The 72089-nt window shown below is 36.6% G+C and overlaps 1 protein-coding gene across 2 annotated transcripts; it reads left to right on the top strand.

Moving 5' to 3' along the window:
• Positions 1-34784: 34784 nt before the first annotated feature.
• On the top strand, positions 34785-56757 carry LOC131053485 (RNA-binding NOB1-like protein). Of its 2 annotated transcripts, XR_009107708.2 has the most exons (6): positions 34785-35328; positions 36270-37530; positions 37766-37934; positions 55671-55790; positions 55889-56160; positions 56304-56757. XR_009107708.2 is itself a non-coding variant. In XM_057988110.2 (5 exons), the coding sequence occupies exons 1-5, from the start codon at positions 35013-35015 to the stop codon at positions 56033-56035; spliced, it is 2013 nt and encodes a 670-aa protein (XP_057844093.2). In that variant the 5' UTR covers positions 34785-35012; the 3' UTR covers positions 56036-56757. The 2 variants fall into 2 exon arrangements, 1 of the variants encoding a protein (XP_057844093.2); XM_057988110.2 differs by having other exon boundaries at positions 55889-56757.
• The last annotated feature ends 15332 nt before the right edge of the window (positions 56758-72089 follow it).

The raw sequence follows: 72089 nt of genomic DNA, 5'->3' as shown, positions 1-72089 counted from the left end.
GCATTCTTGTTGTATCATATGGTTCTTAAATTGGTCTTGTTGCATGAGAACCTCATCAGAAAGAAGAATAGTACTTGTTCTAATACTCTTTGTATATGTTTGTAGAATAGTAGTCTTGATGAAGTGTGTAATGGTTAATCTTAGGAAGTAATATAGTTACAAATGTAGGAGATTATATATATATATGGATTCATGATGCGATAGAGGAATAATGGTAGGATATGGGAATTAGGAGCATTTGATCTGGTACTTCTAAATGAACTTAGGAAGTTAATGGGGTTAAGAAGATATGTATTTAATAGCTCATAATTCTCATGACAAGAAGAAAGTAATTGAATAGAACTTAAATGAACATGATGCTAATGGTTTCATAATATGGATGTGTTTATATGATGTTTCTAGTAAGTAGTGACGTTAAAGTACCCTAGGGGAAAGAGTGAATAGACATATGTATGTCTTGAGATGATAATGGTTATGATGTTATTTTTTCTTGCATTATATGTTGTTATGGTGTGGTTATGTTTGTGACATTCTATGCATTTATGTGATGTTAATCTATGGTTTTGAAGTATTGATAGTTACTATGTTGTATTAGTTGATGTTTTAAGAAAAAATCACTATTTTTTGGTTAGTTTAGTTACTTTCTCTAGGGTATTTTGGCAAGCATTACACTTCAAATTAAAATTTGCAATCTTGGATCAAATTTCAAATTTTAAAATTTAGTGGTTAATTAAAAAAGCCCTAATTTTTAAATTTAAATTAACCTTGTGCATTTCCCAATTTTAGATTCATCATTTCAATTTATGAATTTAAAATTAAGAGGTTCTTTTAACATGACCCTAATTTTAAATCTCTTGTGGACAATTTCAAATTTAAATTTTAAAATTAAATGGTTACTTAAAATAGCCCTATTTTTTAGTTTTAAATTGATTATTTCAATTTCGAAATTATGAGGTTCTTTTTACAGGGCCCTAATTTTAAATTTCCTTTACATCATTTTCAATTTAAATTTTTAAAATTAAGAGGTTATTTTAACAAATCCCTAATTTTAAATTTCAATTTCATAGGGGATTGCATAATTTATCTTTTCAATTAATTTGCTTATTTAATTGAGTAATCATTTTTTTCTAAAATTTTACATTATTCAATTACTTTGCAAATTTCAAATTTCCAATTTCCCTCCCTTAGTGCATGAGTTTTACTACTATTAGTATGGAACCTATAATATTCCTTGTGAGAAGAAGTTGTAGAATTAAGGCTTCCCAAGGTTTAACTACCAAGGAGATGGAGCCTTATTTGGACAACTTGTTTCATGAGGATGTTGGTGGTTCTAGAAATCCTTCAAATGTTCTCGTTTATCCTCATTCTTTAGATAATTATCATGATGTGGATGAATCACTAACTAGGGTTTCCATTGACCAATTGGAGAAGGTTGACAATCAATTTGAAAATCTTCAACAATGGATGAGTCAACAATACCTGGAAAGTGAAGCTCTCCCATTGATTGAAGGAAAAAAGAATCGTTCAAAGTGATAAACTTGGTGTTGATATCTTGTGTGGTATTTCTTGTATTGTTGACTCTAAAATCATGTCTATGAAGAGTTGTTCTAAGTCCTAGGTTATACACAACCTCCCAGTAAAGTTAATCATTCCATTCCTTTGACTAGCCATATGGCTATCGTTCCTACATTTATATCAACCTATGCTGAGGTACGAAGATGTTTGTCTTGATTAGTTGTGAGCCACATATTTTTTAATCTACATCTTTAAGGTATATTAATATGTACTATCTCATTTTTTTCCTTGCATGGTGGTATATGATCAATGATGGCTAATTTGTATAGATATAATTCTCCTTTGGGTGTTTCTTTATGTGCATCATATGTTGCCACCCCTTGGACCTACAATAAATTACTTATCAATAACTATTTCATTTATTATTCCTTATTTTGTTCAATTTACCCTTCATCCTATGCTAACCCATTCCAAAAATGTAAGCTTTCAATCAACTTGGTAGGATGAAAAAAAGAATGAATAAAAGAGGAAACACTTTTAGGGTTATATATATTGCAAGGAGCATGGTGATGAATACTAAGAGCGAGATGAATCAATATAAGATAAACATTTACTTATCAAATATTTAACAACCACAATAATAGAAAACACACAAGATCTAGACAACTAAGAACACAAGATTTACATGGAAACCCTTTTAGGGAAAAACCACGAAGAATGATTGCTTGGATCTATTCTCTAAATATAGCCACAACAAAAATGATCTTACAATATTTTCAAGCACTAACCCATTAGAGACACCAATTCTCATTTATAGAATGTGTAAGCAACAACCTACTGGAGACACCAATCCTCACAACTAAGCACCAACTAAGCAATAGAAGCCAATCTCTTCTTTTAGGAGGAAATGACCTCTTTTGCAAAATTTGGCCTTTTGGATGTTGCTTCTTCAAAAAATGATGACCATATTTTATTTGCACTTTCATACTTCAAAAAATATTATTTATATTAAATATTCACTACTTTGTATTCGAATGATAAAACATTTTCTCACACACACTTCACCTTTTTACACCCCTTTCGGAACCAAAATTAATTGCATAAAACACATAAGTCATCCCTATTAAATTATATAATAGTAATTAATTAAATTTCATGAGTTAGCCTCCAATTACACCTCTTTCAAAATAATAAAATTCAATGAGTCATCTAAACAATTGAAGCCAATATAATAAAAAATCTCCCAAACTTTGACATCAACAACTTTTGTCATCAATGATAGTATTTCCAGCAATCTCACTTTAACATCAATTACCATACTTCCAACAATGTCCATTCTTAAACAAATCACACTTTGAAATCAATGAGGATATTTCTAATTATCTCCACCTTTCACTGATGGCAACCTTGCAAGGAATTGTTTGTGAATACAACAAGAACATAACACTCCCTCTTTCTATAATGACCCCCCTTTCTATAACTCTCCACCTTTGACATCAATGGCAAAGAAATGTTAGTAGTGTCAGTGTAGTGTTATAAATTATAAACCCTTTATAATTTTACACACCTTTTTGGGACCTTGATTTAGTGTGCCTTAGCCTATGTCATTCTCAAGCTAATTTGGGCCCTATCACATCCTACTATTGTCAAATACCTAAATTAGGACCTAATTTTGCTTCACCTACCTCAACACTCATGAATCCCCTTTTAGAGGCCTAATTTTGGTAGGACTATGTAAATGATGGGGGACTAACCAAAATTTCTCAAAATTTCAGTTATTGATAGTGTTGGCTTTCCCTTTACAAATCTAGTCTTGATTTGTGTATACGACCATTAGAAGATGGCCTAAATGTGAAAATATATTAAGAAACCAATATAAAGGCATCATCTCTAATTTATTTTATCATCTTACACAACCCACAAGTCCTTTTCACGAACTCAATTCCTTCATTTAGTAGTAGATTTGAGTTTAAGGAGCATCAAGCTACAATTAGCTATCTTCGAGTATGTTTTCATGGTGGATTTTGGTATGATTCATCATGTTATTGCATCAACACTTGGAAGACCTATCTAAAGAGCATTGCATCACCACCATCATCAATCTTGAGGTATAATCTTGTCAATTTAGCATTTTACTTTAGATTTAGCCTCTACCCTACTAGGGGTAAGCTCTCTCCTAGTCAATCATAGTTGTAGTGGAGTTTAATTCCCACATAGGGTTTGAGTTAGGAAAAATATTATATACAACACAATATATTTCCCTCTTTTTTATTTGTTTTCATGGATCTTACAATAAAAATTTATAGGATTGCACTAAGTGAAGTGAGACATATAGTTCTAGTTTTTTAATAGGAAAAAGCCCCTAGTCTATGTTGATTTGCACATGTGACTAACACTTTTTTGTTGCATTTTGTATGGAATGGTCTACAAAGAATCCTAAGCCAGGATTTGAACTTTTAGTTGATGGAAGCATCTTTAGGTCTAGGATTCCTAGCACACTTAACTAACACTTTCAACTCCAGATTCCAATGATAGGTTTATTTATGTATCTCATTTTTAGATTTGTATCTTTGATTTGAATTTCAGTTTTGCTTCTATCTTTTTATGCTAAATATGATTAATTTTGCATCCTTTTACCTACTTCTTGCATCTTTACAACAAATCATATCAAATACAATAGGAGGAAATGATCATACATAGCATCCAACTCTCCTCTGGGACAAAAGTTTCATCTTGGTGGCTATTTCCCCTATTGAAATCGATATTCGTAAGTAGTTTATGTCTCTAGGTTATGATCCCATTTCTCATAATTTCATTTTGGTGAACCTAACATGTCTTACACTTGTATATTTTTTTATTCATTCTCAAATTTGATTTTTATGCATTTAATGGATTCATCTTTGTAATCATTTATGAAATATATCACTTGTGCACTTAAATCACATCTCAAAATTGTTTCAAGCATTTTTTTCTTTCATATATTTCACATTTTCTTTCTTAAAGACTTTGAAATATGTATTGTGTTTTACACTTCCTTTCTTAACAGATATCTTATGTTTCACATTCATTTTCTTAAAACCTTTGAAAAAGGTCCTATTTTTCACATTCTCCTTCTTAAACTTTTTGAAATAGATCTTATATTTCACATTTAAATTCTTAGTAGCCTTTATGCATATCTTATGTTTCACATCTTTGTTCTTAAAAGCTTTGCTAAATATTTTTAAAATTTTGATATATGGCCTAGTGAGTGCCTTGAAAATTGTGGCATACTCTACATGTTGTACCTTTAAGGTCAATGATAGCCCCTCCCCAAAAACATTTGTCACTAATACAAACATTTTGATGCAAGAAGAGATTATTAACACTTCTTCCAATAATTTTCCTTTTTAGGGATGAATATTTGAAGAATGGTCTTGATTCTTTTCATAAAATGTACCTCCCCCATGAGGATAATTTGGTGCAAGAGGATGATATCTTTGAGCTAGTTTTCCTATTGATACCTTACCTTCTATCCACTTCAATGACCTCCATTCTAGAAATCAAGTATTGATGAATTATACTTGGCCTTCTCCCAAAAGTTTTCCTACTCATGTGGATACTTTGGTGCAATAAGATGATATCACTAGAAATATTTCCACTTCTCTTTCTCATCAAGTTGAAGATTTAGTGAATAAAGAGCCTAATTCAAGTCTTGTCAATACAACTTATATCTCCAATAATACAAATGAACATGAAAATCCTAAGATTATTGTGCAACCTCAAACCAGATCCGTGGTTGTTGCTAAGAAGCCAACTAGACCTCCTAATGACATCTTAAATTATGCAAAAAAATTACTCAAAGAGATAGGATGAATCAAAAAATGTCACAACAAACTAGTTATCATGTAGTGGCCCACACATACAATACTCATAAAAATGTTCTTTTTACTTCTCAACCTATTTTTCCTCCACCCCTTCATCTTCAACAACATGTCGGTAGGAAGCATAATCTTGTTGAGTAGATTCATGCTACTTTAGCTAAGATCTCCCTAAACAAGATATGATTCAAACTTCACCTACATACCATGAGTTGATCCAAGAAGCCTTATATAAGGTAGTTGCTTCTCCTACTAGACCAAATGATGTAGTAACCCCATTTAATTGTATGCATGAACCAAAGACAAATATTATGCTCTCACAAGATGAATTGCCTTCTTGGAAGTTCAAAATCAACATTATACCCTCATGATCATACCTTGCAATAATGAACATGGGATAAAGTGTACCTTAATTGATAATAGATTAGGTCTTAATGTTGTAGCATAAACTTGTTCCATAATATCAATATGGTTTCCTCCCTCCTTCAACCTATTTCTCTCTCTATTTGTGGCTTTGATAATGTTGGTATATAATCGTTACATACAATCATATTACCTATTATGTTAGGACTCGTGACTTTTCTCATGCTTATCCATGACATGCCTAGTACCATCACATACAATCTTCTTATAGGTACATTGTGGATTCATGCTATACAAGTAGGCCCTTTTATCCTTCATCGCACGATAAAATTTGTAAATGACAATCAACTGTACACTATCAAGGTTGATCCTAACCCTTATAATGGTGTCAAAGAAGAATTAGGATGCATATCTTTCTTTATGTTCACTTTACTTCCTTGTACAAAACAGTCTCCTATTAATGATGCTTTCTTGGAGAAAATTGGGGTCCATTAGAATTTACACCCTCTAAATGAGAATACAAAGTCTCTCACTCTAAGTATGAAGCCTAGAATAGGCCTTGTGTTTCATCTATCCAAGATTCTTCCAAACCCATTCCAACTTTCTCTTCTAACACATGTCTTGATGATAATTGGGGCTCTTTAGACTTCAGCCCAATTGAAACTAAGAGTGAACCCTTTCCTCCTGACATTTCAAAAACCACTAAAGATCCTACATTTGATTCTAAACATGGATGTAATGGGCATGGCTAGGATGTATGCAACATAGTTTTGAGGCTTGTAACAAATATAAATCACACTTTTATAAAGAGGGTTTAGGTTTCCAACCTCCTCCTTTGTCAACATCCCCTCCTCCATTGTCTAATACATCTATGTATTCTTCTCCTAACTTTTCATCTAAAGAAGAGATTATTTTGTTCAATGTTCTTTGTTGGTGTAATTAATTATTCGTGTTGGATATTATTACACCTTACTTAAGTTTACTTAGGCACATGCATATCATAGTAGTTTGGGTATGAGACACTTGGGTGTTTGTGCCACATTGGGATAGTGTGTGTAGGAGAATTTCCACCTTTTGTGGTCTTATCTTGTTGTTACATTCCACCTTCGATGGGTGATCCACCTCATGTGGAATATTTTATTGTTTCTCCTACCTAACACACCTATTTTCTACCTACCCTTGTTTCTTATTGAGCCATGTGTCATGTATGTATGCTCACATATCCATATAGCCTTGCTTATATAAGCAGACTCATTTTCATTGTATGTAACTTTTGATGATCCAGTTGATCAATATTTTCATCTTGATAGAATCTAGTTTATTCCTATCATCTATTTTGTCTCTCTATTTTACTTTTCATTGAGCTCTTATTCTTGGCAAAATCTTACATGGTATCAGAGCCTAAAGGGCTTCTTTGATTAGTCATTTTGGAGGCTTCAATTTTTGGATCTAGGGAGGTGATATTTTTGGGGGCGTCATACAACGATTTGGACATCACGGTTGAGTCCGGGAGGCCGTTTCCATGAATTTTGAGTATAAATTCAGCCTATTTTGGTGAGGGAAAAATTTTCGCCAATTCTGGTATATTGTACGGATTTTGTAAAAATATTTATTTTTTTTTATTTCTGCGAATTTTTTTTTTTTTTTAATTTTCTATTTTAATCCCAGAATATTTTTTTATCAGGCTTATTGTAAAGTTTCATTTGAATTTTTTTTTTATAAATATTTTATATTTTTGGTGGGTCCGCTGACCCCCCCCATCATGACCTGCACCGTACGCACAATTTTTTTTTTATTTTTGGCAGGGTTTTAATTATTACGGCGATCCCCCGCCATACCACCATCTGCAACTGTTGTCAGCTTCCCTGGAGCTGATGACCTATCCTTCTTCCCACTGCCAGTAGTGACCCACCGCTTGTAGTTTCTACCCGACCGCTGTGTTCTGGGCTCCACTACGACCGACCGCCATGCATCCTCCCCAACAGCGACCATAGCAGCGCTGCCCATGCTGCATCTCCGGCTTCCGTCGCTCGCGTCCCGGCACCACCCGTGCTATCTATGTCATCCGACTTTCTCCGGGCTCTGCAATCTCCCCCGACGACGACCACAATAGCTCCAGCAGTTGCCCCCAACTCTGGTTCTAGCATGTCCACGTGGACTACCATGCTATGCCTATCAGACCATGTTACTTGCCCAGTTGGCCACCACTACAACAATACAGTCATCTGCCACGTCAGCGCCACACAATCGCCACATCATTTTTCTGTATAGTACAGATTGTTTGTGCAGGGGGAGCGACGGTTTGATGACGGTCAAAAGACCATCAATTTTAATGCAGTTAGTTGCTGATGTCAGAACATGTCAGCAATTTTGAAATTTTTTTAGCCCCCTCTCATTTGCATTTTTGAAATTGCAGTTCAACTTCAAATGGCCCTAACTTACTCATTTTTGCTCCTTTTTTGGTGCAATTTTTTTTGAAATGGGCTAGAATTTTGTGCTCTTCGCAGTGGTGGAGGAAATTTCTGATTTTGATGGATGGATTTTTCATAATTTTCAGATTCTCATGACTGTACTTGTTCAATCCCAGATTTTGCAACTTCAAAGGCTTCATTTGGGGTCATACGACCTCCTTTTCAGGTGCCATTTTTTTTTAAATTGCATAATTTTTTATCTACTTTTATAATATGCAATTAGTTTGCAGTGATTTTGAGTAGAAAATGTACTTTTAGTATTTGGTCATTCTTGGCCTATTTGGTACTTGCATTTTGCTTGGATCTCAGTTTAGATCAGTAGCAATATTTGTTGAAGTCTCTTATATCTCATTTTGAGAAGTTGTAAAGTTGAAATCAGAAGTCCACCTTGCCTTGTTTTGCAAGTGGCCCATTGTATACGCACTAAGTATAAAGTGCCAAATCACCATTTTGGGGGGGGGTTTCTTTGATTGAGTAATTTGGGGGGGTGTCTTGTGTGATTGTGCCTCTCTAGATATCTTGTGTTTTTTTTCATTTTGGTGCTATGGGTTCTCCTACATTTCTAGTTTTAACTCCTCATAATTATGCTTCATGGAAGATAAAGGCATGGAGTAAACTAATGGAAAAAGGACTCATTCATTATGTAAATGAAACTATAACAACACCACTTGATCCTTCGGTTGATCCTAATGCTCAAATTGAACATCTCACTAAGAATGCTATGGCACTTGGAACTCTTAGAAAGTATGTATCAGATGGCCTCATTTTTCACATTGATAAGTGTACTATAATTAAAGAGGCTTGGGATATTTATGAGAAATTGTATGGTCAAGTTGATGAGATTAAGGGCTACAAGCTTGATAGTGAACTCACAACTTTGGATCCCAAGGATTTTGATACAATCCAAGATTATGTCACAAAAGCAAATGAGCTAAGAGCAAAGCTAAAGGATTGTGGAATTAACAAAAATGATGCTCAATTGGTTTTTAACTTGTTGGACAAGCTTCCTTTAGAGTATGCAGCCTTTGTATCTAGCTTTCATACCCATAGGTTAGCTCAAGGTTCCTCATACACTTCTCCCTCACTTGATGCATTCACGGAGATGTTGATTCTTGAGCAATCTAAGTTGACCAAGATGGGGATTCTCAAATCTTCAAAGTCACAAGCATTGGTGGCTAATAAGGGGAATCAAAGAAATCAAGGAAAAGACAAGAATCAAAAGCAACCTAAGTCAAAACCACAACAAGATGGAGCACAATCATCCTCTCCACAACAAGGTGACTCACCTCAGAGGAAATCATATAAGGACAATCTTTTTTGTGCATATTGCAAGAAGTCGGGACATGATGAACAACATTGCTACAAGAAGGATATTGATGAGTTGAAGCATCTTCTTGAGAAGAACAAAATCAACCTACCTTCTAGAATGTCTACTTCGGCTTCCAAAGAAAAGGATAAAGGAAAGGATCACTCTTTTGGGACAAATAAAGGAAAGGGACAAGCTCTTTGTGCTACTACAAGTCATGATTTAGGGAGATGGCTTCTAGATTCAGGGGCTTCTCATCATATGACATCTTCACATTCTATGTTCTCTTCATTTGAGCCTTGCCACATGCCACAAATTTTGATGGGCAATAATACATACATGGATGTGATTGGGAAAGGATCTATTGCCATTGGGCATAACTCCTTCAATGATGTGTTGTGTGCACCCCACTTGACAAACAATCTTCTTTCCATCTATCAAATCACACATGGGGAAACAAAGAAAACTATGGAGTTCACACCTGATTTAGTTATCATTAAAGACTTGGAGACTAGAGCTATCATTACGACTGGGGTGGTTGATCATGCATCTCAGTTGTACTCTTTTTCACATTTTGGTCCTATTAATGAGGTTGATTCTTCCTATGTTGATCATTCAGATTTTGAGGAGAACTTTGGGTACTTGAACTTGGGGATTCTCACATGTGACCCCGTTCTTGAGCCTTCTATTTCATCTCCTCCTATTGATATCACATTACCTATTGCACCTGATGATGTAGCTAGTGCGACACTTTTGCCTTCTTGTGATTCAGTGCAGCGGGATATTTCATGTCTTCCAGCTTCAGTTCATTGGGATGACTACTTGACAAACATTGCAGGTTTGTTTGTGGAGTCCTACATTGCAGATTTGGGAGACATCATTGATGATATTCATATTCTCTTTGATAAAGATGATCCTTCTTCGATTGTTGTGAGGGAACACTCTGACCCTCTTGTGCATTCTCTACATGATCATTCGTTAGAGGTTGACATGATTATGGATATTTTTGTACAACAGTTGGAGGAGGTCTCTTTGTCTTTAGAGGAGACATGTGAGTCTTTGGCTATTGTTCTACATTCTTTTCCACTAGATCTTGGAGTACCCTTTTCAACAGTGTGGAGCAACTCACCACCTTTGGAGGGGGTAACCTTCAGCATCGACATGGGGACACTTGAGCAGTTTTCAAAGATTCCATTCATCATGAGTTTTTTTCCCACATCTTCCCTTCATGATTGGGGAGACTTCATGGATACACCTTTGGTTTTATTTTTTCCTAAGGGGAGGAATGTTGTTTGACATTCGTGGAACAGTTTCTTCATACATCATCGAGCTTCTACCATTGGTGCAGATTCTACATTGAGGAGGGGCTACCTAGCTTCTCTTCTTCTCTCGTATGGGGGGGGGGGACTTTTTCCTCACATGGGGTTTTGTCCTTCTCATACTTCTTTGAGAGTTCTCTTTGTATAGCTTTCATCTCTCTTTTGGGGGAGGGTTTTTTCCCATTGGGTTTTTCTCTCTTTCCCCATTTTGTGAGAGATTTCATTGCATTGGTTTGCATGCATTTGCATTTGTACATGGGTACCTAACATGGCCTTGTAGTCAGGACCCATCTTGCATTGCTTAGTTGCATTGTAGGCTTAAGTGCATTCCCCTAAGTTGCACTTAAGGGGGGGTGTTGGTGTAATTAATTATTCATGTTGGATATTATTACACCTTACTTAAGTTTACTTTTGTACATGCATATCATAGTAGTTTGGGTATGAGACACTTGGGTGTTTGTGCCACATTGGGATAGTGTGTGTAGGAGAATTTCCACCTTTTGTGGTCTTATCTTGTTGTTACATTCCACATTCGGTGGGCGATCCACCTCATGTGGAATATTTGATTGTTTCTCCTACCTACCACACCTATTTCCTACCTACCCTTGTTTTTTATTGAGCCACATGTCATGTTTGTGTGCTCACATATCCATATAGCCTTGCCTATATAAGCAGGTTCATATTCATTGTATGTAACTTTTGATGATCCAGTTGATCAATATTTTCATCTTGATAGAATACAGCTTATTCCTATCATCTATTTTGTCTCTCTATTGTACTTCTCATTGAGCTCTTGATCTTGGCAAAATCTCACATTCTTCAAGCCAAATTGATTATGCTCTCTTGGCCAAACGAAATAGAAATCATAAACAATATCATGAAAATTATTATTTTTGTGTGTATCATCAAATGTATGGCTATTCCACTAATGAACGTCAAGCTTTGGAGTGTAAAATTCAACAATTCATCAATTCTGGTATCATTCAAATGACAAGTGGCAATGAGTTGCACCTTTGTCTTGTCCCTTCTAAATAACATTTCATTCCTATTATGTTGCTCCTCACTTTGTGACACTAGTAGCTTACTTTTTGAGGGCTCGTTGTGATTCATGGTGGTACAATTTCATGTGCAACCAAACTTGGGTAGCAACATAATAGCCTAATTATTTTTGTCTCTCTACTAGGGGCAACAATAGTTTTCAAACATTGTCCTTCATTAGGATCCAATTTTCAATTTGTTGAATTGTATGTTTTCTAATAATTTTTTTTTATTGCATATAATTGTTTGTCAATAATCCTTCATCAAGAATCCCCTCTGCTAGCAATTAAGGAGGTGTGTATTCTTGATAACCTTTCCCTTTCTTAATGTTGGAGATGTCATCTTTATTAAAGATCTCCTCTCATTTTGGAGGTAGATATCTTTAAGTAAAGATATCTCCCTCTCCCTCTGATAGTTATGTACGTCCTTCATAAGTATCCATTTACACTTGTTGCGAGATATCTCACATACAACTACCTTTTCCTTATTTAAAGATTTGCATCCTTTATAAGGATCTTCTTCCTAGCTTGGAACATATGCATGTTTAAGGATATCTCCTTGGTTTTAATGGTGTTTTATCCTTGATGTGGATCTATATGTTCCTTAAGATATCAACATGACTATAAGTTGACATCTTAATGGGGGCATATAATGTACTCAGTGCACACTACAACACCCATTTTGCAATCTCATATTTTGGTGCACACTGTAGCAACTATTTTGTAGTTGCATTTTTAGATTACCTAGCATACAAAGGTTTTATTTTGTAATATTTGTGCTTGGTGCATAGTGTAGCATCCATTTTGTAATTGTGTTTTTAGATTATCTAGCAGTTAGAGATTCTTCTTTGTAATCTTCATTAGCATGATTTAGCTATCATAACACACCTTGTTAAACCTGTTTGACTCTCCCTTCTCTAACATAAATCAAGGTAAAAGAAAGAATTTGAGTCCACTTCTCATGGAATTTTTGGACAACCAAAAATGAAAATATGCACTAAAATTGTTATGCATCGAGATCTTGGGCCTAAATTTGGAAGGGAATCTTGTTATGCATCTAGATCTCAAGCCTAAATTTGTGAAACAAGATCTCGATTATTACCAAATGGATTTTTATTTTGCAAATGTATTTATTTATTTTTTAAATTACGATGAGTTCATTTTACTCGACCGTAAGTTGCATAAAAATGGGATCCTACTTAGTTCAAGCAAGTTTAGGCCACAAAACCATATCTGCTTTCTTCCAAGTTAGTAAAAACCTTTTAATTTTTGTAGTCTACATTTTTTTGGTTTAAAATGAAAATTGAAGAATTTTAAATTAGTTTTTTTTAATCTTTCAATGTTAGGGTTTAAAAAAGAATTATTTCTATATTAGGGTATGCTAGAAAACATTAAGAAAACAATAAAATATCAAAGATGTTCACACTCAACTATAGAATTTTTGGGACCTTTACAAAAAAACAAAAAATAAACCTTTTTAGAACATATCTTTTTAGCTCCCAAAATCTACAATATTGGTTATTTATAGTTTTCTTAGAGTTTCAGAGTTTCAGTATGTCAAAATAACCCTAATAAATAGTCTCATATAATTTAAGTAAGATTTCTTCTATCAAAATTATGCTTATGTATACCATATTGTTTTCCTTATACATCTAGAAAAATTCCCGATAGTCTATAGAGAATCTAAAAGTTTCCTAAGTACCTTATGTGGAGTCATTCATAAGGATGGTATATATTTTAAGTTTCAAGAACCACTTGAAAAAAAACATAAATAAAGACTGCAAAAAAAGCACTAACACTACAAAGGACAATAATTACAAGACCTCTACTTTGAAACTTTAATGATCCACCTTCTGTCTTCTACTCAAAAACTTGTGACATAATCTCTAATGCTAGATATGACATAGACACAAGTAGGGGTACAAATGAAGGGATTCCTAATCACACAACCTAAAACACTAGCATTAGTTAGAACATAAGAATATGCATATACATTAAAGGAAAATATCAAGTTTATTAACTTGAAGGATAAGATTATATTGATATAATGATCCTTATCCTTTGTTTACAATAGACTTCTTATGATCTTACACTCACCTATTCCAATCTATAGACATGGAACTATCTTTTTGATATTGTAGCTACAATATCCTCAATTATAACTAATTATCTTTTCTTAGCTAATATACCCCCCAAGAATGGCTGACTTTAGAACAACTTGGTTCGACTAGTCAAAGTGTAATAATGTGAGTATGCTAATAAAAAATTATAATTAGTTTGAGAGGCTTCTATAATGGCAATAGGGGCATATTGACTTGAGTGTGTTAATAAAAACTTGCCTTTTAACTTAAAATTGACAATAATTTACATGTCAAAATATTAATATTAAATAATAAACATAATATAAAAAAATAACAAAAAAATATTTATTTTTACCTTAAATTTGACAATTTGTTGATCGTAGAGGATCCGGTTAATACTGAGAGTGGGGGTGAATCAGTATTAACAATAATATGAAATCAGAAACTCAGACTCATAAAACTTTCACCAAATCAAATATAGATCAACACTATAGTCATTTACCAGTACCGGTATCTATTGATAAATATCTGCTAAACTGATATATCAATGTTGCACATTAAGTACTCACTAACCATGCATAAACTAAAAGTAAAGAAAACCATCACATCAAAAACATTCACCATATGAACACCATGATTTTCACGTGGAAACCCAAATAGGGAAAAACCACGGTGGGAATTGGTACCCACAAATATTTTGCACTCTTTCAGAATGCGCCCTGTTAGGAGCCAAGCCTGATTAGAAGCTTACAATGATGCCCCATTAGGAGCAGACCCTATTAGGAGTCACCCTGTTAGGAGCTTTGATCTATTAGGATCAAACTTGCAAGAGGATTTAGATCTCAGATATTGAGTCACCCTATTAGGAGATTTTACAATGTGAGGCCTATTAGGACCTACCCGATTAAGGGATTTTAGCTGCTGTAATTGTTAGAGAACAACTGTGAATGATCTGTGTATAGCACTCGATTACTTGCTTGATCAAATCCAATTAAGTTCTAAGTCTGCATCACTCTGGTAGATCTTCTCACACACCTTGGTTTGGCTTCACACACTTCTCAAAATCACTGACACTTCAAAACATCAACCTTATCGGCATAAATAACCTTTACAACTAAGTCGACATCAAAACCCTAAGACTTACTACATAGATCATCACAAATATTTACAACTCATTAAAGATCATCATATGGATCATTACAATCAATTACAAATCAATATAATCATAAATCATCACAACAAGTCGATCTGGTACAAAGTCAAACCCTTGGCTCATTTCGCTAAGCACTTTGCACTTTCCAATAAATTTGTTGTCCAAACACGCCAAAACATCTTTCAAACACATCACACGGTTTTTGTTGCGTTTTCATCAACCTGTGAACTTGATGTAGATTACCGCCAAACCAAAAATCATTACCGGTCAAGAGAATTCTTTACCGGTCCTTAAACCCTTCTTAAACCCTGGCAAAAACTCAATAGAAATTATAAACATAACTTTTGGTTGTCACAACATGATGTGGTTTCGGTCAGATACATTTTACAATGATAGAAACTTACATTCAAGACCACAAAGCCTCAAACATCACCAATCGCTAGATACAATCAAAATATTTCCTCGTTTACCGGTTAAGGTCCTAATTCTTAGTTTCTTGATTCTTTACCGGTAAGCCCTCTCCGATAGACCAAAAGATTTAGATGACACAATACAACATAAGTAAATATCAGTAGAAATGAATAAACATTAGTTGTCATCAATGACAACATAAATAATTGATCAAAGTCATCCATCATGCAATCTCAATCTCTTCATCACAATGTCATCTCAAACAATCTTGTACCGGTTCAGTCATCATTCTCCATCTGTATCAGTTATGCTAAACATGTCAACACAATTTACATATCAAAACAATAATATTTAATGATAACCTTTATATTTCAAAATTAAGTAGTACATTGTGCCCTCATTAATATTATCCACCTCATCATATTTAACTGATAGGCTATTTATGTGGAGAACCCTCCACCAGATTCTCCTCATATCTTACGTCTGACTTCTCCCTTCATTGTCATAAAGTTGTGGTGCATAATTTTTGATGGGTCAATGCATCTCGAAGGTGAAATTTTGGCATCAATGATCGGTCGATTTCTAGGGGGTCACACTTTTATTCTACAAAAATATGGGGAAGCTAAATTAGAGCGAGCAAGCAATTAGGGTGCAAGTGATGCATAAGAGGGAGATCTTGGGATTGAAGAACATACAATCTTTATTGTGTGTCCAATGAAAAAGTCTAGAGACCCAAAAGTTTGAATTTGATGATAGGTGCAAAGAAAATTCCCTACATTCAAATCAGTCGCTATGTCAGATTTCCTTCTACTCGAATTCAAACAAACTTACCAATTTTGTGGCTTGCCTTCGAGAATGTGCCTTTTTAATGAAATGGGCAATTGAATGGCATGCTAGGGAAACAATTTAGAAATGATGTGAAAGAAAATGGGGAAAAGATGCTAAAATTAAGTTTATACCTTAGAGTTTTTTTTCGGGGAAATGCTTTACATGGGAGAGAAAATTAGAAATAATAAATTAAGAATTTATAACGATTGATATGCAAGCTTATTTGGTTGAATGAGTTTTATATTTTAATCTTATTAATGGCAAAATCAACAACACTCTATTGTGGTTCAATCTATGTAATCTTATACAATAGTAGAATGCTAAAACCTCAAAAATGATTGAAGATAAAATTGGCTCCTTCATAATGATGGATGAATAGATAGATAATGGAAGATTTTGGATGTATACTAGGATTTGTGTATCTCTTGATATCTACTCCTCCCCTATGGGAAAACTTGAGATTGTGTCAAAATCTGGAATATGAGGCAAAATGTTGTGGTAAAAAGATTCTCAAACAAAGGCAAATTATGTCTATGAATGAGGCACTTTGTAGCTTAGGTTGTAAACTATTAGAATGATCTCAAACGATGAATAAGACCTTCCCAAAAAAGAAAAGCACTCTAGCTTCTCCCCTCCATTAGATAACCTAGATTCCCATGTCCCAAGTTCTCTAAAACAACTTAGTAAATAGAAAGGGAACTACAAATGTGAAATATTGTTCTACTCCTCTTTTTAGATGGGTCTAAAATATGATAAGAACAAAATGGATTTTGATGTGGCCTATTATCTTCTAGGCATAAAAAATAAAAGGAGAAATGTTGAGTCTATTAAAAAGGATAGGATAGGCCTATCCTAATTTGTCGAAGCTAAACAAGGATTGAAAGAAATGAAGGATTTAATAAGGCCTAAAGATAGTTTAAAGGATGGGAAGATCGTTGTTATAAAAAAATTATCACTAGAGGAAGAACAACAAAATGAAGATCTGGATAAGTTCAAGCTAATGACCTTGATAAGAGAGGTATTTTTCAATAGGGGCTTCGTTGGAAAAAAATAATCTCAAGAATAGAAAAACAAATATATAAAACAAATAATGAAAAATGTAACCAAGAAAGGTATGTCGAAGGTCATATAAAGATAATTATGATGTTGAAATCTAGGAAGGGAAAGGCCTCTCCTAGAAATAAAAGAGTCACATTATGGAATGTTAGGGGCCTCTACACCCCTAACAAAAATTGCTTATAAGTAAATTTATGATTGGATATATCTAATTAAAACATAATCATGATATAAGAAACATAATAAAACAATAAAGAAAAAATTTAATGAAAATAAACACCATATGTAGGATGGCTTCTTTGTTCAGTTAGAGTCCCTTTAAAAATATTTCCACAATTTGGTATACTTCAACTATCTCTTTGCGGGAGATTAGTGGATCAAAAAAATAGTTGGCTTATAAGGTAACTTTTCTTTTCAATATGTCTTTGTTTATTTTGATTGATATTTATAGATGATACTTTCCCTCGAGTGGATTCTCCTCTTGTCTTACCCTTGACTTTTCCCTTCGTTATTGTAAAGTTGTGGATGCCTAATTTTTTATGTAGGAGAATTTGCCAAGTAGTTGATGCATCTCAACACTTGTTTTTCACACCAGTTTAAAATATTGTAAAATATTTCTCACGTTGGATGCGTTTTTGATAGACTATCAAAGGTTGACGTGTCAAATTCACAACAATGTAAATCAAATTTCTTTGTATCTTTTTCCACCACCTTTCTTCACCACCAAAATGAAATCGCCATCATCCAAACTATATAAAATGGTTTGGGATAAAGAAGGAAGAACATATTTAATGTTTCAGGAAGCTCTAAAGTCTAAGCTGCAAATCAACGAGGCTAGGGCAAGTCTAGAACGAAGTTCTTGAATTATAAGATATTAAGAGGGGGCGTGTTTTAGGGTTTTGATTTTCTTATTACCTTTTTTTCATTGGAAATAAGTAAGGCTTTGGTTGAAATGCAAGCACAATTCATCTCTCTTTTGATTTTTGGGTTTCAAGGGATTTTCTTGTGTTTAGTTATTGGTAGGAAAATAAGTCGTAATTCAATCATAGTATCTACTATAATAAATCCACAAAGGTCAATTTGGTTCATCATTCTGGAATTTAGGCTTTTAATGGTTTTAAGTTTTTTTTTAAGTTAAGTTTAAGTTGGTAAAGAAATGAAACTTCCTTTTGACATCTAATTCTCAAAAGCCAATTTGGTAAGTCTCTACCACGTTTAGGGTTGTATGCTTCAGTTTATGTTAGGAAACAACAAGTATATTCATCTGAGTATGGATGATATCAAATATCCACAAGTTCTTTCTACTTGAATTAAGGGGTTGTCTGCTTCAGTTTATATTAGGAAACAACAAGTATTTTCATCAGAATATGGATAGTATCAAATATCCACAAGTGCCTTCTACTTGAATTAAGGGTTTCAACCTCGCATTTAGGCTTTTCTGGTTTTAATCTCCAAACGAGTGTATCTTTAGATAGAGCATCTTCATCATATTATAAATTGTATCTTAAACTTTCTTGCATTAACATTTTAAGGAGAATTTTTTTTATCAGATTCTCTTATTGTACAATATATTTAACTTATTTTCTCCCAATAAATATGTTCATTTGGAAACATAATTGATAAATTAATATTTTTATTTTTAAGGAGTTGGGGTTTACTTTCTTGTTGTCATAATTTAGGATTTATTTTTGATTGAGTTATGTTAATGACTACGATTTTTTGGCAGAATATGGACATTATGAAATATACACAAGCAAGTTTTGTTTTTTAACTTGAAATTAAGACTTTCCGGGTTTGAAAGGATTGTATACTTTAAAGGTTTGTAGATTTTGATAGTTTTCTGATTGAGTTTATGTTGAGAAAGAAAATAATTTTAGTTGGAAGATGGAGCTTTGAAATGTCCACAAGAAGGTCTTGTTTGTTTTACTTTTTTTATATGGCATCAAATATTTTTGCTGAAAAATTATAGTATCAAATACTAATTCCATCTTTTTACCATTCAATTTGTTGGTTGATAATGGTTTGGTTTCTAGTTGAGCTAATGTTTGAAAAGATATATTTTTTTACTAGAAGATGTGACTCAAGAAGTAAAAACTCTATAGTGTAGAATTTAGTTTCTGGCTTGAGCATATGTTAAGGAATCAATAAAAGATTCATGAGAGGGTAGTCTTTATTATTGTATTTTCTAGGATATTGGATATGAAAGTGAAAAGTTTTACCAAAAGATCTTCAACTACAATATCTTTTATTGGATTTTTTCTTCAACTAACTAGCATTTAGTCATATTATAAAAAAAATGGATTTGGCAACTAACATTTTCCTTCTAAAAACATTTCTTAATCTTTTATAGATTGTAAATCTATTGTATTTTTTCCTAATAGTAATATTTACCATATAATAAATTTCTCTAATTTTTTGAGCAGATTTTTTTTTTCAAGAATCCTACACCTCTATTTCTTTGTTCCAATTTTGAATGAATACAAAAACTTTGTTTGTTTGGTACCCTTTGAAGTTCTTCAATCTCCAAGACAATGAAGTTTAGAAGGGGAAGTACATGAGAAGGTTCAACTAGTGTCCATCTTTTTGCTAGATAGAGGAGTGTTGTGAAGGTTTCTCAACAAGAAAAGAGATCAATCCCAAATCATAATGGCCAACTTTGTGAAACATAAGTATACAGAAATTGAATTGTATGTAACTTGTGTTTTTTCTAGATAGAAGAGGGTTTAGAAGGTCTCTCGACAAAAGAAGGAATTTTGCCAAAATTCAATGGACAAATATGCAAAACCAAATGATAAGAAATTTTGAATTACATTACTTAAATATCATTTTATAGAATACCAGTTTTTGCTTCTAAACTTGTAATGATCCATTAATTGAATAGCTCTATTGTCAAAGTGACTTAGATGAGCTTCTAAGATTTGCAGTAATTGTGGTTGCTTAAAAGAAACAAGATAACAAAAAATTGACCTTTCTAGGCCAATCTACAAAGCAACAAATATTGGTCCAACTCCCTGGATGTGAGATAGAAAGAGACAAAAATATCTAAAATCTATCTTTTTTATTATATTAATATAATATAAAACAAAAATGATCTATTGTATAGAAATAGGATAATCTTGTCCTTTCTCTTTCATTCATTTGTGAAAATATTAATCATATTTTTTTATGATTTTTATTCTTAAAATAAAATGAGAAAAAAGAGAGTTAGAAATTAACTCTATTTACTTCTCTAATAATGAATGACAACCACCTCTTCTTCTCTATAATTCATCCATATCTTACTATCAGTGTAACCCTTGCACCCCCTTTTGGTGCACATGCTAGTTAAATCTTTACCAAGATTTTTCTATACTTTTATATAAATTGTGGCATTTGTAGAATGGCACAAACATTAAATATGAAGGAAGTAACATTAAAATCAATATAAAATTGATCATACTATTCATTCTTCTCCTTTTTAAAGTGAGAGAAAAGGGTGTGTAAATGTTCTTTTGGCAATGAAATGGTTTACATTTAGCAATTATTTTGGTCAATAAGTTTACATAATATTAAAGAAAGTTTTAAGAAAAATATTTTGACTTGTTAATTTAAGATTAAAAATTAATTATTTGTTAATTATGATTAAAAATTTTACGAGCACATACTTGAATAAAGATACATATATTCAATAATTAACCAACCTAAGATATATAAATTATTATTTTTTAATAAAAAAATTAAAACTAAAATTTTAATAATACAAATATAATTAATTTAAGATTAAAAATTAATTATTTGTTAATTATGATTAAAATTTTGATGAGCACATACTTGAATAAAATTACATATATTCAATAATTAACCAAGCTAAGATATATAAATATTTATTTTTTAATTAAAAATAAAAATATATATAGAAATAATTAAAAGTCACATACAAAAATAAAATAGTTATAAAATAAATAAAAAATAATTGTTAAATCCCGCTCTCCTGATTTTTGAATCTACAATGGTCGTTGTTTCTGTAGGGGAGGGCTCTTCCTCCCTGAAACCCGACCCCCCCTGCTAACTTTCAGTTGTGTCCGGATCTGGCTCTCGTGCTGCGCTCCCAGAGTGCGGGGTGGGCTCCCTTGGTTGGTGTCATTGACGCTTGTAATGCGGTGCTGCATGAGGATCCCTCCCATGTGAAGATTCCACATGAGACCTCCAGCTTGGATTCTCCTAACAAGGTTCCCAAGACTGATGTTGTGGGGTCTTTGCCTGGGGAAGCTCAAGTGAGTGCCTGGAAAGGTGCCCTTGTTGGAAATACAAAGTTAGGATCGTTGAATCTGCTACCAAAGGTAACTGCTGGTGAGGATGGTCTCGAGATTTGTCTCCCCGACAATATTATGGATAATATCGCTTCCTCCCTACACCTCTGCTTGGTGGGGAGATTCTTAGCCTTCAGACCCACAATAGATATGGTCAGAAGATGAGTTGGTTCCAGATGGAAACTTAAAGGTAGTGTCTTTGTCTTTGCTATGTCGGGGGGCTCTTTTTATTTAGATTCACTGCTGAAGAAGACTTCATTTACATTATGTTTGGTTCATGGTCTTACAACAAACACTACTTAACTCTCTCTAAGTGGAAGTCGGGGTTTGACCCTAGTGCAAACCTCCTCAGACTAGCGCCAGTATGGATCAGACTCCTTGGCCTCCCTTTGGAGTTCTGGGATGACACCATTTTTAGATGGATTGGTAACTCTTTTGGTTAGTTCGTTGCTACTGACAATGTGACGATGCAAAAGTCTAGACTAGTTCATGCTCGCCTATGTGTGAATGTGGTTGTTAACAACCCCCTCCCTAACTTCATAACTCTTAAATCCAAATGGGATAAATGGACGCAGGCTATTGTCTACGAGAATGCCTCCCTTTATTGTCAAAGGTGTGGAAAACATTGCCATGTAATAGCTGACTGCCTGGTCCCTCCGCCTCCGAAGGAAAAGCTGAAGGAGAAGTTGTCGTCCCCGGGTATTGTCAATGTGGAGGCAACTCAAAATGTTACCGCCCCCAATCCCCCGATTACTGACAATATTGAGGATCAGACCAAGGACTTGAAGGAAAGGGAGGGTCCTCAAGATACTATTGAAGAGGGCTACCCCTTCTTGGAAGGCATTCTTAATATGATGAAAACCCCTGACCCCAAGGCGACACCTCCCTCCTCGGGGAGATGCTTGGGCCCAGACTTAGAAGAGGGAGAGATATCCAGACAAAGGTAGAACAAGGACTGGAAGCGGAACAGTGCTTCAAAGAGAAGAAAGGGCACAATGAGACCACTCCGTCTGCACTCAAGCAACTGAATCCCAACGCTATGGGAGACAATGGGAGAAGCATATGGTGCACTGGTGCTGGGCCCACGCCTTCCAAAGGGAACGTCCTGGATCCGATCTCCTCTTCTTCTGCTACTAGATCTACTGGGGAGATCACTGTTCTCTCTCATGGAAGTCATTGTGCCCCGTCATCGCCTGTGGATAAAGAGAAAGAGGAATGGCAAGAACCTAAAAGAAAAACTAGAGGAAATAAGAAGGTGGATGTTGGAAACGACTCTAAACCAGGCAGACCCTCTGAGAGGACCCTCAGAACTAAGGTAATGGCCAGAGAAATTGCCAGTGGATGACAATTAACTCTAGAGACATCTCAGAAAGGTAAGAAATGAAGTTCCTTTCATGGAGCTTGAGGGGTTTAAACAACCCCCGGAAGCAGTATGCTCTTAAGAAATGCATAGTGACCAATAAGGTTGATATTATTCTAATCCAGGAGGTGAAAGTGACCTATAAAAATTTTGCTACTCTTGTGGACAGTATATGGTTGGGTGTTGCCTTCTATTATAGTGAGGCGGAAGGTGCTTTAGGGGGAATTGCTACTCTCTAGAATGAGAGCAAGTTGGATGGGCACGTTGTTGACCTTTCTCACAACTTTCTTACTACCAGGTTCACTATGAACAACTTATCATGGTACTTATTCAACATCTATGCTCCTAATACTAGATATGGTTGGGCTCTGGTTTGGGAGGAAATCACTACCTTCATGACTAATAATAGGGAGGCAATGTTCATGTTAGCCGGTGACTTTAACACCCCCCTTTTTCCCTCATAGAAGTTAAGAGGTTTAACAGATTACAGTGATAGCATGCTTGACTTTGCAGACTTCATTAGAAATAACGAGTTACTTGATCTTGACCTTCAAGGGAATCCTTTCACCCGATCTAACAATAGAAAAGGCTCTAATCTGATTCAGGTCGGGCTGGATAGGTTTCTGATCTTTGCCAAGTGGGACCTTGGTAACAATTCCTTGCTCTCGTCTCTCCCGCACACTATCTCTAACCATTCCCTGATCCTCCTTTCTTGGATTGACAAGCCAACCTCGGGCCCCATACCCTTTAGGTATGAGATTATGTGACACTCTCACCCGGACTTCAAACAGTGTATCCAAAATTGGTGGAATTCCCCTATTAAAGGTTCTGCTATGTTTAGAATTGCTAAAAAGTTGGAGATAATCAAAAGGGAGGTCAGAGCCTGGAGTAAATATTCCTTTGGTGATATCTTCAAGAGAAGGGAGGTTGAAACCAATTTGGACCACCTCCAGAGAACCATTGCGGAGGGGATCACCTCAATGGATATCCACAAAGAGGAGGAATGTTGGAAACAAAAATGGAAAGAAATCATGAGCCTTGAAGAAATCTACTGGAAGCAAAGATCCAGAATCCAGTGGTTAACTAAGGGGATAGGAACACCTCCTTCTTTCACAAATCTGCTTCAAAGCACAAAAGGAGAGATGCTATCTGATCCATATTCAATAACGAAAATGAGGAATTGGTGGGGAATAGCGAGATTGGTCAATGGGCTTCTCTATACTTTTCTAATGCTTACACAAATGACAGGGCCAATGAACCTACTGAGGTTAGTGATAAGCTTCTCAATCTTATCCCTCAAGTTCAGAATGATGCTGACAATGAGCTGCTGATGAGCCATGTGTCTGAAGATGAAGTTAAAGAGGCGGTTTTTGCGATGATTGCCTTTAAGGCCCTTGAACCTAATAGCTTCCCTCTGACTTTCTTTCAGGTGTTCTGGGAAACTATGAAGTATGAGCTAATCAAAGATACTAGGGACTTCATTCGCACTGGGAACCTTCTGAATAAATTGAATCACTTTCATTATTTTGGTTCCCAAAGTTCCTTACCCTAAGTTTATGTTTGATTATCGCCCTATCAGCCTGTGTAATTCGGTCTACAAGATCTTCTCTAAAGTTGTTGTCAACATAATTAAACCCCTTCTTGATAGATGCATCAACCCCTCTCAGAGGGGTTTTGTTTAGGGCAGGCAGATTCTCGATGCAGTCATAACTACCCGTGAGGTCATCCACTCCATGGAGAAAAGTCGCAATCCAGGTATGGCTCTTAAACTTGACATCTCTAAGGCTTATGATAAAGTTAGCTGGAAGTTCTTGTATGTTGTTCTTTCCAATATGGGATTCCGGGGAAGATTCCTCGATATTATCAAGGTGGCGGTGGAAAGTATTTGGTGATTGTCAACGACACCCCTTAGGGATTCTTTAAGGCTGGGAAGGGACTAAGGCAGGGGGGCCCTCTCTCACCTTATTTGTTTATTATGGTGCATAAGTTTTGAGCAAGAACTTCTCCCAATTAATCGGGACTAGAAAAATCTCGGGGGTGAAAGCTGCTTCTACCCTTCCTTCGGTGGTTATGCAACAATTTGTTGATGACACCTTCCTGTTTGGCCAGTTGTCCGTTATAGAAGCAAAAGCATGGAAACACCTGTTGGGGGATTACACCCTTGCCTCAAGACAACTTATCAACTATAACAAGAGCAAAATTTATTTTTTCAACACTGATAGAAACCTCCAAGGTAAACTTATACAAATCCTTGGATGTTGTGCTGTTGATCTTCCCGATTCCTACTTGGGTCTTCCCCTCATGATTAAGGAGGTCATCCCCCAATTCTGGGAGTCTATCTTAGAAAGAATGCAGAAGAAACTTGCTAGCTGGATTGGAAAAACTATGAGTAGTGTTGGTAAACTCCAGCTTTTGTCAGCCTCTCTTTAAGGTGTCTTAGTCTATTTTCTTTCGCTATTTAAGATATCCATTGCTATGGCTGAGAAACTTGAGAAAATCCAAAGAAGTTTTTTGTGGACGGGGATGGAGGAAAAGTCCAGAATCAGCTTAGTCAATTGGGAGGTGGTGTGCAAACCTAAGTATATGGGAGGCTTAGGGATCAGAAAAATTTCGGACCTGAACAAGGCTTTGCTGACTAAAATTGGTTGGAATCTTATGAAGGACAAAGCTGACTAGAGCAAGATTATGCGGGCAAAGTATTTTAATCACACCCCCTTCTCTTCCCTTCTTTCTTCTAATGAGCTTTCACCTGGTTCTAAGATATGGAACAAAATTGTCAAAAACATGAAGCTGCTTAAACAGGGCCTAAAATGGCAGGTGGGCAATGGTGAGAAAATTAGATTCTGGGATGACAATTGGATTGGCGATAGACCCCTAGCCTCTTCCCGCTTTAGTTGCCTCATGGGAACTCTCAAGGACTCACTGGGTCCTCTTGTGATGAATTACATTTCTCCCTCTTGCTATTGGTTGAGGCTTGCTGATGGTCTGGGAGATAATACTCATTGGGGCCATTTGGTGGGAGAGTTACAATCTCTTCTTGAGGAGGTCAGGATCCCCCGATTCCCTCATGCTAATAAGTTTGTTTGGGCTATGAATCCCTCAGGGTCTTTCAGTGTAAAGTCGGCCTACAATCTCTTGTTCGCCCCTATGAATGATTGCTACAGCTGGAGAGAAGTTTGGAATTGTCAGCTTATCCCTAAAATAAACTTCTTCTAGTGGACGGTTTTGCATGAGAAGATCCTTACTATTGATAACCTTAAAAGGAGAGGCTTCATGTTAGCCAATCAACGTGTTATGTGTAATTGTGTCGAGGAAAGCATAAATCATCTTTTTATTCATTGCCCCTTCGCTTCTATGGTCTGGCACAAAGTTTTACAGAAATTCAATATTGCGTGGACCTTCTTGGAAGGCTCGCAACAGTTTATCAGCAACTAGAAGTGCCCCTCTGCCCACCTTTCGATTAGGCAGTTTTGGAAACTCATCCCTCCCCATATTTGTTGGCATATCTAGAAGGAAAGGAACAACCGGATCTTCCGTGAGACTAATAACTTTGTTGACACGGTGGTTGGCATAACAGGAAAGCTCCTCAGGGAGAATGCTTTGGTCTGCAAATGCAAAAAATCACAATTTGCCCCTTTGGTGATGGATTGCAATTGGATTAGGACATGGAATCTACCTGACAACTTCCTCCGATATGATAACTCAAAAAAAATGGAGAGGCTTAACACTAGATGGTCAACCCCCCCCCCTCATGGCTTAAACTTAACTTTGATGGCGCCGCTCGCAATGGAGTTGCGGTGGGAGGTGGAATTATAAGGGATAGCTTGGGCAACCTGATTCCGGCCTATGTGGAGAATTTTGGCTCTGTCTCGAGTAACATGGTTGAAGCCCTTGCACTCTTATGGGGGCTTACATTGGCTCTCAATATTAATGCTAAAAGATTGATCATTGAAGGGGACTCTAAGCTGATTATTGAGGCGGCTAAAGGAGTTTCAGGGATTAGTTGGATGATTAGCAACATAATCAAGGACATATGATCTATGATAGTCTGGCTTGAAGAATTTCAAATTCAACACATTTATAGAGAGGGAAATTTGGTGGCGGACTCTCTAGCGGCAACAGGCCTTGAGATGAAAGGTATGAGATGCTGGAGACACCTAGATTCACTTCTTGACAGATAGAAGTCCCTAATCGGGAGAGACCAAAATTTCTCTACTAGCCAATGATTTGCTATGTGTTTTTTTACGGGTGGACGTTTTGGCCCATCTGTGATGTCAAGCTGCAGGAGGGAAATTCAAATTTAAATTGGGCGGGCTATGCCAAGGTGGCTTCCAGTGGTCCCCATTTTCTCCACCGCACTCGTCCGGTGGTGACGTGTCCGACCACCGATAATTGTGTAACCGAAGGATTGAAGCGTCGACTTTTAATCATTAACCTGATAGACCATAACAAGTACATTACTTATTGCTATAACTGGAACTTAAGATTTCTCCATAATAAAGATCTTTGCAAGTTGGCAGATGAATTAAGAGGTGTCCTTTCGCATGCTTACCGAAGCTGGTAGACGCATGCCTTGGGAAACACCATAAAAGATAATTATTGCAGCTCTCACCACACTTTGGCTAAATCTTTGTCGATTTTTCTTATCTTTCGCTTTGGTTTTTCCCTCTGCATAACCATTTCCAGTTCCGCGTTGCTTACCGACTTCACTCTGGAGGAAGCTATTATAGGGGGGATTTAGTTTGGGTTGAGCCGAACATTATTGACGACTGCTTCTGCAATGACCCATGCGTTTGGATGTATGCCAAGGAAGGGGGCATTATCCCGTTCATGGAAGCCATGATTGGGTTTGATGAAAACCTCTCCATGCAGTTTGTCAGCAGTTGGAATGACAGGAGAGTTGTTATGGGGGATACTTCATTTGAAATCAATGAGGACGTCATCGCCCAGCCTACGGGTCTTTCAACTGAGGGAAGGAAGTGGAAGAAAACCAGCAGGGTCACGGACGAGACCAGTATGAACTGCTTCTACAAAAAGGGTGAGGAACCAGTTAAGATGCGTGGGGGTTTCAACAGAGAATGCCTACCTTATCTGTAGGACCAAGTGTGCAAAATTATTATGAAATACTTTACCCTTGAGGGAAGGTATGGTGTTTTCTATTATTACCATTTACTGTTGCTCAATCATTTTCGCAACCATGATACTATTTCTTTTCCGTTCTTTTTACTGCACGCCTTAGAGTCTACTGTTAAAGAAGTCCGTCATTGCATGGGTCAAGACAACAATTTCACCATCCTCCACCAGGGTTTGATATTTTGACTCTACAATTTCCACAGGGCCCTGTGTCCTCCTAAACCCATCTTTGTTCAACCTGCTCCCTCCCTCCATGGCCCCCCTGCTGATACTAAAAAAGGTAACAAAAAGACCTCGAAAAAGCCTATTATGCCTTGTCAATCCCCTGACCACACCCCTCTCATTTCCCTCAAAATTGGGGAGAAAAACAAAAGCAATCCTTCCGCTGCTAAACCTACCTCCAAGAAACCCAGGAAAGAACCCAAGATCCTGTTAGTTGAGTCTAACGTGAAGGATGGTGTGACCCCGCGGAGGTCCAACAGATTTGCTGGCAAACGCCATATGAAACAAATTGTTGTGAGGAAGAACTATGTCAATGAGGGTGAGGAAGATTCTGAGAAGGCAAAAAGTGATAAGGTCGAGGATGATATGGAGGCCACAGAGGGCTCAGAGTCCTCCAAGCTGGATACTAATGCCCTTGACTCTGAGATTGTTAAGGATGATAATAAGAACACCTCCCCTTATTCTGCCACTTCCCCCCCACATATCTCTGAGGAGGACGGGAGAAAGTCTAAGGGCGGGCAGACTACTGCTGAAGGTGGAGAAAAGGAGGAGGTTGTTGAAATGTGGCGACTGATCAACAAAGTACTGTACACTCTGCACGTATCCTCGCCGGGGTCCAGGGGCGGCAACCCCCGAGAAATTTTTTTTTGCCGTTTTTTGTTGATGAAAACCGACATTGTAATAAAACCCTAAAAGGCCGACTTTGTTTGTTGCCCTAAAAATGCATGATATAAGCGGCTGGGATGCTTAAGGCATTGTAAGGTTGATGTACTATTTTTGCTGGATAATAAAAAAGATTGGACGACTGTGTATGGTGGACGTAACCCATTCTGGGTGAACCACGTTAAATCTCTGTGTTATCTGTGTCCTGTTTTATTTCTTTATCTTTTTGTATTTAAATTTGCATATAATTGTTAGTTCATATTTGCTTCGGATCTACTTGAAACCCTAACAATTGGTATCAGAGCGAGGTTTTCTGTAAATTGGCAAAACTTTCATATTTGAGTGGGAGCAATGGAGGATTCCAAATTCAAGGGCGAAAAGTTTAACGACCAGAATTATCAGTTATGGAAAATGCAGATGGAGGATTACCTGTATCAAAAGGATTTGTAGCGGCCATTGGAAGGAAAGGCAAATAAATCGACCACAATATCAGATGAAGAGTGAGACATTTTAGATAGAAAGGCACTGAGATCCATTCGATTGTGTCTTGCGTCGTCTGTAGCATTCAATATAACAGAAGCAAAAACGACTGTAGATTTGATGGCAACATTGGCTAAGCTATATGAGAAACCCTCGGCTTCGAATAAGGTATTTCTTATGAAGCGTTTGTTTAATTTGAAAATGAGTGAGGGAGGATCTGTAGCGGAGCACTTAAATGAATTTAATACAATTACCAGTCAATTGTCTTCGATAAAAATTACCTTTGCAGAAGAGGTTAGGGCTCTCTTGATTTTATGATCTTTGCCAGAAAGCTGGAATAGCTTGGTTATGGTTGTAAGTAACTCTGTCTTTGGTAAAAATACTTTGGTATTTGATGATATTGTTGGTGTTATCCTAAGCGAGGAAATACGAAGGAAAAGCACAGGTGAGACTCCAACATCATCGGGTAGTGTTTTGAATGTGGAGAACAGAGGAGGATCAAAGGAAAGAGGAAAAGGCCCTGGGAATGATAAGTCACGAGGGAAGTCAAAGAAAGGACGCTCTCAATCTAGAGGAAAGAAAGACTGCTGGTACTGCGGAAAGCCTGGTCATCTAAAGAAAGACTGTTGGTCTCGGAAAAACAAAGAAGGAGACAAAAATGAAAATGACAGTAAGGAAGCTAATATTGCAAGTAATACTTTACAAGATGCTTTAATCTTATGTTTGGATAATGTTAATGATTCTTGGGTAATAGATTCTGGGGCTTCATTTCATGCTACACCCCATAGAAAATATTTTCTAGATTATGTTCAAGGTGATTTTGGACAGGTATATTTGGGTGATGACGAGCCTTGTCAAATTGTTGGAAAAGGAAAGATAAAGATCAAGTTGCAGAATGGTAATGATTGGTTTCTATAGGAGGTAAGACATGTTCCTAATTTAAGAAGAAATTTAATTTCTGCAGGGCAATTAGGTAGTGAAGGCTGCATAGTTACCTTCTCAGAAAGTATGTGGAAGGTCACTAAAGGATCATTAGTAGTAGCTAAAGGTGTGAAGGTAGGCACATTATATCTGTGTACTAGTAACACTTACTCTACCTTAGCTGCTATAGATAAAGTTACTGCAGGGACAATAATAATAAATGTTGCAAGAACAGATTCGATAATGTGGCAACATAGGCTTGGGCACATGAGTGAGAAAGAGATGAAAATCCTTCACTCCAAAAATCTATTGCCAGGACTAAAGAAGATTGATTTAGTGTTCTGTGAAAACTGTGTTTATGGTAAACAGAAAAGAGTCAGATTTCTCAAGGTTGGGAAAGAGAAGAAGAGTGAGAAGTTAGAGCTTGTACATTAAGATGTATGGGGACCGGCTCAGGTATCATCTCTTGGTGGCTCTTGTTATTATGTTATTTTTATTGATGACTCAACCAGAAAAACATGGGTATATTTCCTAAAACAAAAATCAAATGTTTTTGAAACTTTTAAGAAATGGAAAGCTTTGGTTGAGAATGAAACAGGAAAAAAAGTTGAAGTGTCTCAGATCGGATAATGGAGGTGAGTATTGCAGCAAAACATTTGAAGATTACTGTTCCTTAAATGGGATTCAAAAGCAGAAGACAGTTCCAGGAACTCCACAGGAAAATGGTGTGTCAGAGAGAATGAATAGGACTATCATGGAACGTGCGAGGAGCATGAGATTGCATGCTGGATTGCCCTTACATTTTTGGGAGATGCTGTACATACTACTGTCTATTTGATAAATAGAGGACCTTCAACCCCTTTGGATGGTGGTATTCCAGAGGAGGCATGGACTGGTAAAAAAGTAAATTATTCTTTTCTAAAAACCTTTGGTTGCGAAGCTTTTGTCCATGTTGATAAATAAAATAGAACCAAGCTTGATGTTAAATCTCATAAATGTACCTTCATTGGATATGGGATAGATGAATATGGCTATCGGTTATGGGATTTTGAAAATAAGAAAATAATTAGAAGTAGAGATGTTATATTCAATGAGAAGGTTATGTATAAAGAACAGATGCAGGAAAAGAAGCATGAACAGGAAAAACAAGAATATGTGGTGTTGGATGAGATTCCTGAAAATGAAATGTCACAGGTACCTGATGCTCAGCAACAAAAGATTGTCCCACAAACTCCTGCAAGTGTTAGACGTTCTACGAGGACAAGTAGACCCCCTGAAAGATTTTCTCTTTCTCTGTATTCTATTTTATTAACGGATTCTGGTGAACCAGAAGAATATGAAGAAGCAATGCAGGTAGATGCCAAACAACAGTGGGAGCTAGGCATGAAAGAGGAGATGGACTCCTTGATGAAAAATAAGACTTGGGACTTAGTCGCTTTACTTGCAGAAAAAAGAGCCTTGCTTAACAAATGGGTTTATCGGTTGAAGGAGGAGGAAGGAGGTCAGAAAAGATATAAGGCCAGACTTGTGGTAAAAGGTTTTGCACAGAAAAAGGGTATAGATTATGATGAAATATTTTTTCCAGTTGTAAAAATGACTTCAATTAGAACTGTACTTAGTCTTGTGGCTGCAGATGATTTACATCTTGAACAATTAGATGTCAAAACAACTTTTCTCCATGGAAATTTGGAGGAGGAAATTTACATGTTGCAACCACAGGGATATGAGGTCAAAGGTAAGGAGAACTTGGTGTGCAGGTTGAAGAAAAGTCTGTATGGCCTAAAGCAAGCACCCCGACAATGGTATTTAAAATTTGATAGTTTCATGGCTGAACACGGTTATCATAGATGTCATTCTGATCATTGTGTATATTTTAAAAGATTTGATAATGACAGTTATATTATCCTGTTGCTTTATGTTGATGACATGCTTGTTGCTGGGTCTAACATGTAACATATAAATGATCTTAAACAAAAATTAGTCAGGTCATTTGCTATGAAGGATTTGGGTGCAGCTAAGCAAATTCTCGGTATGAGGATTACACGGGACAGGAAAAATAGAACCTTGAATTTGTCCCAAAGTGAGTATATAAAGAAGGTGTTGAAAAGATTTAACATGCAGGATGCAAAAGCAGTTAGTACACCTTTGGCTAGTCATTTCAAATTGACTAAGGAGATGTGCCCAAAGGCACAGGAAGAGGTTAATAAAATGTCTAACATCCCGTATTCATCAGCTGTTGGCAGTTTGATGTATGTAATGGTATGCACAAGGCCAGATATTGCACATGCAGTGGGAGTTGTGAGCAGGTTTATGAGTAATTCGGGTATGGAACATTGGAATGCTGTAAAATGGATTCTTCGGTATTTGAAAGGAACTACTACGAAGGCATTATGTTTCAAAGGATCTAATGCTGCTCTAAGTGGATTTGTTGACTCTGATCTGGCGGGTGATATTAATTCACGGAGGAGTACTACAGGGTATGTTTTTACTATAGGGGGAACTGCAGTCAGTTAGATTTCTAGGCTGCAAAAGGTTGTTGCACTTTCAACCACTGAAGCTGAGTATGTTGCTGCTACAGAAGCCAACAAGGAGATGATTTGGTTGCAATGTTTTCTGAAGGAATTGGGTCAGACACAAGAGGATAGCCCATTGTATACTGATAGCCAGAGTGCCATTCATCTTGCAAAGAACTCTGCTTTTCATTCAAGGACAAAGCACATTCAGCTCAGGTACCACTTCATCCGGACTGTTTTGGAAGCGGGTCAGTTACGGCGTGAGAAGATTCACACAAGTCAGAATCCTGCCGATATGTTCACAAAGATAGTTCCACAGGAGAAGCTGATTTCTTCATCAGTTTCTGTTGGTCTTCTTGATTGATAATTGTGGAATTTATACCAGTTAAGTCCTAGTGTTTTATCCAGCGGATGTTGTATGTACAGTGGTGTCATGTAAGTATCAGTCTCCAAGTGGGAGATTGTTCGGTGTGGAGCCTGATCAGTCTCCAAGTGGGAGATTGTTGAAATGTGGCGACTGATCAGCAAAGTACTGTACACTTTGCACGTATCCTCGCCGGGGTCCGGGGCCGGGTCGGGCCCCGAGCAGGGGTTCGGGGGCGGTAGCCCACGAGAAATTTTTTTTTGCCGTTTTTTGTTGATGAAAACCGACATTGTAATAAAACCCTAAAAGGCCAACTTTATTTGTTGCCCTAAAAACGCATGTTATAAGCGGCTGGGATGCTTAAAGCATTGTGAGGTTGATGTACTATTTTTGCTAGATAATAAGAAAGATTGGACGACTGTTTATGGTGGACGTAACCCATTCTGGATGAACCACGTTAAATCTCTGTGTTATCTATGTCCTGTTTTATTTCTTTATCTTTTTGTATTTAAATCTGCATATAATTGTTAGTTCATATTTGCTTCGGATCTGCTTGAAACCCTAACAGAGGTGATGCATTATGTGGGTTGTAATGCTATCTCCGAGGACCTGAATGGATGAAGAAGAAGCTGGACTATCTGGATTCCCATGTCAACAAAATTGCGAAATTTGCCATTAAAGTCATGCACTCCTTGGCCACTTCAATGTGCCTGCTGCACCAAGAAAAAGTGAGCAGGGTGGGCTAGAAGGTGACACCATGAAGGAACTATTTAAGTTCCTAGCTGAAGATTGGACGAGCTTCTGCTCTCCCAGCACATGGGAGCTGGAAAACATGATTAATGGTGGATGCTTTTCTTTTTTGTTATAGTTTTAATTTCAGGATTGGCTGGATCCCTGTTAAGTTTAATTTCTTTATCAGCCATATGAGGCTTGCCAAGACTCTTGCTACTTTCTTTAGTTTTTATAGTATGAACAATATGCTTATCTTTAAATATTGTTGGTTTAAGGTTAGTATATTTTTTACTATCTATTGTTTAAGTTGCTATATGGACAAGATTGTTATCAATCTTGGGTTATTCTATAGCTGTAGGTGGTTTTTGTTTTTGATGATTAAGATAGGGATTGGCTGACTACCATTTGGTAGCTATGTATGTGCTGGTTATGCTCTCTCTGAGGCTTACTATGTATTACGAGTCAGCCCCCTTGTTTTGACTGCTTTATTATCAAAAACATTAATAAATACTATTTATTATTATTGTTTTTAAACACACCTTAACTTAACTATTAGAGGCTGCCCCTTGTTTTTCTATTAATCTAAATAATTTTGTGGAGAGTTAATTCATCCTTCCCAATACCCAAAAAATTATTTAATTAGTGATATCGTTCTATTTATCTTAAAATAAAAATTAAAAAATTAGTTAAACCCTAAGTGATAGGTTATACTGCTGGGGTTTAGGGTTTTCATTCGACTGGACATACATTGACAGAGTACGGGAAATTTAAATACCCCAGCTTCCCAGATCAAGGTCGAAAATGCCATTCGCCAGTACTGTTGGAGCAGAACTCAAAATTGCAAAATTATTTTGTTGTGAAACAACTATAGACCTGAGCAGGACTTAACAGCGAAAAACAAAAAACCTTCTTTTTACCCTAAACCCAAAATAGCGGCCATGGCCGATGGGAAGCCATGTGGATGGAGTGAGGTAGCGAGAAGAGAGGCAACACTGGCACCACCAAAAGATCAGTTGGTCATTCCGAAAGATTTACGGGGGGCTAGTTTCAAATCGAGTGAGGGTATTAGCGTGGTTGTGGTGGATAGCAGTTCTCTCATTGATGGAGGGGAAAGAGTTATGCGCTCTGCAGAGAAACTGGTATCTGTCAAAGAAGTACTCGATGAAATTAAAGACCCCGTTTCTCGTCACAGAATGGCTTTCATGCCTTTCACCATACACACCATGGAGCCATCTGAGGAATCCCTTAAGCAGAGTATGCTTACCCGCCTTTTCTTTTTCTTTATTGTATTGATGTTCACAACGCTGAGTTTCGAGGATCCATATGGTGTTAAAGTTTAGCAAGTATTTGTAAATTGATTGTCAAAGTAAAATTTAAGCTGTTTTGAGAAGGCTTCAGAATCTCTTTGACAAGGAATTAAGGAGTTCGAAGAGTTCCCTTAAAATGAAGTATGAAAATGATATGCAAGATAATATCTTTTAAATTTATTTGATATGTTTCTATTCTATATATATATACCATTATTTGTTTGGTTTCCCTCCTCGTATTAGTACTGGTATCCCTGTGTCTCCTGGTAACTATGGCAATAGCCTTTGGCTTTACGGTATCTCAGCTGACAAGTGTTTAAGACTTTGCATCTGGTCTTGGCCAGTGGGGTGAGTTAGGGAATTCTATATTCAACATTTTATCATATCTTCTGGTAAGATGAATATTACTGTTTGCTTCAAAAGCTCCGATGGTCTACCACTGGAGCTCATCCCATTCGGTATGATTCATCTGTTAATTTTTATCTGTTTATCTAGTAAATTGTCGTTGGAGTAGTAACCTTCAGCTTAGATGCCACATCACAGGAGTACCACTTCCTTGGCATTTGTACATAGCCGCGTAATTGCATTTTGTTCATTGGTTTGAGTCGCATGCAATATATAAAGAAAAGCAAAACTCTGGGCTATTGCACAAAATAGTTATAGTAATGTCTTACCAATAAGGTCAATGGTTAAAATCCTTGCCTCAAAATGAACTTTGAAACTATTTCTATGTATATACAATTGAATCTTGTTTAGTTTCAATTTTTACAAATGTTATGATATTTCACTTCTTGCAGCATATGCATTTTTTTATGGAATTTTGACTTCAGATGCTTCACATTTTTTAAGGCATTCTAATCATCTGCATGATAATTTTTTTATTGACAGTTATCAGTTTTGCCAGAGCCACAGGAGACCTGCGGTCCCTTTCAGATGTAGATATTAAGCTTCTAGCTTTAACATATACCCTAGAAGCTGAAGTTCATGGAACAGCCCATCTCAGAACTAGACCCCCTCCCCTTCATGTATTGAGGGTTCGAAGGTTGCCTGAGAAGGATCTTCCTGGTTGGGGCTCTAATGTGCCAAATTTAGATGAATGGGAAGATTTGGAACGAACAACAAATGGCAATCAAATCACCCAATCTCGTATTCTAGGATTGAAAAACTTGAAATTGGATTCACCAGAGGCCAGTGGGGTATCAGTTGATGAGCACACCAAAGCCTCAGTTGCACAGGAAGTGGAGCTTCCACATGTTGCTAATAACCAGTCCAAACTTAGTATTGCAGGACAGGTTGAGGCAGGTGTAAATCAAATAAACAAGCCTAGAAAAGAAAAGCCTCAAAAGCGTGAAGTTAAAATTGATGGCAAATTGATGGTTTCTGAGGGAATTGATGCTTCTAAAGGGGAGTCTAAGGAAAATATGGAAGATTGGCAACCAGCTGTCTCTAGAAGCACCAGAAGGAGATATATAAGAAGGCAAGCAAGGAAGGCACTTTCTCAACAATCACTGGAGTATGCAACTGGTGCAGATGCAAATCTAGAAGCAGAAATTTCAGCTGATGTTCCCAATGAAATATCTCAACTTGAAACTGGAATTCCTAAGGAAAATACAAATGCTTCTATTGAGAAAGAGGCTAGGCATGAAAACAAACTCAGTGGTGAAAATAATAGCAGCAAAACTGGCCTTCATGGTAGCTTGGTTTCTTCTAATGACACATATTCCATTAATAGGGTAGCTAATTTAAACATAAAGGAAGGAGAAAATTCTGAATCTCTGCAGGAGCATCATATTGCAGACACACTCTGTGTGGATGAGATGCACAATCTCCTCGATGAAGGGAGTTTGGAGGATGAGAGTATAGAACTAGAGGTAGATGATATGGAACATAACGAAGAGGAAGTGTGTGGTGTAAGTCAAGTGGAATGTCTGAATTCAGATAGTGGACATTTAGCAAGCCATCAAGAGGACAGTGCTAGTGAGCAAAGCCATCAAGAGGACAGTGCTAGTGAGCAAAGTTGGAGTCTCCGGTCTTTTTCAAATTCTACCATTGCATGTGCAACGAATGATTTTGCAATGCAAAATGTTATTCTCCAGATGGGACTAAGACTTTTGTCTCCAAATGGCATCCAAGTGAACCAACTGCATAGGTGGGTATTTGTTCTTTATAATTCTTTTGCCTTAAGGAGATGTTGAAGTTATTGCATCAGTACAAAAGGTTTTGATTGTCAATTTTGAAGATGTAATTAATAATATAGCAGCAGGTTGCTTTGTTTGATGGGGAGGATTCTCTCTGCTAGATTATTCAGGGGAAAAGGGGAGCTAATTAATTTCAATTCATGCATTTTTACTCCTGACATTATATAATTTAGTTGATTTTTGCAGGTGGGTGCTGAAATGTCATGCATGTAATGGAGTCACTGCAGATGTGAGCAGAATGTTTTGTCCGAAGTGTGGAAATGGTGGTACTTTGAGGAAAATATCAGTTACTGTAGGGGGAAATGGTGTTGTGCAAGCTGGTCGCCAACCACGCATAAGGATCCGAGGCACTAGAGTATGCAGAAATCACTTATCTTTCCACTTTTTACTACTTTATCAATTTTTTTCAATCTTTTGATTTTTATTTTCTTAGGTGAATGAATCAAGAGGAGCCCATTCTGAGTATTAATTCGGAATCATAGTTGAAGAACAAAACTCATTGTTTCTTGTAATGCTTCAAAATTGTTCAATGTAACTCCTCATTTACTTGTCATAGTTATGCATTCTTAAAAATTGGCTTGCATATTTGTCTTTAACTCTTAAGATCAAGGTCAAGGTGTCTATGTTAAAAACTCCCTCGGGGCTTACAAAATTTAACTTCGTAGGGAAACATCTATTTTGATGTAGTTATCATCATTTATTATTTTCCCTTACATCTCTAAAACGTGTAATGAGCTTCAAACCCAAGTGCCATAAGGAGGCACTTGTTTTATTTGATTTGGTAAGTTAATTTCATTTCCTGTTCGTTATTTGTAAAATTCCATTTATCAACACGTTTTGGAATCATTTGGAGCAGTGCCACAGGCAACCAGACAGTTTATTTATGTGTGACAAGCTTTTTGATCACTGAATTGCAATTTGTGCTGACAGGCAGCACTCGTCTTACCTCATGTTTCTTTGTTCTAACTCTTCAATTACTAAGAGTTTGCTAATGAAGGGGTGGTATTTTAAATAAGAAAAGAGAGTGAGTGGGTTTTTGATGTTGTTCATGGTAGCTCTTCCTAAGTTCTAGGTGAGGGTTTTGGAGCAATGTGTTTGACAGTGATAGACTACCATGAGGCTTTTAATTTCATTTCAAAGCATGTCCTCTAGAGAAATATTGTCATCATCAGTCGATCCAAAGCCATCAAGAAAGTTCAAACAACCTTGAATTCTGCTGAAATCGACTTCTAGAAGCTCCAAATTTAATTATCTGGGTTTTGCTACTATGGCTCCTTTCGTGGTAAAATTTCTTCCTTGATCATCTCTTTCAAACCATCTTCTTCTTTGTACTCTAAAGAGAGTGGATGGGCAATCAGCTCCAAAGTTTTGTAATAGTTTTCTCTTCCATCGAATGAATGAAAACTAGACACATGGCCTTATTGTGATGCCATAGATTTTTGTCGACAATATTGTTCACTATTGATTTTTGGTAGTATTTTGAATCTCATGCATTCTTTTTTCCTTTCATGGAATATAACCATAATGCATGATTCACATGGGACTTTTTGGACACTTATTTATTGCTTGAGCACTTCTAGTTCTGGATTATTTTTGTTAAACTCCTTTGACTTAATCAGCTTTCATATAGTTTTCTCCTCTTGTGGATAAATATTGTTTCTTTCTAGATTGTATGGATCATGTTTAGTGCAGCTTTTTAAACATAATTATGTGTACTTGTCACAGAGCATTTGTTTGGTGTTAATATACGTAGACTGTTTAGGTTGGAGTGTTCATGAAGATCCTTCTTCATTGATCACATCAGGTTTATCATCAATTGCACTATGTATCAATATCTATGGAGAGTTGAGATACTTCATATTCATTTGGGAATGGTGTCATTAAGGGGGATAGCCTGTAATTCCTTCATTTCTTCCTTCCTTCCCTAGTTAATCTTAAAGTGGAATGTAGTGTAAAAAGTTCATATCAAGTGAACTCAACCTGTAAAGTTCAACCTTGGGCCTTTTCCTGGTCAGGATGGTTTCACCTTATGGTTTATTTTGTCTTTGCATGGATGATTTCATCCTTCAATCTATTTTGCCCTTGGTGGATGGTTTTGTCTTGTAGTATATTTTGCCTTGGCATTGACAATTTTTTATCTTACACGACCCCAAATCAATGTTTTAGTTTGAAATTATCCATATCCGAACTAGAGTCTTGGTTCATCCTTATCCAGAAGTGATCAATGGTCGCAATTAGTAATATATGGGAACTCGTTTGTTATTGATATATGGGAACTCTTTTGTTATTGATGTATGGAAACTCATTTGATTGGTGTTTTTCTCATCTGCCCCTCATTTTTCCTATAAATAGGACATGAGATTATTGGAGACGAGGGAGAGGAAGCCAGGTTTCAAATTTATATTTTGGAAAGCATTGGATAGTGCATTAAAAGAGTACTTTGCCCCCCCCCTTTTGTTGTATTCTTTGTCATGAGAGATTTCATTTTGTGAGATACCCCTTTTGTTGTATTCTTTGTCATGAGAGATTTCATTTTGTGAGATACATTTCTAAGTTGTATTGCTTATCCTATGTACAAATTTCTGTTCAACTCACAGCTAAATCATTTTGTTTTTGGAGCAGTGTTCCACGAGGACATGTCTTCCCCAAGAAACCTCGTGTTTTCGGGGTGGGGATGTCTCTGGTATGCGGATACATGGGGTACATGTCCCCTTGCTGCCCCACCATTGCTGCTGAAATCTTGAGGATGTTTTCAAGACACCACCTGGTTTGGGGACTCCAGGAAATATTTAGTAGTGTAAACTTTACTTAGTGTGCCAAAGTTTCTTTTGCAATTCTTATACTTATTTCTGATTTGCCCCAAACTCTACCCACCATTGTTAATGTTGAATGCAATCATGGCCATGTCTTTAATGTTTATTAGTTTAAACTTCACTTGGTGTACCAAAGTTTCATTTTCAATCCTTATACTTATTCCTTACACATCTTTTTATAACTAAATTTTCAAGTACTATATATATTTGTACCACCCCCTCACTGCCTTTGTATGGCCATCCCCCCGCTGTCCCCAAATTTAGACCCTTGTTACCCTCTTTCCTCAATATCTGTAAAAACTCGTCTTTCCATCATGCTGCTAGTTAAGGATGGGGAAAAAAGCTCATTTTCTAAGCAAGGTATAATATAACAAAAACGGGATTCTTCCAACTGTGGGACACAGATTCCAATCCTCAACTAATGCTCATGTGGAACAATGTATGTATTGTTAGTGACAGTGGCATTTGTTCAGCTATTGCCTTGAAGCATTGGGAGATTTTGATTTCTGTGTTCTACATAAACACTGATATCATTTTGTGGAATGTGAGGTGTATTTAATACAAATAAAAGGTATACAGTTCATTTGTGGTGAGTCAGCTAACAACTGATGTGTTAGAAGTTAGAAGTGGATTTCATACTCAAGCTAAAATTGTGTTGAAATTGTATTGACTGACATTCAGCAGTCAGCCTATTAATTATAGCTGAAAGGAGGAGCTTTTTGAGGTAGCTCCCTAGTTAACCTTCAACATTCTTAGTAAGGGCAGGATTGGGATGACGGTTGCTTTTGTTGATTGCTCTTTTGGCCTTTGTTCAGTTTATACTACTAGCACTTTTGATGAAATTCAACTATCATTATGGATGGCTTGTAGTCTCTCTCTTTCACTATAGGGGTTAAAGGAAACTTAAATATTGTGGAATGGGTTGGAGAAAGGGCGCTCATAGGCTGATAAGTTTACAGGGAACAATGTGTGGAATTGGTTTCAACAAATTTTGCATAGCTTTCTTGTCAATTAGAATGAAAATCATATAGAAAAGACTGGCAATTTCAGTTGGAATGGTTACCAGTTGAGGTGCCTCTATTATTCTTTTTTTTGTCATCTTTTGGATGATGAAGCTAGAGACTCTACCAAAGATAAATGTCTATCTACTGTAGCTACTGTGATCACATCCTCAGAAATCAAAGGGCTTGTCTGACAAAGCATATAATCTGTAAAATGAGCAACTGACAAAGGTGAATCGGCAAAAGGTAAGGATGTGCTGCATATTGAATTCTACAAATCTATGTCAGACACCTTTGGTGTAGGACCTGGATGTTTTCTGTGCATGCAAAAAAGCCCTAAGACTCTCTCTTTTGGGATGCTGATTAGTGCAAGGATAAATAATTTTGATTCCACTGCTGCCTTCCATAGAGGCATGATAGTAGCTTAGCATCTGATAGCTCCTTTTAACCACGCTGATAAAGTTATTGGCAAGCTGTTAGACTGAAGGTTGGAAGGATTTGATTTCAAGATTTCTAAGGCTGAATAAATGGGCTGCTTTCACTAGCCTGGTGAACCAGATTTCTAATTCACCATACAAGACCATGTTCAGAAATGCCTTTGTCTGGTTCAAATGAATGCAAACAAAAATGCTGCCATCTTCTTTTATTTGTCAATAATGTAGTTGTTGCCATTCAAGCAAAAATCAGGGCAACCAGTTAATTGGATGACTATGAAATGCTTAATGAAATTTTCACTGACAAAAGTATCTCCTTAACAAATAAATAATTCAGTATCAGGCACTTTGGATTGCTTGGGGACATTCTATGTAGCCTCAATGTTGATGGTCAGTGGTCAAAGAATCAATTTTTGGATGATGGATTCTGATTACTTACTAACATGGGAGGTACAGAGACAGGGAAACCTTTTAAATTGAGGGTATCAGAGTTAACATGTAAATGTACAGCATGGAGATGGGGACCTCATACATGAACTGAAGTTTCCTGGTGATCATGGCATGTCTTGTGGTGTAGAAGCTGTTGGTTTTCATAGAATGATCCATATGTCGCCAACTAAGTGAAACTCTTAAATCAGTGAATTTAACTACTATGCTACTTGAATAAATCAAATGACAGTCAAGAGGATAGGACGCCATGTAAACTGAAAATTTAGATGCAGAAATTGAGAAAATTGAACTCTATCAAATCTTATTAGATCCAAAACAAGTACAGGGAAAGACACAACATTTATCTGTTACTTTACTCTTGCCAAGTTGCCAATTCTCTATACAACTGAGTTCTAGAAATTTGATCACTACAGTGCTTGTACAAGCCTCCAATGGTGTGAATTGCCCTCTCCATGTCTTCATATAGATGGTTGGATATCCCAACTGTGCACTGAAAAGTCTCCATGTTCTGAATTGGAAGAGAAAGGATTATACTATCCATTTCAAATTCTGCTTTTGCTGTCAGGATGAAATTGTCTCTTCAGGCAGACTGATCGTTTCATTCTACAGGTATCTGGGTTCTGTTTCTTTTATTGAATTTTGGGGAAAGCTTCATATTGTCAAAGTAGAGTCTTTTCCAGATCTGTATCAATGATAGAACCAGTAGACATCTATCAAATCTTATTACATCCAAATCAACTACAGTGAGTGGATACAACAGTTAGTTGTTCCTTTACTTTTTCCAAGTTGCCAATCTTTCTTACAATTGAGCTCTACAGATTTGATTACTACATACAACATTTGCACAAGCCTCCAATAATGTGAATTACCCTCCTTCTTTCTTCTTATAAATGCTGGGATATCCTGATTGTATGCTGAAAAGTCTTCATGCCCAGAATTGAAAGAGAGGGTTTTTTTGTTTGTTTCAAATTATGCATTTGCTGTCAGAATAAAACACCCCTTAAGGTGGACTGGTGGTTATCTTCTACAGGTTTCTGGGTTCTGTTTCTTTTTCTGAATTTCTGGGAAAACTTCGTCTTGTCAAAGTACGAGCTTAGTTGGCTAAAGCATTGGGTTTTCATGGTGGATACCCAAGTTCAGACCCCTAGAAACATCTAGTAAGGATTAGATTCTAAATAAATTTAATTTATAAGTAGTGACTTGTTCTTCCGTAGCGATTTCTATTGTGTTTGATCATAAGGAGTTTGTATTAGTTTCTACTAAGTGCTCACAAAAGCTTGTTTGATCTCATGCTAATAAATGTCTGAGCATAATATTTGTAAATGCTTCACAATATAAAACAAAAGATAATCATAAGAAAAAGGTGTATATCAAAAATTCGGATGCAAAATTATCAGTCACTCATTCATAGTCAAGAATAAATATGACAGATTTTAACTTTTGGGTCCAATACAGTGAAGGGAGTATTTGCTCCATTGATTTTAAATACAGGAACTTGAATTCATCGAATAATTCTGATTTTCATGGTATTGTAATCATGATGGTCAATTCATTTTATCAAACTATCTCATTTTATAACAGTCTAAGCTGTCAATGAATATGAAATGGTTTCAGTTACATTCATCAGTCTGGATGGTCTATGGGACTGCTGATTGCACCGGTTGTTCCAACTGTTTAGAGATTTGTAGGACAGGAGGCATCCTTTAAGTTTAGAAGACTGCTTCTTCTCCAACTGTTTTGAACAAATCTGCCTACCCTTCTAATGAGGAATGTTATCACTGTTCCAAGCCAAGTTCATTACTTTGGATTCCAGTGGAAATGATCTCATTATTTTGTCATTTCCCCTACCTGATTAACATAATTAATCTATTTCAATATCCTAAGATTGATTGAGAGACTAAACATGGAGCCGGTCATTAATATTCTTCAATTTATTAGTTATTAGCAAGTACCTATATATTTTCCTCATTAGACGATTAATCTCTTATTGACTATTTCCCAAGAGTTCTTTCTGACTTTTTAATTGATCTATTATTATTATTTTTTGATTCAATATATATATATATATTACCAATTATTATGTGTTTGCTTATTACCTTTTGTATAAATCCTTAATACTACCACTGCTTAAAAAAACATTAATGTATATTGTGGCTGGTAAAGACAGACAGATCCGACTCATGTCAGATCTGGTCTGCCACTGTTATTAAACTGTCTATTACTATCATACGTATTGCAGCCTGTGTTAATATTATTATTATTAAATTCTACATAAAGATATTATTGGGCTTCCATATATTAAACATGCATATTAAGCACATCCCCAAGCATACCACCCAGAACAAGGATGTTATTGCCTGTAACTTAATAACAGTTCTTATCTGATCTGATCGATGGCTTCCTCCATAATATATATTTCCTCTTTTTTTTTATATCAGCCCCTTCCGTTTGGTTTTCATTTCTCATTTATATCTCCCAAGAGAACCGATACCAAAGAGACATCTTCCTTCAGCAACCATTCAAATAAGACACATCTCACAAATCGCACCCTTTGTTATCTTAATTTTCTGTCTTTTAATATTAATCTATGCCTGGCTTGAATCGAATGATTGCTGCCCATCATGGATTGCTGCAATAAACATATTTCACCTTTAACAAGATCGCTTGTTTTCATCGTTAACTCGCACCTTTTTTAGATAACTATTTTAATTGCTTTTAAATATAACTACATTTAAACATGAGTCTTGGCCGGTTCAACCGCCACTATCCTTGTGCCCTTAAGACTGAATATTTCGTCATTCATGCTTTGGGCTTTTTAGTAAATTAATATTTAATCATTAAATCAATTTATTAAATATTTAGACATTAAATTAATTTAGTGGATTAATATTTAGATGTAGGGCTATTACAGATATTATTGCTTCATTAATGATTGTTTTATTAATAATATCATTAATTTATTAATATGTAATATTCTTTTATAATATTTTTAATGATTATAATATAATATCAATTTATTTGATTTGAATATTTCAAGAATATTATTAGTAATAAAGATTAATAAATATTATAATATTAATTTATTTGATTTGAATATTTCAAGAATATTATTAGTAATAAAGATTAATAAATATTAATTAAATACTAATATTTAATAAATAAATTTGAAATAATCATTTGTTGGTAAGTAATATATTAATTAATAATAATTGTTTCATTTGGGATATATATATATATATTGATTGAGGGGACATGACATATTTATATCCTTTTTTCAGCATCTCTTAATTGTAATGATTTCAGTAGCCTTCTCCTCTTAGGTCATCTTGTTTAGGCATGAGATTCTGTTTCTCCTATCTGTTAGTGATGAGTATATTTTGAGAATAATGAATTCATTTGCAGGTTGCTAAAAATGCTTTTGACCATTAATGCTGAATATATTTTCATGAACAGTTGAGATCTTTTTACCCATCACAAAAAAAACATAAAATGCTTTTGATGCCATTAATGCTGAAAACATTATCATGATCAGTTGAAATCTTGTTATGCATCACAAAAAATGGCATATGCCTCATTATGTCACTTGAACTCAAGACCCTGACAAAAGTCTCGAAAGCCGATCAATATGGATTGAAACTTCAATTTGGAATCATCACCTATCTGTAAGAATTTGTCAAATATAGCCAAGATCTAGAACACAATGGATAGCACAAGAGAGAAAAGATTTGATAAGAATAAATTGTATTCTAATCAAGATGCAAAATACTGAGCAACTGGATCATAAAAAAATACATACAATGTAGATGAGCCTGCTTATAAAGGCAAGGCCTTATGGATATGTGAGCACACAATCATGACATGTGGCTCAATGAGAAACAAGGGTAGGTAGGGGTAGGTAGGAGAAATAATAACATATTCCACAAGAGGTGGATCACCCACCGAAGGTGGAATGTAACAATAAGATAAGACCACAAAAGGTGGAAATTCTCCTATATGCATCATCCCTATGTGTGCACTTCCCTAAGTGTTTCATATCCAATCTACGATGAAATGCATTACCCTAAGTCAACTTAAGTAAAGTGTAATCATGAGAAATAATTTACACCAACACCCCCTTTAAGTGCAACTTAGGGGAATGTAGACTTAAGTCAACAATGCAAGATGGGTCCCAGCTACGAGGCCATGTTAGGTACCCATATACAAATGCAAATGCACACAAACCAATGCAATCTCTCACAAACGGAGAAAGAGAGAAAAACCCAATGGGAAAAAACTCCCCCCCAAAAGAGAGATGAAAACTCTCAAGTATGTGAAGGACAAAACCCCATGTGAGGAAAAAGTCTCCCCCCCCATATGAGAGAAGAAGAGAGACCAAGTAGCCCCCCCCCTCAATGTAGAATCTGCACCAATGGTAGAAGCTCGAAACTGAATGAAGAAAGTGCTCCACAATCGTTGAAAAACGTTCCTCCCCTTAGGAAGAAACAAAACCAAAGGTGAATCCATGAAGTCTCCCCAATCATGAAGGGAAGATGCAGGAGAAAAACTCAAGATGTGTGGTGTCTCTGAAAACTACTCAAGTGTCCCCATGTCGATGCTGAAAGTTATACCCCCTCCAAATCAGGCGTACTGATCCACACAATTGAAAAAGGCAATTCAAGATCTAGTGGAGAAGAATGTAGAACAAGATCCAAAGACTCACATGTCTCCTCTAAGGATAAATTGACCTCCTCCAAGTGTTGTACATAAGAATCCACAATCATGTCAATCTCGAAAGAATGATCATGTAGAGAATGAACAAGAGGGTCGGAGTGCTCCCTCGCAACAATCGAAGAAGGATCATCTTCATCAAAGAGAAGATGAATATCATCAATGATGTCTCCCAAATTTGCAATGTAGGACTCCACAAACAAACCTGCAATGTCTGTCAAGTAGTCATCCCAATGAACTGAAGCTGGAACAAGAAGGCAAAAGTGTTGCAATATCTGCATCATCAGGTGCAATAGGTGATGTGGTATCAATAGGAGATGAAATGCAATGCTCAAGAACGGGTTCACATGTGAGAATACCCAAGTTCAAGTACCCAAAGTTCTCCTTGATATCCGAATCATCACAAGAAGTGTGATCAACATATGAAGAATCATCCTCATCAATAGGAGCAAAATCTACAAAGGAATACAACTGAGATGCATGATCCACTACCCCTCTAGCAATAATAGCTCTAGTCTCCAAGTCTCTACTGATAACTAAATTAGGTGTGAACTCCACAGTTTTCCTTGTTGCTCCATGAGTGATTTGATAGATGGAAAGAAGATTGTTTGTCAAATGGGGTACACACAACACATCATTGAAGGAGTTATTCCCAATGGCAATAGATCCTTTCCCAATCAGATTCATATATGTATGATTGCCCATCAAAATCGGTGGCATGTGGCAAGGGCTCAAATGAAGAGAACATAGACAGTGAAGATGCAATATGATGAGAAGCCCTTGATCTAGAAGCCATCTCCCTGAATCATGACTTGTAGTAGCACAAAGAGCTTGTCACTTACCTTTTGATTGCGAGGTAGGGAGAGGAGATGAATTCTTCTTCTTATAAGTGGATGGCAAATCAATGTTGTTCTTCTTGAGTATGTTGATCAATTCATCAATTTGCTTGGCGTGGCAACGATGCTCATCATGACCACTTTTCTTGCAATATGAGCAAGAAAGCCTCTCCTCATATGATTTTTCTTTAGGTGAGGAGGTAGAATCCTTTTATTGTGGAGAGGAAGATTGTGCTCTATCTTGTTATGTCTTAGGCTTGAATTGCGTCTACTTCTTGTTGGAATCCTTTCCTTGATTCTCTTGATTCCCTTGATTTGCCACCAAAGCCTTGGACTTTGAAGACTTGAGAATCCCCATGCTCAACTACTTAGATTGCTCTAACATCAACATTTTTGTGAATGCATCAAATGAGGGCATAGTGAAAGAACTACCCACTACCAAGTGATGGGTTTGGAAGCTAGAAACAAATGTTGCGTATTCTGATTTTGATGGAAGCTTTCCCAATAGGTTGTAGACCAACTATGCATCTTTCTTATCAATGTCACAATCCTTCAACTGTGCTCTTAGCTCATTTGTCTTAGTGACATAGTCTTAGATTGTATCAAAGTTCTTGGGATCCAACATTGTGAGATCATTATCAAGTTGATAGCCTCTAATCTCATTAATTTGACCATACAATTTTCCCAAGACATCCCATGTATCCTTAACTGTTTTACACTTGTCAATGTGAAATATGAGATCCTTTGATTTGTATTTCCTCAATGTGCCAATAGCCATAATGTTTTTAGTGAGCCATTCCATGTCAGCATTAGGATCAACTTTAGGATCGGTTGGTGCAGTTATAGTACCATCAATATAGTGAGTTAATTCCTTTTCCATTAGCTTACTCCATACATCAATTTTCCATGAAGCATAGTTGTGGAGTGAAAAGTGGAAATTTAGGAGAACCCATAGCATCAAAATGAAAGAGCACAAAGAAAAGAGAGGCACAATCACATAAGACACCCCCTCAAATTCACTCAATCAAAGAACCCCCGCCCCTCCCAAAATGATGATTTGACATTTTATATTTAGTGCATGTACAATGGGCCACTTGCAAAAAATGGCAAAGTAGACTTCTGATTTCAACTTTACAACTGCCTTAAATAGGCTATAAGAGACTCCAACAGATACTGCAAGAGATCTAAGCTGAGATCCAAGCAAAATACAAGTACCAAATAGGCCAAAAATGACCAAATATTGAAAGTACAATTTCTACTCAAGATGGTGAAAAACAGGAGCACCACGTGAAAGTAGACGAAAAATTATGCGCTTAAAAAAAATGACACTTGAAAAGGAGGTCGTATGAGTCTAAACGAAGCCTCTGAAGTAGCAAAATTGAGGATTGGACGGGTACAGTTGTGAAAAACTGAAAATTGTGAAAAATTTGTCCTCCAAAATCAAAAAATACCACCACAAGAGCATGAAAAAATTAGCCCAAATAAAAAAAAGTTGCACAAAAAAATGAGCTAAAATGAGCAAGTTATGGGCCTCCAAAGTTGGCCTTCAAAACCAAAAAGCTCATTGGAGAGGGGGTTGACGTCAGCATTTCAATGGATTAAATTTGACGGTCGTATGACCATCACCAAACCGTCATACCCCCTATGCGCTGTAAGAAATACGACATTTGTACAAAAAAAGCTAATGTGGCATAAAATTATTGGATCCATACAATGACGTGGCAGTACGGAAGTATGACGTGGCGTTGACGTGTCTGTCTTGTGTGCTAATGTGGTAGCCTGCGTGTCTGACCGTACTGATGATTGGATAGCTGATTTGGTAGATTACGTGGTAGGATGGTAGGTTGTGGCAGACTAGGTAGCGGGTGACATGTGGCGGTGACGCTGCAGTGTTTGGCGAATGCGGAGCCGCCAAGTGGCAATAGGCCTGTGGTAGTCCGGGCCAATATGCAGAAGCGATAGGCGACGCCAGAGCAGGGAGAACCAAGTGGGGCGGCGAACTAGCGAGACGGGAGGAGCTTGTGGGCCGTCGGGTTGGCGGAGCGGCCACGAGAAGAGCGTTGGCGGGAGAAGATGCACCGGCAGGACATCAACCAACCAAGGAAAGCGTAGCCGAAAGGTGGGAACCGGTCGGGGAAGTAGTGCCCAGAGGAAATAGGGTGGCGGTCGATAAAGGGGCGACTACTGGTAGGTCGTACGCTTGCAGAAATTAAACCAATGTATATATTTTTGTTTTTTGAAATATAAAACTTTTACAACAATATTTAAAAAACTGAGAAATATAAAATAATATGGAATTTAAAAACTTTTCGCAGAAAAATTAAAAAAAAAAAATTTAATTTTTTTTATTGCAAAATCGTACTGTATTGCCTAACTGGCTGAATTTTACCTCTAAGGCCCAAAATTCACTTTTCACGAAATATAGGTGAATGTATACTCAAAATTCATGGTACAGATATAGCATATCGTGGTTGGCAATCAAATCGATAAGAAACAATTGCAGCATATCATGTAAACATATATACTGCAGTTTGAATTCAGTCAACTTCAGATTGTTCAACAAAGATAGACAGCAAATCAAAATATAGATTGCACACAGATATCAACAGAACCGCATATCACGTTCTGGCAGATTGAGAATATACACACAACCCGATATATATATCCAAAGTCTTTCACAAAGGAGATCGACGGCTGTGCGAACTCACATAGCAAGCAGATTGAACATATAGTTCGACATCCATACATTGCATCAGATAGTATATCTATTACTGCAGGTTGGTATCCTACGGAGGACATCAATATATATATGCAGTCCAGGTTATTCACAACAAATTGGAAACATCCACATTCAGATATTGTTCTTGAGACTTAATTGCTGTCATCCATTAATATCTGATTGTGATCAAAGGACTAATAAATTTTAAAATAACTGCTATATTCGTTTACAGTCGTCTATTCGTTTACGGCCTCCATTGTAACCAAGGTTTTGATTGCACAACCTTGTGAGTTGAATGAGACTTTGTATCCACTATCACAGATTTGACTGACACTTAAAAGGTTGTGTTTAAGGCCTTCTACATAATACACATCATGAAGAGGTGTATTAAATCATTAATAAGTAAAGACCCTCTACCTTTTATTTGAATCTCAGAATTATCACCAAACTTTACAACACCCCCAGCATAATCTTCAAGTTTCAAGAACTTGTCTTTATCCAGCATAATTCCAATATGCCCTAGCAACTTCCCTTCAGTAACAGTGATAACTTCCCTTCAGTAACTTCCCTACATTCTTCTACATTCTGATGCTAAGAATGTAGGAGATCAATAAGACTTTGGAATTTGGTGTGTTATTAAACCCCAAGAAGTGTCATTTTGCTGTTACTAAAGGGAAGTTGCTAGGGCATATTGTCTCCAAGGAAGGGGTAATTTGAAGGGAAGTTTAATAACTTCCCTTCAGTAACTGCAAAATGACACTTCTTCATTCAAATCCAAGTTCCCCTCTTGCACATTCATTGCTTGCTTTTTCTTTTCAAAGAAAATCCTCTTCTCGTCTCTTTCAAAAAACCAATCTTCGAAAGATTTTTTTTTTTAATTGCAAAATTGTACCGTACTGCCTAACTGGCTGAAGTTTAATAACTTCCTCACTTTAATTGCTGTCATCCATTAATATCTGATTGTGATCAAAGCACTAGTAAATTTTAAAATACCTGCTCATTTAAAACTGATCAAAACTCAACAATTTCGACCTCACCATTGTGTATGAGAGGCCGTTTCCATGAATTTTGAGTATACATTCACCTATATTTGATGAAAAGTGAATTTTGGGCCTTAGAGGAAAAATTCAGCCAGTTAAGCAGTACGGTACGATTTTGCAAAAAAATAAAAAATCTTTTGAAGATTGGTTTTTTGAAAGAGACGAGAAGAGAAGAAAAACCAGTATACATTCACCTATATTTGGTGAAAAGTGAATTTTGGGCCTTAGAGGAAAAATTCAGCCAGTTAGGCAGTACGGTACGATTTTGCAATTAAAAAAAAAAATCTTTTGAAGATTGGTCTTTTAACAGCAAAATATCTGATTACTGAGGGGAACCTATATTTGGTGAGGTCAATATAGGTGAATGAACGAGTATACATTCACCTATATTTGGTGAAAAGTGAATTTTGGGCCTTAGAGGAAAAATTCAGCCAGTTAGGCAGTACGGTACGATTTTGCAATTAAAAAAAAAATCTTTTGAAGATTGGTCTTTTGAAGGGAAGTTTAATAACTTCCCTTCAGTAACAGCAAAATGACACTTCTTCATTCAAATCCAGGTTCCCCTCTTGCACATTCATTGCTTGCTTTTTCTTTTCAAAGAAAATCTTCTTTTCGTCTCTTTCAAAAAACCAATCTCCAAAAGATTTTTTTTTTTAATTGCAAAATCGTACCGTACTGCCTAACTGGCTGAATTTTTCCTCTAAGGCCCAAAATTCACTTTTCACCAAATATAGGTGAATGTATACTCAAAATTCATGGTAACGGCCTCTCATACACAATGGTGAGGTCGAAATTGTTGAGTTTTGATCAGTTTTAAATGAGCAGGTATTTTAAAATTTATTAGTCCTTTGATCACAATCAGATATTAATGGATGACAGCAATTAAGTCTCAAGAACAATATCTGAATGTGGATGTTTCCAATTTGTTGTGAATAACCTGGACTGCATATATATATTGATGTCCTCCGTAGGATACCAACCTGCAGTAATAGATATACTATCTGATGCAATGTATGGATGTCGAACTATATGTTCAATCTGCTTGCTATGTGAGTTCGCACAGCCGTCGATCTCCTTTGTGAAAGACTTTGGATATATATATCGGGTTGTGTGTATATTCTCAATCTGCCAGAACGTGATATGCGGTTCTGTTGATATCTGTGTGCAATCTATATTTCAATTTGCTGTCTATCTTTGTTGAACAATCTGAAGTTGACTGAATTCGAACTGCAGTATATATGTTTACATGATATGCTGCAATTGTTTCTTATTGATCTGATTGCCAACCACGATATGCTATATTCGTTTACAGTCGTCTATCACTAATCTGATAGCCGACTCTTTGTTCGATTCGTCTCTCTATTCGATTCGGCCTGACAACAGTTGTTTTGCACGATATATTGTTATCTGTGATATGATAACGACCAGATATTATTCACCGTGTATGTGTTCTATATTATGTTCTACCTGAGAGTTGTCCACGATATATAAGTGACGAGGGGGTGACTCTTTCCGAGAGTCGCCACCATACGTAAATGCACGAGGGATAGCGACTTTCACATAAGTTGCTTACTAACTAACGTTTGACTAATGCCTAGTCTAATGTCTAATTGGATAATGAAGACAATATATGATATGCAAAATAGATCGATTATAATATAAGCATGTTTGCATATCGAACAAGACAAGGATTAAATAGATAATCATAATACAATGAAAATGTGCAAGGCGGATAGGCCATTCACACATTTGGATTTTCAGAGTCGGCTAGAAGGAGACTGACTGACACTATATTATCAACAAAAATTGCCATAGGACACTCCCAAAATGCGCAGCTCCCCAGATACGAAAAATGAATGCTCCAAAAGCTCTCCAAAAAGACTACTCAATGAAGTCCCAATGGCTTTGATACCATGTAAGAATTTGTCAAATATAGCCAAGATCTAGAACACAATGAATAGCACAAGAGAGACAAAAGATTTGATAAGAATAAACTGTATTCTAATCAAGATGCAAAATACTGATCAACTGGATCATCAAAAATTACATAGAATGTAGATGAGCCTGCTTATAAAGGCAAGGCCATATGGATATGTGAACACACAATCATGACATGTGGCTCAATAAGAAAAAAGGGTAGGTAGGAGAAATAATAAAATATTTCACAACAGGTGGATCACCCACCGAAAGTGGAATGTAACAACAAGATAAGACCACAAAAGGTGGAAATTCTCCTACATGCATCATCCCTATGTGCACACTTCCCTAAGTGTTTTATATCCAAACTACAATGAAATGCATTACCCTAAGTCAACTTAAGTAAAGTGTAATTATGAGAAATAATTTACACCAACACTACCAGTTATCTTGATGTAATAAAAATTTGAAGGTCAGTTATTTGGCTGTGTTAAGAAATAATAAACTTTATGGTAAGGAGTTCGCTTTTGGGGGCACCAAAAGATAAATGCTGAGAAAATGTCGGGTGTTTGTTATTTATTGTTTAAGTTTCTCTGTTTTCTTTGCTTATAAAAATCTGAGCAGGCATCATCATTCCTGATCTATAGAGAACTGCTGGTAAAAAATCAACTTTTTGATTATGTTTTTCAAACCTGTGTTAGACTGTAACACATCTTCCCTTTCCATCACCAATCGCTGCCACCTGTAAGGTTTTGGGGACTTTGTGATAGCAGGGGAAATTTTATATTTTATTATAGCCTATTGTTAGACGTTATGTAGCCTTCAAACCTTTTGTTATATATTTCAAATTTGCAATGAAATTAATGACATTTTATTGCTTCTAAACTTGAATTATTGAACATTGAACATTGAATCTCAAATTTGACGCATTATGTGCATGTCCAAACTGGAATTTTTATGTCTTGTACAGCTAAACTTGTAAAAGTTTTGCTATACTTGTTATAATTTTTATACACCTGTCTCTAAAAAATGACCTTATGGCCCGCTGCCCCCAAAACACATTCCACTGTTCCCATCCTGGAAATGCCATGGAACATACATATAGTTTAAATTGGAAACAAAATCTGTTCTGTCGTATACTCTATTGATTTCTTGGATCTAGAATACTTTGACTAGTTTATATTTCGTAAGTGGTAGCTTAAAAAGGTAATTTGGCATTCTTCAGACCTTGGACATGTTCCTGAAATGTTGACAAATAATGCTACTATGTGAATTTGTCGACAAAACTAATACGGGCAGTGCACATTGTACTCTGTATTAATAATAAGGCAGGTCATTGTCACATTTCCTTGAAAACAGGAGCTTTAGGTTCAGAATGTACATAGTTGAAAAGCAAGTTGCCGAACTCTGGTGGTTAGTGTCAAATATACCTCAATAGAGCTCTAGGCTAAGATGGAGAAGGATTGACCAAACCGCACCTCATAGCACAATATGGATTCCATCCTTAAGTGTTGCCAGGTTTTGGTTATTTGGATTAACAAACCTGACCCAAAAAACTATAAGTTCATAGTTGAATAAGATTTCGATAAAAGCTACATTGGATCAATTCTTAAGAGGTGACCATTATTTATTTTTAATTTTTTATCTGTCATTTAAAGGACTCACCTTATAGTATTGCATTGATAAGTGCCAAAGTTAATGGTGAGAGCTTATGGTTTAGCTGTAGAAAATTAAAATACAACCAACAACGGAGACGTTGACTTTCATTCTTCATTACATTGTTCAGCTGATTCAGGTTACAAGTGTTCCATTGTTTTTTCAGATACAATGTGAATAGATGGTTAAATTGGAGTCAAATAAAATACAACAGTGCTATAACATATAACAAATGTAAATGTCCTAAAATGATGACCTGTTGTCAACCTTCCACTTAATGCATAATTCCAGTTTTCGTCACATTTTGGACATATGTTTATGTATCTTTGAGATTTGATATTCTACTAGCGAAGGTTTCATTTGTTCCATATCCAATACTTTCTGTATGTTTTAATTTCTCATTACATCAATCATCACTGATCCCCTTGCTTTTATAAATAGCAAAAAGCATTGTATCTATCTTTTTGTTTTCAGGATGTGGATTGAGGGTCTTATTTGTTTAATCTTTTTCTTTGCAGTATTCAATACCACTGCCTAAAGGTGGAAGGGAGGCAATAACAAAAAATCCAATTCTTCGAGAAGATCAGCTTGCACATAAAATTTTGTATCCAAAAGACAAAAAGAAATCTGCCAATTATGTAAATTTCATTTCACAGCTAACATTGTTACAGCCATTTGACTATGAATTAAAATGATCTTTCAGAATCAGTGTCTTATCTGATGCTTTGTAAACCAGGGTTTGGATATGCTGAGCTCTGGAGAGATTAGCTTCGAGGTGAAGGAGAAAAGAGCACCACTGCAGGCTCCAATACGACAAACTGTAGCAGTTTTCAGTGGTAGAAGAAATCCAAATGACAATCATTTTTCTCGTCATAAGCATTGACAAGAGGAAACAAGGTGTAGTGTGCAGCTCAGCACTTTCCTCTGTACACCCTTGCAGAACAACCCGACTGAAAAAAAGGAAAAAAATTGGATGGTGGTTCACCCAGTGTTATATGCTAAAAGAGAGTGAGGAAGTTTAAGTTTAAGTATTTCTTTCGTTCTAATTTCTGTATCTTAAAGAGGATCTCACCAGCATTTGCTTTGAATTGCAAGAGTTTGTATAGATCACAAAGTATCATTGTAATTATTTTTTGGTGTTATCTTGTTAGGTAGCTACTTGGACAAAATCAATTTTCAGCGTTGGAGAATATTGCTTTTATGTTTTTGAGGCAATTTCTCAACGCAGTTTCACCTCATTTGACATTTGAGTAAGAGTGATTTTACTTTGAGATCAGAATGTCCATGGCATGAGCATGAAGTTGGTATTCTCGTAAGTTTACCAAATTTATGACGAGAAAGATAGTAAACTGAGGAACATTTTACTCGCAAGAAAACATCGTCCTGCAGAGAATGATTTTTTCACAAAATTTATGCTTGTGCTGTGGAAGGTCAATTTTTTGGTCACATTTACCCTTGCCATGAAACAAGTGACAAAAGTTCCCAATGTATTTTCTAATGTAAGTGATATGCATGAGCCAAATTGGAGTGTTATTTTTTGGTTATAAAATGTATAGTTCACAATCTTATAAAATTATTACCTGATCACTAGGTTATTTACTTTCATCAGATTGCTAACTAGCACAGATGTCTCGTCTTGTTAATGATTTTCTGAACTATGATTACCATGATGACCCATCATACTCAGCCAAGATTACCTTATGGTAATGTTGTGTCCTTGTGATACGTTTGTATGATACATCACAAGAACTGGAAAAGGCTTAGTAAGTTGTTAACACTATGAGTAGATAGCATTAAAAATGTGGGATAGATCGGCAATTCAAATTAGACATGACACCAACATGAAGTGCATTGTATGAGCACTAGTTGCTTTTTGGGGACATGGTTATCAAACACAACTTAATGAGAGTAGTTTGGTCAACTTGGAGTTAACTAATAAGCAAAATCTTTTATAAGAAGGGTTGTTGCTTAGTGGGCTTGATCTTGATGGAGTAGAGAATAGTATTACGATGAGTGCTCTCTTAAGAAATCTTGATGTTTCACTCTTATAAATATCACTTTGATGCAATGAGCATTAAGTGAACCATTATGTCAATGAGAGGCGGGTTCTTGTTAACCACTACTCAAAATATAGATCAATAAAATTGACTTTAAAAACTATATAATTAAATTTTGATAAAACAGTAGAGTATGTTTAAATCTAATGTATTTATATATTATTTTTATATACAATAATATTAATATTATTTTTATATTAATGAGGACAATATATTGACTTAACTATTTTTTATTTATTTTTCATTAATATTATAAAGGAAACTAGAATTTAGATCAATCTTCATGCCATCTAGTTCATACTTGCTAGGTGATTGCAAGATTATGATGGGCTAAATTCATACTTTTTTGTAGGGACTTGAATGCTAAAAAAAGACTCAAATAACTTCATGTGATAATTGAATGAGTTATTTACACAATCTGAAAAGTAAAGTTACGGGAATTTGAATGTACTTTATGGCATTTTCTTTTTTAAGTAACTCCAATTTGGTAAAATTTTAATATTTTTAGCAAGACTGAAATTTTCGAGGAAAAGAAAAGGAGGTGTCATGAAGTGTCATTCGAGGCGACCTGGTATGAACAATTATTTTTCTTAAATCTCAAGATAATTAGTGATACATGAGAGGAAGTGACATATTTATGTAATTTTTTTTAACAAATATTTATTTATGATTTTTTTAAAACATTGAAACATATTTTTTTTGGCCAACTTGGTAAAAAATTCAATTCAATTGTCTTAATAACTTAAATTTAAACATCATTTGAAATGGATGCTCCAACGATCGGCCCTCTTTTGCTTCATGCGACCTGCCTCCTGCCTCGCCAGCGGATGCTGCATGCCCTCCTGTTGATGCTCTCGCGGCTCTAACGACTCCTTCCCTAGCTCTTTTGGCCTTTGCGCTTGGGTGGTCTTTGTCAAGAGGGGCTCTGGTTGGGTGGTCTTTGTCAGGAGGGGCTTTGGTTGGGTCTTCAGACTTGTCATGCCTTCCTCTTGCTGGTGCTTTTAGCCTTCACGATGCTGTTTTCCCTCTTGTGCAACGCTTGGCTGTTGGGGGATGTTCTTTCGTTCCGTCTTCACCCACGTCCTCTACGGTGGGTTTTCGTGTTGGGTCACCCACAATTGGTGTCTCTAATCCAGTTTTGGATTTGGATGCCCTTGTTGCTGGTGGTGGTGGTGATGGTTGGGGTGACGATGCTCTGCCCATACCCTTTGTTGGGAAGTGTACCTTTTCTCGTGTGGCTAAATCTGTTGCCCATCCTTCTAAGGGAGTTCGTCCTCTTCCTTGTGCCAAGACCTCTTCTATTGTGGTCTGTGGCTGGGAGGTTGTGGAGAATGTTTTTGATTAAAAAAACAGCGTTAACCAAGGCGCTAACCCTTAACATAGCCAAAGACTATCAAAACAACAACAAAAACAAGGGTGCAAACCCTTAGAAAGGAACAAAGAAAGAAAAACAACCCAAACCCACTCAAAGAAGAGGAGGGGTTTGGGGGAGCGGGGAGGACTTCCCCTTCTGCCTACGACAAACCACAATCTAGGCAATACAATTTTTAGGACCAGCAAGAGATAGGTCCAGCGAGGAGGACCCCATAAGGTTACAAATAGAAGTGCGAATTGAGTGCTGTTGCTGAAGCGAGGAGGAGTTGAAACCACTGGGGCAGAAGAGGAGTCCACCAGAGGAGCCAAAACATCGACAACAACATCAACAACAGTAAGAGGCACCTCAACCTCCTGAGAGGAGCCATCCGAAACAGCCTGGATGGTCAGGTGATCAGCAGTAGCGTCCTTCCACCAAGTAGCAACACCTTTGTGGTGCTAAATAGAGCAGTCTGAAGCAAGATGACCCGTAGAGAAGCATTTCCGGCAATGAAAGGGGAGGCCCTCAAAATCCAACAGTTGTGTCCAAGGCCTATCCCCCACCACGAGAACAACATTTCTCGAGAGAGGCAAGAAGATGTCAATGTCCACAAGGATGCAGGCAAAGGTAGTGTGGTCCATTGAGGACGTAGCATCATCAACCTTCAAGAATCGGCCAAAAGAGTTACCGATAGCCTCATAGCAAGAGTGCTCCCAAAAATGAGGAGGGAAATTTGGAAGGCGAACCCAAACTGGACGCACATTAAGTGGTTTAGTGAGAGGGTTAAAAGAGGATGACCGGGGCTTAACAAAGAGGGAATGCACTCCCCAAGCCCACCACTTGTCCAAAATCAAATCTTGATTAGGCATAGATGTAAACGAAGCAATGAAAACGCCCGCCTTTAGCACAAGGAAATAGCTCAATATTGTGAGCCAACAAAGGCTGCCAGGAGTCACTCACCCAACGATTAAGATTCGGTAGTGAAGGCAAGAGCCCAGAGAATCTGCACACAAGAGCACAACGTTGGTAGAACCCAATGTTGTCCACCACATCCTGTCCACAAACCACCATAGGGGAAGTTTTGGCACAGGGAAGAGGACAAACCCCCTTGGAGGGCTAGGCAGCAAGTTTGGCCACACGAACAAAGCTACACTTGCGAGTAGAAGAAGAACGTTTAGGCTGGTCCATAGTGCCAACAACATCATCAACGATCGGTTTAGGAGCATCACCAGGAGCACCGGCAACAACCCCTGAACGGGAAGCCACAGGTGGGGGAGGCCACAAACCCTCCACACAGGCAACACCCACCACATAAGGCAAAACCCCAACAAGGGGAGCATCACACAACCCTAGAGGAGGTGCCGCGTGGGGAGCACAACCAACGAGGGCACCAACGGCTCCAACATGAGGCGGAAGGGGCAGGAAAGCATCAACATCGAACACAACAAGAGCAAACGCAACTGGAAGAGGAGAGTTGTTGCAGGCAAAGACATTTGAAATCGCAAAAAGAGTGGGAGCAGGAGCGCCGGACATGTTCAATGTTCACCGGTCGTGGAGAATGTTGATTTCTATCAACACAACACTTTAGTCTGCATATTTGTTGGGTTTTGGCCTTCTCTTTCGAACCTTCATCGTTGGGTGAGTGATTCTTGGAAGCCTCTTGTTGCTTATGGCATTGAGCTTTTCCCTTGTGCTAAAGGCTTTTTCGTTGCTTCCTTTACCTCTACTCATGTTCGTGATTTGATTTTGGGAAGCTATGGACTTGGGGGGATCACCCTCTCTCTATTAAGCCCTGGACTCCTTCCTTCAACCCCCTTACTGAATCTCTCTTTGTTTGTCCGGTTTGGGTCTGCCTCCTCAATCTCCCTCTCCATTTTTGTGAGCCTTCTTGTTTCGAGGCCATTGGTAACTCCATTGGCAGCTTCTTGAAGGTTGATGATGCCATGTTCTCCATGGGTCGTTCTACCTTTGCTTGCCTATTAATTGATGTCAACATATCTTTGGCCCTCCCCAGGGATGTGGTTCTTATGGTTGGGGATAGGCCATGGACTCAACCGCTAGATTATGAGGGCCTCCCCTTTCGTTGTCGAAGGTGTTTCTCAATGGGTCACCTTGCTTCAGACTGTTCTCTCTCTAGTTGTAGAGGTACTGCTACTTGGTGGAAGGATGCTACGTAAGACCACTTGACAATTAATGCTTCATAATTTGTTTCGGTTGAATCCTCTCAAGATGAGGCACCCCTTACTATTGATGAAGCCTTTGTTGATGTTACTGCGGCCGTGGACTCTTCCACCTGTTGCTCCTGCTCTGCACCTTCTCTCTTCTCCTAACGATCCTGCTCTTGCTGCTATTCTACAACAACAACCTGCTGTTGCTCTGTTGCAACAATCTGGCAATGACTCTGCGGGGTCTTTCCCACCCAATTCTTCTTTGAAAGTTCCTAATGATAGTGTTGCCTGGATGGTTGTTTGTCATAGGCGGAAGGGAAAATCTATCCCCCTTTCCCAACCCCCCCATTGTCAAGTTTTGGGTTTTTCTCCCCACTCTTGAGTTGGGTTGGGTTGTTGATGGTTTGACAGATTGGTTTGGCCTGTCCGACTTTGTTCTTTTGGGGTTTGCACCCCTGCTGGGTCTATTTAAATTTGATAGCCTTTGACTATGTAAAGGGTCAACGCCCGAGTTAACGCTGCTTTTTTAATCAAAAACTTATAGCCAACAAGGCCTGGATAGTAATATATCTTTTGGATTTGTATAGATGTTTTTTAGTAAGTATATCTATTATGAATTAAGATAGTGTATGTATTAATTTAACAATATTTATCTATTAAAATAGTCATGAGGCATCTATTAATTTTTTAGAATCTTGAGAGTTCCTCAAATAATTTTCTTTTTATATTTTTGTATTGTAGAAGATTTGAACTTAACACCACCTAGATGCTTACAACATGGGTTTTGCCATTAAACCAATTGCTTTTTGGCAAAAAATACATATTTTTTGTTTTATCAAAATTCAAATAAAAAGTGAATCAACATCAAAGGTGAAGTTTATAAAAAACTCCTAGCTCATGATTGGCATGGAAAAGATAAGTATGGGATTACCAAGCTTAATTATAATTTTTTTGATTTTTTTTTTAAAAATGGGGAACACTTATCCATTTAGATTTGACTTACCAAATAAAAAAAGTTGAAAATCTAGGCCTCTAAAAAGTTTTGCGATTTTGGCTAACACATTCATCTTCCCCCCCCCAATTGCTACTGTTTGGCACATGGTTTAATTCCTAGCTTTATTGTGTAAGTGTGAGTTATGATTGAGGTTTCATAACTCTTCAATTCTTCATATCCACAAGCAATCACTTCGAGATAATATTTCAATGCTTTAACTATTTCATCATTTTCTACCTTGTTGCACGCTCCCCCTATGATCACATCTCTTACCACTCATCCTCTCTCAAGTTGTATGCATCATACTTTCCACCTTTTGAATTGGGTGAGTCTCATTTCTATTTTGCAAACTAATTCTTATCAAAGATTCTTTCCAAGGCTACTATTTCTTTTGGGATGAAATTAATTTTCATATTTATAATTCCTTCTTCATATGTCTCAAATGGATCCTTTCTTGATCCACCTATAGTTTATGCTATTGGAATTGAAGGTGTAAATTTTAGACAAAAATAATACTATTATTCAATTTCATTCATTTCTATTCAATTAGACAATATATATTTATAGGAATTTAACATCCTATATTATAGGAAACAACTTCTTAATATATTGAGTTGTGTCAACAACTCAAACATACAAACAAAAAAATACTCCTTAAATAATTATTCTCACCTAGTATAGTTTTATGAGTTGTTACTAAAACTCACTTCACTTTATTCACTCTAACATAATATTATTCTAGTCCATGTGAACACTAACTCCGAACATCTCCCTTAGTGTGAACGTGGTACAAACTTTCATACTTCTTGCTGCAATAAACCCAACTCTTATGACTCGTGATCTTGATTAAAAGGAAATGCACCTCTCATCAACCTTTCATGGTTTTCATATAGGTTTACCACAAACCTAGACATGAATAGGAAAACACTCATATGTTTTTGATTAAGGAAAAACAGGTTTTAAGGGACCCGAAACCCTTTACAAGGCAGGTTTTGGAAGGACCTGCAACCCGAACCAAAAGATAAACTTGAAAGTCCACTCAAAGAAACAGGACACAAATGAGACACAACATGGCCAAACCAAGGATGGGGTACAACACAAAAAGGACCCCCAATAAGAACCTGCGAGCTGCAAGAGACCAACAACCCCAACCCAACCAGGACGGATCAAGAGTTTGACCTACCCTTATGGGATCAAAGGGTCATATCAAAAGAGGATTGAGATGATTTAGATTTTTTACTTTTAACAGTAATCCATCCCTCCTCAATGCTAGCAGCAGCCTTTTGCCAAGAGGATGGATCCAGAATAGAGGACCTCCCATCACCAGGAGGAACAGAGCCAGCTTCCGGAGAGGCAGGGACAGTAGAAATCAAAGAATCAGACAAAGATCCAGCATCAATCTGGGAAGCGGGAAGGTCATCCACCAAGGAAGAAGATCCAACAATCTTCAGACGATCATTTGGGATGCCACCGCAAGCATCCCCATACCCTTGAGCACTAGAAACAGAGGCAGCAACTAGAGGCTCGGCCTGAGGATCCTGCACAGCCACCTTGGAAAAGCTTTTCTTTTTAATAAAGTAGTGCTCAGAGGAGGCACCTTTCCACCAAGAAGCAAATTTCTTTTTCTTCTTATCTGATTCACACCGTACAACAACATGTCCAATCTGGAAGCACTTTCGACATCTAAAGGGGATACCCTCAAAGTCAAGCGGTTGGACCCAAGATCCCAAAGAAGATTCAATTTCTATCTCAGCTGGAAGCCCTTTAGAAGCATCAATGTTAACCAATATCCGAGCATAAGTAGAATGATAAATTTGGTAAGAGTCCTTATCAATCATTAGGAATTCGCCTAAAGCCTCCCCCACCTCCTCTAGCAGAGAGTTCGTCCATAGATGAAGGGGAAGGTTAGGGAGCCTAACCCAGATAGGAATCTCATTAAAAGAATCAGTAGAAGGATTAAAACCCAAGAACCAGGGTTTAACCATCAAAACAAATTTGTCCTCCCAGCTGAAAGGATTTGTACATAAAATTTTCGATCTATCCTCTTCATATTCAAATTTAGCAATGAAAAAGCCCTTGGCTAAAGGAAAAATGTTAACTGAACCTTTTAAAATCGGTTCCCAGCTTTGGGAAATCCAAGTGTGCAACTGAGGAAGGCTTGGCCAAAAGCCCCAAAACCTGCAAATTAGACCATGAGACTCAAACACAAAGGAGTTGTGGATGATCTCCTGATCAGTATCATCAGACACCCGGAAAGCCAATGGTTTGCAAACAGGAACAGTCAAAGGCCCCAAACCGCAGGTAGCCCGATCTGAACCAGAGGGTACCGAATGCATCGAATCACTACCCTCCGTATTAGTAACAAGAGTCTTGGGCTTGCAAGGAGCAGCCATAGGAGCCTCCTTCAGCAACATGGCAGCATGGGAGCCCCTAGGAATTGGAGCAGACCCAACACCCACCCCCGAAGAGGGCAAGGCTCACAAGGAAGAACTCGCAGAAGAAACCCTCGGACCGTTGGCTTTGGCCCGAACAAAGACCTCCACATTGCCCCCCTTCGCAGCTCCCACAACATCCTTCATCGAGCTCCCCGCAACAGCAGCAGGCAAGACGGGAGTCGGCCTTAGGGCTGCGGCTCCAGGCGACATAGCGGCTCAAAAGTCAAGTGTAAAAAAACACTCATATGTTCACCTCATACGGTTTTCTAGATTATCACTAACCATTTTGATATCCATGAATTGCATTACATTAGCTCTTTTGTTCATTTCAATATTTTTCACAAGGAGCAAGTACATCACATGAACTAGAAACAAAATTGTACATGCTTACACATACTTTTAGTTTTGCATACTGATATCTAGACCTTGTTCCACATGATCACCTACATACGAGAACTTATTTTATATTCACTTCCAATGAATTTATCATCGATCAACGACACTCCCAAGAAGTCTGGTTGGCTCTTTAGCTAGCCGCTCTCCTATACAACTATTTATGGTTTCCACGATGTCTTTCAAACTTAATAGGGGAATGTTTATAATGTTCTCAATTGTAGCAATTCTTCTTGACTATTGCCATTCAATCAATAAAAACATAAGAAATTGACATTGCCACTGGAAGTTACCCTTGACTCTTTGGCACGAGAAGTTTTGTCACTAAAACAATTCTAGAACCCTGCCACTAGTGACTAAGAAGAGGTTACTAAATATCCTCCAACCTCATGTGCCTTTGTTCTCCAATTGGTTTCTACTTAATAAGAAAATTTGACTTATAGGCTCAATGTTATAATTGATTCCTTAATCTAAGAAACATCTTGTTTAGCCTTGGTAGGCCACTCAATCTTTGCCATTTAATGCATAGGCGATCTCTACAAAACCACTAATGAAGTTTCTCATGAAGTTGGTATTACCAAAAATGATATGAGTTCCTTTTTGCTACCTAGTAAGGATAATTTTAGTATTGCCTCTATTATTTTAGGGTCAATAGATATTTCATTTTCTAAGATAATGTGACACAAAAACTTTTCTTCAATCACACTAAAGGTGTGTTTTTGGGGTTTAAATAATTTTTTGGTTTTTCATATCTTTGTAGAACTTTCCTCATATATGATATATGATCTCCTTTACTTTTGGAAAATATTGTTAAATCACTTTTATCTACCCAAGAAAGCTATATCCATGGCTCTTTGAAAAGTGCCCCTTGTGTTAATCAATTAAAAATACATCTTTTTATAGGTAAATGTGTCCCATTTAATTGTAAAGATAGTCTTCAATCTATCTTCATGATTAACCATCACTTGATTATTCCCTAACTAGCCATCTAAGAGTGACATCATCTTAGAACACTTCACAATTTGTAATGTGTTATCAAGAAAGGGAAATAGATAATTATATTTCTTAGAAACCATGTTGAGATTATGTAGGTGTACAAACAAACTAATTTCTCCATTTCTTTTTTAGAAAGGAACATAATTGACCACCCAAGTGGGATAGCTAACTGTAAAAGGTAATTCTTGCTTACAATTTTTGGGCTTCCTTCAAAGTCACAAGTTATAAAAATGTTATCATTGGATGTTATTTTGCCTAAATAGTTAACTTCCTAGTTTTAGTGTGATAGTGTGAGTGATGATTGAAGTTTCATAAGTCTTCAATTCTTCATATCCCCAAGCAATCACTTCAAGATAATCTTTCAATGCTTTAACTATTTCATCATTTTCTACCTTGTTGAATGCTCTCCCTATGATCACATCTATTACAACTCATCCTCTCCCAAGTTGTATGCATCATACTTTCCACATTTTGAATTGGGTGATTCCCTTTCCTATTTTGCAAACTGATCCATATCAAAGATTCTTTTTGAGGCTGGTATTTCTTTTGGGACGAAGTTAATTTCCATTGTTATAATTCCTTCTTCATATGTCTCAAATGGATCCTTTATTGATCCACCTACAGTCTATGCTATTGGAATTCAAGGTATAAATTTTAGACAAAAATAATATTATTCTTGATTTCCACCCATTTCTATTCAATTAGACATTACATATTTATAGGATTTTAACATCCTATATTATAGGAAACAAATCCTTAATATATTGAGTTGTTTCAACGACTCAAACATAAAAACAAAAAATGCTCCTTAAATAATTATTCTAACCTAGTATAGTTTTGTGAGTTGTTACTGCAACTCACTTCACTTTATTCACTCTAACATAATATTATTCTAGCCCATGTGAATATTAATTCCTAACACTCCCCCTTAGTGTGAAGATGGTACAAACTGTCACACTTTTAGTTGCAATAAGCCCAACTCTTGTGACTCGTGATCTTGATTATAAGGAGACCTCTAATCAACCTATCATGGTTTTCATGTACAAGTTTACCACAATCCTAGACACAAACAAGAAAACAATCAAATGTTCACCTCATAGAGTTTTCTAGATTATAACTAACCATTTCAATATCCATAAACTGCATTACATTAGTTCTTTTGTTCATTACATTATTTTTCACAAGGAGCAAGTATATCACATGAACTAAAAACAAAATTGCACATGTCTATGCATACTTTTAGTTTTGCATACCGATATCTAGATCTTGTTGCGCACAGTCGCCTACATAAGAGAACTTATTTTGTTTTCACTTCCAGTGAGTTTATCATCGATTAAGCACACTTCCAAGAAGTCTAACCACGTCTCTTTAGCTAGCTGCTCTCCTATACAACTATTTATAATATCCATGATGTCTATATTCTCCTCCTTTCAAACTTAATAGGGGAATGTTTATAATGTTCTCAATTGTAGCCATTGTTATTGACTATTGCCACTCAATCAATAACAACATAGGAAACTGATACTATCACTGGAAGTTACCCTTGACTCTAGTCATTTTAGCACAAGAAGTTTTGTCACTAAAAAAATTCTAGAACCTTGCCACTAGTGATTGAGAAGAGGTCATTGAATAACCTCCAACCTCTCGTGCCTCTGTTCTCTAATTGTTTTCTACTTAATAAGAAAATTTGGCTTATAAGTTCAGTGTTATAATGTCCCCCACACAAGATAAACATCTCATACAAGCGATAGTGTGTCCAATTGTAATTGAGGCATTTTTTTTTTCATTTTTTGACACTTTTAGATTTTGATAGACATACTTTTGATAAGATGATAATTAATGATTCTTGAAAATGGACCCTATTCTAAGAGGACACAACTTGACTTTGAATTGACACAAAAAAATTCTATAAAAACTAATAAGACATCTTGAAAATTTGAATTACAAAACACAAATTGACACCTAAACCTAATATATAAATTCTTAACATTTAGAACAAGATGAAAATGATATACTTTTGATGACGTCGCATTTAACAACTCTTGAAAACGGACCCTATTCTAAGATGACACAACTTAACTTTGACTACACAAAAAATATCTATAAAAACTAATAAGACATCTTGAAAATTTAAAAACTTAAAATAAATAATACAAAACTACTAATTTGAATGATTCACTTAATTACAAAACACAAATTGACACCTAAACCTAATACATAAATCCTTAACATTTAGAAAAAGATGAAAATGACATAGTTTTGATGACATGACAATTAACCACTCTTGAAAATAGACCCTATTCTACAATTTGATTTTGACTTGACACAAAAAATCTTTATAAAACTAATAATACATCTTGAAAATTAAAAAACTTAAACTAAATAATACAGTATCAATGATTTAAATGACTTGATTTAATTACAAAACATAAATTGATACCTAACCCTAATACATAAATTCTTAACATATAGAACAAGATGAAATATTTGATCAATATACCTACAACTATTTAAACTACGAACTCTCCTTTCATCCAGATTGTATAGTACTAACTCCTGTGATATATCCAATTCAACAGGCATAACATGAAGAGCAATGCTACCATAAAGCAAATCAATTGAAAAACCTCTGAACTTAAATTTCATTACAAGTGCATGTGCATCTGCAACACGATTCAACTTTGTCACCTCAGGCATCAGCAAAAACATCATGAAGAACAACGAAATAATCCTCCTCTAAATTTGCATATTCAGGACCAAAACATAATGTGTGAATTTTGGCAATTGGGATCTGATCGACAAGCATCTAATACCGATTGCACTTGGCACTGGCAATCGAAGTTCTATAGCCTTCAGATCAATACTTTCTAAACCATCTGCAACAATGAATCTTGTGTTACATTATGTGGGTCATTTGTGGATCAAAACATTACACTCTCCATTGATAGTCATGGTGTTCGAGCTCATTCAAACAAAAAAAGGGCCACATTGCAACTAAAACTACATTTAGCTATGGCTACAGATGTGTGGGTCTCTGACATGGGCTAGTAAAGTATAGCTACCCTGCACACCAAAAATACTAACATGAGAACCTTCACAATTGTTTCAGTAATGACCAGAATCAAGGAGGACTCGTTAAAACATTCGCCAAAGAGCCATACGTAACTCCTAGGTTTTACTACACTACACAATGTAAATCACACTGCTATTTGACCATACTACGCTACATACTTTTATATGATACTCATATAGGTATATTTTTATCTCACCATCTCATCTCTCCAATCAGCTCTGGTATCATATTGGAATTTTGGATCTAAATTTTAGATAGAAATAATTTTATTATTTCTATTCAATTAGACATTATATATGTATAGGATTTTCATATCCTAAACAACTCAAATGCACAAACAAACAAATATTTATGAGTTGTTACTACAACTCATTTCATTTTATTCAGTCCAACATGATATTATTCTAATTCATATGAGCACTAATTCCTAACATATGCTTAAAAAAATTTCAAGTTCATATCAAATTGTGAAATATGTTTATCTTTTTTGAATATCTAGAAATTCTTGATGTTCTCTAGGACTACAAAGATATTCACCAGTTCTACTAAAAACCTCTTAAATTTTTTCTCTATCATAAGCTCTAAGGTACTAGCAACCACTATAATGCACCTACAATTTGGTTCATGGACAATATATTTACTTCTAATATACTCGGTCACCACTTCTAACTCTCCTTACATCTACAGGTATTTTATCTTCTAATGTGAAGAAGCATTACTCATAAATACCTCATATTCCACCATTTGTTGGTACAAGTGAACTAAAAACTATACGATGTAAGAAAAGCCTTCACATTGGGGTTCACTAGTTCATCTCCTACAACACACCCATGCTTTGATTTCAACCCATCAAATATTAATATCCACGTCTAATTATTTTTTGTAGTTCTAGAGTCCCTACTAGATACTTTATTTGATGCTTAAATATTCTTAAGATTTTTTTAGACACTAGTAATACCAACATTCTATGATTAAAACGTAAGAAATTTTTGATCCTAATATCTTCAATAGTGACATGTGGATATGATTCTATAACATTAGAATACAACTCCCTAATAATATTGAAACACATGTACATACCTAAGTGCCTAGGGCCCTTTTCTTATTATCTAACTTTTTCATTAACTCATAAATATTGGAATCTATAGTAACATGTACCATATGACTAGGTTCTTCATCTTTTACTCCTCTATTTGTGGTGTTATGACCTAGAAAGAGGAAGATCTCATGTATACCCAAGCTCAACTTCTATAAAAATAACTTTATTAGGGGCATTATAATTTGTAATCATGTGCTTAAGCCTTGTCTCACTTTCAACCTTGATCTAATTCTAAATTGTAGTTTCCTTTCCAAGGTAACCATAAATATGCAAATAGTTCAATCTTTGTCAAACAACATTTCATAAACTTTTGGGATATTCACCACCTAGATATTAATATAGTTGGAATCATGGTTTAAATACCAATTAGATGTAAACACTATTTTCCCATAATATTTACCTCTATCTTATTTAGTTGAATAATCTTCTAATTGGTCTTAGTGAAAACTACTAGCAAGAAAAAAGAGGTAACATAGACCAAAATTCTAAAACCAAGTAATTTTTGTATGTTGTATTTATACCCCAAACTTAATTATACAAAATGAAGAAGTTAATCCAAAATACCCCTTAACTAGTTAACAAAATATTGAAACATGGAACATTCATAAGACATAACATATCACATAGAGAACTCTGGTATATTTTTATTATCAAAGATCATTCATGTACATTGTTGGCATCCTCAAAATTTGTTAGGAAAATTTTGGTGCTCAGTTGGAAAATCAGATTCACGTGAGTTAATATCTCTGCAAGGACTTTTGCATAATGTTTTAGTATTTAATTTTGATCCTTCCCTGGTTGTGAAATGCATTCAAATGTACTTTTGGTGGGTGTTTTGTTTTTGACCAGTGACTTCCTATTCCAGTTACCTGTGGTTTATGCTTTCATCTTGAGGGTTTTTTATCATATGAAACCGGCCCCAGAGTGCTAGTATTTATTTTCAGCCGGTAACCTCAAGATTTTATTTGCCTCAAGTATTTGACCCTATCTTTTCGATACCAAAGATACATAAGTTAAGTGGGCCATGCATTCAAAAGTTCCTCGACGCACGTTGAAATGATTTGAGTATTTTGCCGAGACTCCGAGTCTTATCTGATGCAACAATTTGAATGTGTCATATAAAACAACTCGCGACTCGGTGAATGAGAAAAAAGCATCTTGCTGAGCTCCGAGTAATATTCACTCGGGTACTCGGTGGACTGTTTCGAAGCTTTGGCTGAGTAACAAGTTGGTGTTGTGGGATGTGGGGGTTAACACTCGAGAGCTCGATGGAGTCATTTTTGCATCAGAGCGAGTCCCGAGTTATTCCTGGTGTGGCACATAGGTGGTGGTCAAAGTGGTAACTTGGGACTCGATGAGGAGTTCCTGGGTGCCTTGTTGAGTCCCAATTTTTATTGTGCCTTTATGAAGTGTCCAAGAAATTGTGGTTAAGTGATAATGTGTCAGGTAGCTCAGAACTCGTTGAGAAAGTCTCCCCATCTTGGGCGAGTTCCCGAGTAAACAATGGATGAGAAGGCATGCCCGCAAATGAAGAGAAAATAACATGTCAGCTTGGAACTTATGGATAGCACTGATTCAACAAGAAGTGAACAGGACAATATAGCTGGAAATTAAAGGCAAATCTATCATTCTACGGAGGATCCTGACAATCAACGCAAACCCGAATCATTAGCCATGCTGTCAAAATTGCAAGAATGTCCTAGTGAATTTGTAAAAGTCCAAAAATGCTGGTGCGAGGAATATTGTAGTTGCTCTGTCTTGTTCATCATGAGTCTCTCACACAATTTCCTAATGCAGAAACAACCAAAAAGACCAACTTGCACGGATCAATGCAGTGTGCGGATGAGATCAAATGTGTGAACCTAACAATTAGCTATCATCACTTTGTGTTTCAAAGAGTAGGCTCGATCAAAACAAAGTGATAATATTATATATATAAGCTATATTGTAGAGCTGTGAGAGATAGACATATATGCATCAATTAACAAATTATGCTTGGTGGTTGCGAATTGAAGGACATAAAGAGTACAACAAAGTTTTGGCATTTAGAAAGATGGCTAAAAGGGATTATATTGTGGAAGAGTTGCAGAAGTATAGGAGAAAAGCAGACTAATATCCTACCTTCTAGCCAAAGGGGTATTGAAAATACTAGCGGCTGTCAGAGAGATGTTAAAAATCCTAAGTGCAACTACAAGCTTTGCATGTGGTTTGTAAATAATTCTAATCTCTCTCCTAACCGTCTTTCCCCTTCAAATAGGTGAGTTGTGGTGACAACGAAGGGTGGGAACACTGAAGATGTGGGTTTGGAGCCAAACAATCTTGCTTGTTAGAAACTCTCGAAGTTCTCCCCTCCCAGGAAAGACAATGA

This window comes from Cryptomeria japonica, chromosome 7 (assembly GCF_030272615.1).
Source record: "Cryptomeria japonica chromosome 7, Sugi_1.0, whole genome shotgun sequence".
NCBI classification, from domain to species: domain Eukaryota; kingdom Viridiplantae; phylum Streptophyta; class Pinopsida; order Cupressales; family Cupressaceae; genus Cryptomeria; species Cryptomeria japonica.
Note: the sequence above shows the minus strand (reverse complement) of the source record. Positions and strands in the feature narration are given on the sequence as shown.

Excerpts from the sequence above, each read along its gene's own strand:
- LOC131053485 (XM_057988110.2), top strand. The coding sequence starts at position 35,013 with ATGGCCGATGGGAAGCCATGTGGATGGAGTGAGGTAGCGAGAAGAGAG. Across the intron at positions 35,329-36,269 it reads TGAGGAATCCCTTAAGCAGA|TTATCAGTTTTGCCAGAGCC; the intron begins GTATGCTTACCC and ends TTTTATTGACAG. Across the intron at positions 37,531-37,765 it reads CAAGTGAACCAACTGCATAG|GTGGGTGCTGAAATGTCATG; the intron begins GTGGGTATTTGT and ends TGATTTTTGCAG.